Consider the following 72,089-nt stretch of genomic DNA (forward strand, 5'->3'; position numbering starts at 1 on the left):
TGATGATGGCCTCATAGAATGAGTTTGGAAGTTTACCTTCCTCTGCAATTTTCTGGAAGAGTTTGAGTAGGATAGGTGTTAGCTCGTCTCTAAATTTTTGGTAGAATTCAGCTGTGAAGCCGTCTGGACCTGGACTTTTGTTTGCTGGAAGATTTATTTTTTTAATATAAATTTTTTTTAATTGGAGGCTAATTACTTTACAATATTGGTTGCTTACAGTTTCAATTTCCATGCTTGTGATGGGTCTGTTGAGCTTTTCTATTTCTTCCTGGTTCAGTTTTGCAAAGTCGTACTTTTCTAAGAATTTGTCCATTTCTCCCAAGTTGTCCATTTTATTGACATATAATTGCTGATAGTAGTCTCTTATGATCCTTTGTATTTCTGTGTTGTCTGTTGTGATCTCTTTGTTTTCATTTCTAATTTTATTGATTTGATTTTTCTCCCTTTGTTTCTTGATGAGTCTGGCCAATGGTTTGTCAATTTTATTTATCCTCTCAAAGAACCAGCTTTTGGCTTTGTTGATTTTTGCTATGGTCTCTTTTGTTTCTTTTGCATTTATTTCTGCCCTAATTTTTAAGATTTCTTTCCTTCTACTAACACTGGGGTTCTTCATTTCTTCCTTTTCTAGTTGCTTTAGGTGTAGAGTTAGGTTATTTATTTGACTTTTTCTTGTTTCTTGAGGTATGCCTGTATTGCTGTGAACCTTCCCCTTAGCACTGCTTTTACAGTGTCCCACAGGTTTGGGGTTGTTATGTTTTCATTTTCATTCGTTTCTATGCATATTTTGATTTCTTTTTCGATTTCTTCTGTGATTTGTTTGTTATTCAGCAATGTGTTGTTCATCCTCCATATGTTGAAATTTTTAATAGTTTTTCTCCAGTGAAGTGAAGTGAATTGAAGTCGCTCAGTCGTGTCCGACTCTTTGTGACCCTACGGACTGTAACCTACAAGGCTCCTCTGTCCATGGGATTTTCCAGGCAATAGTACTGGAGTGGATTGCCATTTCCTTCTCCAGGGCATCTTCCCAACCCAGGGATCAAACCTGCGTCTCCTGCATTGTAAACAGAGGCTTTACCGTCTGAGCCACCAGGGGAGTCCATCTAATCTTACTGTTTTGTCGTCAGAAAAGATGCTTGGAATGATTTCAATTTTTTGAATTAACCAAGGCTAGATTTATGGCCCAGGATGTGATCTATCCTGGAGAAGGTTCCATGTGCGCTTGAGAAAATGGTGAAATTCATCGTTTTGGGGTGAAATGTCCTATAGATATCAATTAGGTCTAACTGGTCTATTGTATCATTTAAAGTTCGTGTTTCCTTGTTAGTTTTCTGTTTAGTTGATCTGTCCATAGGTGTGAGTGGTGTATTAAAGTCTCCCACTATTATCGTGTTATTGTTAATTTCCCCTTTCATACTTGTTAGCATTTGTCTTACATATTGTGGTGCTCCTATGTTGGGTGCATATATATTTATAATTGTTATATCTTCTTCTTGGATTGATCCTTTGATCATTATGAAGTGTCTTTGTCTCTTTTCACAGCATTTGTTTTAAAGTCTATTTTATCTGATATGAGTATTGCTACTCCTGCTTTCTTTTGGTCTGTGTTTGAATGGAATATCTTTTGCCAGCCCTTCACTTTCAGTCTGCATGTGTCTCTCGTTTTGAGGTGGGTCTCTTGTAGACAACATATATAGGAGTCTTGTTTTTGTATCCATTCAGCCAAACTTTGTCTTTTGGTTGGGGCATTCAACCCATTTACATTTAAGGTAATTATTGATAAGTATGATCCTGTTGCCATTTACTTTATTGTTTTGGGTTTGAGTTTATACACCCTTTCTGTGTTTCCTGTCTAGAGAAGATCCTTTAGCATTTGTGGAGAGCTGATTTGGTGGTGCTGAATTCTCTCAGCTTTTGCTTGTCTGTAAAGCTTTTGATTTCTCCTTCATATTTGAATGAGATCTTTACTGGGTACAGTAATCTGGGCTGTAGGTTATTTTCTTTCATCACTTTAAGTATGTCCTGCCATTCCCTCCTGGCCTGAAGAGTCCCTATTGAAAGATCAGCTGTTATCCTTATGAGAATCCCCTTGTGCGTTATTTGTTGTTTTTCCCTTGCTGCTTTTCATACTTGTTCTTTGTGTTTGTTAATTTGATTAATATGTGTCTTGGGGTGTTTCACCTTGGGTTTATTCTGTTTGGGACTCTCTGGGTTTCTTGGACTTGTGTGATTATTTCCTTCCCCATTTTAGGGAAGTTTTCGACTATTATCTCCTCAAGTATTTTCTCATGGTCTTTCTTTTTGTCTTCTTCTTCTGGGACTCCTATGATTCAAATGTTGGAGCATTTCACATTGTCCCAGAGGTCTCTGAGATTGTCCTCATTTCTTTTAATTCTTTTTTCTTTTTTCCTCTCTGTTTCATTTATTTCTACCATTCTATCTTCTACCTCACTTATCCTATCTTCTGCCTCAGTTATTCTACTGTTGTTTCCCTCCAGAGTGTTTTTGATCTCATTTATTGCATTATTCATTATATATTGACTCTCTTTTATTTCTTCTAGGTCCTTGTTAAACCTTTCTTGCATCTTCTCAGTCCTTGTCTCCAGGCTATTTATCTGTGACTCCATTTTAATTTCAAGATTTTGGATCATTTTCACTATCATTATTTGGTATTCTTTCTCAGGTAGATTCCCTATCTCTTCCTCTTTTGTTTGGTTTGGTGGGCATTTATCCTGTTCCTTTACCTGGTGTGTATTCCTTTGCCTCTTCATCTTGTTTATATTGCTGTGTTTGGGGTGGCCTCTCCGTATTCTTGCAGTTTGTGGAGTTCTCTTTATTGTGGAGTTTCCTCACTGTGGGTGGGGTTGGATGGGTGGCTTGTCAAGGTTTCCTGGTTAGGGAAGCTTGTGTCGGTGTTCTGGTGGGTGGAGCTGGATTCTTCTCTCTGGAGTGCAATGAAGTGTCCAGTAATGAGTTATGACATGTCAGTGGGTTTGGAGTGACTTTGGGCAGCCTGTATATTGAAGCTAAGGGCTATGTTCCTGTGTTGCTGGAGAATTTGCGTGGTATGTCTTGCTCTGGAACTTGTTGGCCCTTGGGTGGTGCTTGGTTTCAGTGTAGGTATGGAGGCATTTGATGAGCTCTTGTCGATTAATGTTCCCTGGAGTCAGGAGTTCACTGATGTTCTCAGGATTTGGACTTAAGCCTCCTGCCTCTGGTTTTCAGTCTTATTTTTACAGTAACTTCAAGACTTCTCCATCTATACAGCACCATTGATAAAACATATAGGTTAAAGATGAAAAGTTTATCCACAGTGAGGGACATCCGGAGAGGTTCACAGAGTTACATGGAGAAGAGAAGAGGGAGGAGGGAGTTAGAGGTGACCCGACTGAGGTGAGGTGGAATCAAAAGAGGAGAGAGCAAGCTAGCCAGTAATCACTTCCTTATGTGCGCTCCACAGTCTGGACTGTTCAGAGATGTTCACGGAGTTATACAGAGAAGAGAAGAGGGAGGAAGGAGACAGAGGTGGCCAGGAGGATAAAAGGGGGGAATGAAAAGGAAAGAGACAGATCCAGCCAGTAATCAGTTCCCTGAGTGTTCTCCACCGTCTGGAACACACAGAGATTCATAGAGTTGGGTAGAGAAGAGAAGGGGGAAGGAGGAGACAGAGGCGACCTGGTGGAGAAAAAGGAGAGTCCAAAGGGGGAGAGAGCAGTCAAGCCAATAATCTCGTTCCCAAGTAAAAATGGGTACTGAAGATTGGTCTTAAAGGTACAGGATTGATAACAAATACCAAAAAGCAAAGATTAAAAATCTAGAGTAGAGGTTGGATTTTCAAAAATACAATATTTTTTTTAAAGTCTCAAAAATTATAAAATATATATATGAAGTTTGCTTTTAAAAATTGGGTCTTTTTTTTGTAAAGTAATAGTAGGTTATAAAAATGAAAATTGAAGGAGTAATAGAGGACTTAAAACTAAAAAAATATTTTTTTAATTTAAAAAGTGATAATAGTAAAAATATATCTAGGACTTTCTCTGGTGTTGTGGACAGTGTGGGGTCAGTTCATTTTCAGATAGTTCCTTGATCTGGCTTATTCTTCTCAAGATCTATAGGCCGCTTCCTATGTAGTCGGTGCTAAATACAGGGTTTTAATCTATTGCACCTGTCGCTTCCAAGGCGGTTCCCTCTGTTTTAGCTGTTTCTGTTTGCTGGTCTCTTCAGTGTCTAATTTCTGCCCTGACACAAGGGGGGTGGTGGTGGACACTTTTTTAGGCTCACTTGTTCCATCGCACTGTGGGGGAGAGGGACGCTGCAAACAAATAACACTGGCGTGTGCTCGCAGTGTCTCAGCCACACTGGGCTTGCCCCTGTTCACAGCACGTGTGCCTGCCCACACTGCTCAGGCTCTAGGTTGCTCTGGCGGGAACTGTCTGAGGCCAGCCCTGGGTTGTACACACTTCCCAAGTCTAAGCTGCCCAGGTTCAGGTACTCAGGTAGTCCTCAGAGGCGCAGACTCAGTTGGGCCTGCGTTTTGTGCCCTTCCCAGGTCCAAGCAACTCAGGTGACCAGGTGTTTGGTGAGCATGGTCGCTGTGACTTATCGCCTCCCCCTGTCCCTGCTGCTCGGTTTTCTAGGTGTGCAACCGGCGCACCTTCTCAGGAGGATGTTGACAGTCCAGAATCCCAAGAAGGCTTGATTAGCAATGAAGCCTGCTTGCAGTTTGGTAGATAATGCCTCTCTGGGGCTGCAATTGCCCCCTTCTGGCTCTGGCTGCCCTCGCCTGCCTGTCTCTGGAGGGGGATGGGCTGGTCCACAGCCGGCTAGCTCTGCTTAGTCCTTTGTTCTGTGAGCAGGCCTGGCGGTGTCTTAGATTAGGGCTTTTTGTGTAGCTCTAGTCAGTCCTTTAGGACGGGGGCTGGTGGGCTGCCATCTATGGGGTCGCACAGAGTCGGACACGACTGAAGCGACTTAGCAGTAACAGTCAATCCTTTGTTCTGTGAGTGGGCCTGGTGGTGTCTTAGGTTAGAGCTTTTTGCAGGGTAGCTATCCCACAGTCTGGTTTGCTATCTCAAGTTAGTTCCCTCAGATTGCCCTTGGGGCATTCAGGCGAGGTCCTTACTCTAAGCAATGCAACCCGCACCTCCCTGCCCAGCCCCCACTTGCTAGTGGTGGCTGCAGGCGTCTGCGCTGCTTCTCTGCTGGGAGTTACCGTTGGGCACGTAATCTGTGGGTTTTAATTATTTATTTATTTTTCCTCCCCGTTATGTTGCCCTCTGTGTTTCCAAGGCTCACCACAGACTCGCCAGTGAAGAGTGTTTCCTGGAGTTTGGAAACCTCTCTTTTTTAAGACTCCCTTCCCGGGACAGGTCTCTGTCCCTGCCTCTTTTGTCTCTCTCTTCATCTTTTATATTTTTTCCTACCTCCATTCGAAGACAATGGGCTGCTTTTCTGGGTGCCTGATGTCCTCTGCCAGCATTCAGAAGTTGTTTTGTGGAATTTACTCAGCGTTCAAATGTTCTTTTGATGAATTTGTGGGGGAGAAAGTGGTCTCCCCATCCTATTCCTCTTCCTTTTTAGGATTGCCTACAGGCAGATTCTTTACCAACTGAGCTATCACTGAAATTTTTAAAATATGTACATTTTCCTCAGCATCAGTTCAGTTCAGTCACTCAGTTGTGTCTAACTCTTTGAGATCCCATGCACTGCAGCACACCAGGCTTCCCTGCCCATCAACAACTCCCGGAGCTTGCTCAAACTCATGTTCATAGAGTCGGTGATGCCATCCAACCATCTCATCCATTGTTGTTCCCTTCTCCTCCCACCTTCAATCATTCCCAGCATCAGGGTCTTTCCCAATGAGTCAGTCCTTCACATCAGGTGACCAAAGTATTGGAGTTTCAGTTTTAGCATCAGTCCTTCCAATAAATATTCAGGACTGATCTCCTTCAGAATGGACTGGTTGGATCTCCTTGCAGTCCAAGGGACTCTCAAGAGTCTTCGCCAACAACACAGTTCAAAAGCATCAATTCTTCGGCGCTCAGCCTTCTTCACAGTCCAACTCTCACATCCACACATGACCACAGGAAAAACCATAGCCTTGACTAGATGGACCTTTGTTGGCAAAGTACTGTCTCTGCTTTTTAATATGCTGTCTAAGTTAGTCATAACTTTTCTTCCAAGGAGCAAGCGTCTTTTAAATTCATGGCTGCAGTCACCATCTGCAGTGTTTTGGAGCCCAAGAAAATAAAGTCTGTCACTGTTTCCACTGTTTCTCCATCTATTTTCCATGAAGTGATAGGACCAGGTTCCATGATCTTAGTTTTTTTAATGTTGAGTTTCCTCAGCATACAAATACTTAATATTGAATCTACTTAGTGTTTATATTTTGGGAGAAATTTAGTAATACAGCATGAAATAATCCTGAATTAAGTATATCATCAATAATAACACTTGTATGTGGAATCTAAAGAAAAATGGTACAAATGAACTTATTTATGAAACAGAAATAGAGTTACAGATATAGAAAGCAATCTTATAGTTAAGAGGGAAGTATAAAATGGAAGATTGGAATTGACATATACACACTGCTATATATAAAAGAGATCACTAATACGGACCTACTGTATAGCACAAGGAACTCTACTCAATACTCTGTAGTGACCTATATGAGGAAAGAATCTAAAAAAGAGTGGATATCTGTTTATGTGTGTCTTTCCCAGTGGCTCAGCAGTAAAGAATCCATCAGCAATGCAGTAGGTGCAGATTTGATCCCTGGGTCTGGAATATCCCCTGGAGGAGGAAATGGCAACCCCCTCCAGTGTTCTTGCCTGGAAAATCGCATGGACAGAGGAGCCTGGTGGACTACAGTTCATAGGGTTGCGAAGAGTCAAATACCACTGAGTGACTGAACACACACACACACGTGTATGTATAAATGGTTCACTTTACTGTACACTGGAAACTAAAACAACATTATCAATCAACTATACTCCAATAAAATTTTTTAAAAAATAAAAATTTACCCAATTAAAAAAAATAGAATAATATCAATGAAATGAGCACAAACCAAAATTCTTTCATATATTTTTAGCAGTAGAACTTTTCTAACCTATTCAGGCAAACAAGAGCAGCAGGTTATCAAAGGTGACATTCCTAACAAAAACTTATCCACTTGGAGAAAGCAATTTGGGTCAGTATGTAGAAAACAAACAGAAGACCAGGCACCGGAGAGTTGTAACAGGCATTATTAAGACTTCATATTGTTGTTGTTGCTGTTGTTGTTCAGTCGCTCAGTCGTGTCTGACTCTTTGTGACTCTGTGGACTGCAGGACACCAGGCCTCCCTGCGCCTCATTATCTCCCGGAGTTTGCCCAAGTTCTGGTCCATCGAATTCACATCTAGCCCTTTAAATAATCAGGAACTATTTAGGAATCCCTCTATCTAGTTCCCCTCCCAAATTGGTATAGGATTTATCCTTCTGTGTATTCACTCATTTGCTCATTCAGGAAGTATTTCCCAATGTTCCAGTTGAGGAGCAGGCTCTGAGAGGGAGAGGAGTGTCCAGGAGGCTTACAGGGAAGTGATCTTGAAAGGACTGGGCAGAGGGAGAAGATGGACAGCTATGCAGTCTCAACAAAGACTTCCGCTTTCCCCACAGGTAGCTCTGAAGCTAGCATGGCCCATTAGTGCTGTCTCTTGTTGAAGAAAGGTGGCAGGGGAGAAATTTTATCCTCTGTGTCCATCCAGTCATTGGATATGGGCTACCCTTTAGAAGAGGTGACCTTGGGTGAAGCAACTCTCTTTTAGCTGAAGCAGCACTTAAGAGGGCTGACAGCTGAGGCTCACCTGCTGACAATACTCCCAGCAATAAGTCCTTCATTCTCAAGATGATCTGCTTGTCCCATCTCCACACCCTCTGAATTACCATGCTGATACCATGCAATGCGCACAGAACAGATTGGCCTTCTGATCTTAAACAAAACTGTTAGTTGCTCAGTCCCGTCTGACTCTTTGTGACCCCATGGACTGTAGCCCACCAGTCTCCTCTGTTCATGGAATTCTCCAGGCAAAAATACTGGAGTGGGTAGCCATTTCCTTCTCTGGGGAATCTTTCTGATCCAGGAATCAAACCTGAGTCTCCCGCATTGTAGGCAGATTCTTTACTATCTGAGCCACCAGGGAAGCCCTGATCACCCAAATAAATACTCAGGACTATGAAGGAAGAAGGAACTTAAAGAGAATAATGGGCACAGGTGGAGTAAGGAGAGGAAGGTTAATTTTGGCTCTCTGCCAATTTCTGCATCAGAGTAGAAGAGCAGGAAGGATATAGCGAACTATTACACTTGGACTGGGAAGTGTTCCTTTGGGCAGTTTGAGTCACTGTAAGTCTTTTTAGTTTTATTTTTGGCTGTGCTCTGTCTTCTTTGTTGTGCAGATGTTCTCTAGTTGCTGCAAGTGGGGATACTCTCTAGGTGCGGTGTGTGGGCTCCTCATATTGATGGCTTCACTTGTTGCAAAGCACAAGCTCCAGGATGCATGGGCTCAGGATGTGCAGCCCATGGGCTCAGCAGTTGTGGCAAATGGGCTTAGTTGCCCCTCAGCATGTGGACTCTTCCCTGACTGGAGATAAAACCTGTGTCCCCTGCATTGGCAGGTGGATTCTTAACCACTGGGCCACCAGGGAAGTCCACGGAGTCACTGTAAGTTTTTACAAAGAGAACTGCAAGTGCTAATTAGACAAACAAGTACAATAGATTGACTTGGAAGAACTTTGGGCATTTCCAAGTCAACACAAGGCTTGACTATTTTCTTTTAAAGGTCACCCCCAATTTGATCCTAGATTTCTGGTCTCGTTTCTCACCATTTCCTTCTAGATTCTCTAGGTCATGTACACAGTGGGCCTCTTCTATTCTTTGAATATGTTAATCCTATTTCTCTCATGTTATCCTTTGACATCTAATAAGTTTCCATAGTCTTTAAGGCCCAGGACTAATTGCACCTTCACCTGAAAAGCTTTTCCTACTTCAAGATCTTTAAGGACATCTCTCCACCCTTAGTCTTAGAATAAAAATAGAAATTCCTTAATGTAACTAACAAGACCATGTATGAATTAGTTCTCTTTATTTACCACTCCAGACTCATCTTTCATCTCATTCCACTGTATCTATCAATCAGCCTAGGTGGTGAACTGGTGTCTTATTTATCTTTTTATCTTCAGAAACTATAGCAATATTTTTAATAGGCTAAATGCTCCATTGTTGAATTGAAGAAAAGTAAATAGTCCTAATGGATTAAGTTACTTTGCTGATAGTTGCTCTCCCTCAAAGAACCGCAGAATCTAATGAAGAGTATTTCTTTTCCAAGTTCATTTTTGTAAAAAGAAACTTAAAAGACTTCTGCACTGCAATTCTGTGTCCAGTCATCCAAGAGCCATAAATACCTACCATCAGTTCAGTTCAGTCACTCAGTCGTGTCTGACTCTTTGCGACCCCATGAATCGCAGCACGCCAGGCCTCCCTGTCCATCACCAACCCCCGGAGTTCACTCAGATTCACGTCCATCAAGTCAGTGATGCCATCCAGCCATCTCATCCTCTGTCATCCCCTTCTCCTCCTGCCCCTAATCCCTCCCAGCATCAAAGTCTTTTCCAATGAGTCAACTCTTTGCATGAGGTGACCAAAGTACTTTGGCATATATTTCTTCCATGTAAAACATTTCTTCTCAGTAAAACATCAGTATATTTGCAATTTGAAAAAGCAAGAGAGTTCAATAAAAACATCTACTTCTGCTTTATTGACTATGCCAAAGCCTGTGACTGTGTGGATCACAATAAACTGTTGGAAATTCTGACAGAGTTGGGAATACCAGACCACCTGATCTGCCTCTTGAGAAACCTGTATGCAGGTCAGGAAGCAACAGTCAGAACTGGACATGGAACATCAGACTGATTCCAAAGAGGAAAAGGAGTACGTCAAGGCTGTATATTGTCACCCGGTTTATTTAGCTTATATGCAGAGAACATCATGAGAAATGCATGGCTGGATTAAGCACAAGCTGGAATCAAGATTGCCGGGAGAAATATCAATAACCTCAGATATGCAGATGACACCACCCTTATGGCAGAAAGTGAAGAGGAACTAAAGGGCCTCTTGATGAAAGTGAAAGAGGAAAGTGAAAAAGTTGGCTTAAAGCTCAACATTCATAAAACTAAGATCATTGCATCTGGTCCCATAACTTCATGGCAAATAGATGGGGAAACAGTGGAAACAGTGGCTGACTTTATTTTCCTGGGCTCCAAAATCACCGCAGATGGTGACTGCAGCCATGAAATTAAAAGACACTTACTCCTTGGAAGAAAAGTTATGACCAACCTAGACAGCATATCAAAGAGCAGAGACATTAATTTTCCAACAAAGGTCCATCTAGTCAAGACTATGATTTTTCCAGTAGTCATGAATGGATGTGAGAATTGGACAATAAAGAAAGCTGAGTGCAGAAGAATTGATGCTTTTGAACTGTGGTGTTGGAGAAGACTCTTGAGAGTCCCTTGGACTGCAAAGAGATCCAACCAGTCCATTCTGAAGGAGATCAGCCCTTGGATTTCTTTGGAAGGAATGATGCTAAAGCTGAAACTCCAGTACTTTGGCCACCTAATACGAAGAGCTGACTCATCTGAAAAGACCCTGATTCTGGGGAAAGATTGAGGGCAGGAGGAGAAGGGGGCAACAGAGGATGAGATGGTTGGATGGCATCACTGATTCAATGGACATGGGTTTGGGTGGACTCCGGGAGTTGGTGATGGACAGGGAGGCCTGGCACGTTGCAGTTCATAGGATTGCAGAGTCAGACACAACTGAGCTGAACTGAACATTTGCAATTATAGAATGAGAAGGGATTATAGAGGTAGTCTATTATATAAGCCTATCAATTCATAGTCAAACTAACTTGAGAGTGTCAATGATTTAAAAAATGCCACCTAGCTAGTTAGTAACAAAGTTGAATCTAGAATCCAGAAGTCACAATTGCTAAATCATTTCATCACTCACCATCATCATCATTATTACCAACAATGTTTAGGGGCCCTACCTGAACCAGGTACTTCTGTAAAGATGCTACTAATATACTATCTCATTTAATCTTCACAATGTTATGAGGTGATACTATTCTAATGTGGAAGGTAGGGCACATAGAAATTGACTAAATTGGACAAAATGATCATTTGGTTTTTTTCTTAACTTTTTGACCAACCCAATAATTATAATAAAAGCCCTTAAACATATCTCTTTTTCCAGCTTCTTTAATTCCCCAAACCTGAACATATCAGCATAGATAGTGGGCTAAAAATAAAACTTCTTCCATTAGGAAACAGACTCCATCCTCCTGACTTCTTGATCTGGACTGGGTAGTCAGCAACTTGCCTCATTTTCTCCTGTAGAACTGGGACTGAAGTGATATTGGATGACTTCTAAGGGAGCCCTTAAGAGGTGCTGTGGCTTTCAATTTCACCTTGCTGCTCTGGGATTGCCATGTTAAAAAGCCTAGGTTATTTTCTGTGAAGCTGAAAGATTACAGAAAGAGAAAGACCTAGGCAACAGCCATCATGTGAGTAAAACTAGCTTGGATCATTCAGTCATTCTAGCCACCAGGTGGTTGCAACCACGAGAGTGAGCCCAGGAGAGACAGAAGCACAATCATGCTGCGTTAGCTGCTGACCCAAAGAACTGTGAGAAATTAAATGGTGGCTGTTTTAAGCAAATACAGTTTGAAGTAGTTCATAATACAGCAATAGACAACTGGTACAGTATATGATATTATCATTCGATTAGTGTTAGCATGGTGTTTCTTTTCCATCTCATTACTTTCAGTTTTTCTGAGTCATTATATTTTAAGTGGGGGCTTCCCTTGTAGCTCAGTTGGTAAAGAATCTGCCTACCATGCAGAAATCTGCCTACAATGTGGGAGACCTGGATACAATTCCTGGGTTGGGAAGATCCCCTGGAGAAATGGCAACCCACTCCAGTATTCTTGCCTGGGAAATCCCATGGACAGAGGAGCTTGGAGGGCTATAGTCTATGGGGTCACAAGTGTTGGACGTGGCTTAGCCGCTAAAAGCCACATATTTAAACTATGTTTTTGGTAGACAGCATGAAGTTAGGTCTAGTTTTCTTTAATCCAGTCTGAAAGTCTCTGTCTTTTAACTAGCACGTGCGCAGGCATGCTCGATCATGGCTGACTCTTTGCAACCCCATGGACTGTAACCCGCCAGGCCTCTTTGTCCATGGGATTCCCAGGCAAGAATACTGAAGTGGGTTGCCATTTTCTCCTCCAGAACTAGTACGTAGACCACTCATATTTAAAGTGATTATTGCTATAGTTGGATTAAAATATATCATCTTTGTAACTGTTTTCTCTTCATTAGATTTGTTCATTGTTATCCCACCTATCTTTTTCTGATTTTCATGAGTTTGAGAATTTTGATTGATTCTATTTTATTTCCTCTTGATCTTAATATTTAAAAAGCACATTTTCAGTTGTTGCCCTAGGAGTTATAATATATATTTTAAAATAAGCTAAGTCCACCTTCAAATAATAGTATACTGCTCCACTTTATAAGAGTATATTCTCAAGTCAGCCTTCCTATCCCTTGTGATAATGCTATCAGTCATTTAATTTATTCATATGTCATAATCACCCCAGAGAGATTAACCAGACAGAAAATCAATAAGGAAAGAGCAGACCTGAATAACACTGTAGACCAAATGGACCTAACACAATATAGAATATTCCACCCAAGAGCACCAAAATACACATTCCTCTCAAGCACACATGGAACATTCTCTAGCAAAGATCATATGTTGGGTCACAAAGCAAGCCTTAACAAATTTAAGAATATTGAAATCATGTCAATAATTTGTTCTGTCCACAGTGCTATAAAACTAGAAATTAATAGTAGGAGGAAAATGGGAAAATTCACACATATGTGGAAATTAACATGCCCCCGGACATAAAAAATATGTCAAGACGAAAATGGAAACACAACTTACTGAAACTTATGGAACATAGCAAAAGCAGTTCTAAGAGGGAATTTTATAGTGATAAACATATATATTAAGAGAAAGATCTCAAACAACTTAACTTCAAAGAATTAGAAAAAGAACAAAACTAAGCCCCAAGTTAACAGAAAGAATGAAATAATAAAGATTAAAACAGAAATAAATGAAACAGAGACTAGAAAGACAGCAGGAAAAATATCAGTGAAACTAAGAGTTGATTTTTTTAAAAAATAAGCAAAACTGGAAAACTGTTGACTAACCAAGAAAAAAAGAGAGGACTCAAATAAAATTATGAATGAAAGAGGAGGCATTACAACTGACACCACAAAAATATGAGGGACTGTGAGAAGCTGCTATGAGAAGTTATAGTCCAATGAATAGAATAGCCTGGAAGTGGATAAATTCCTAGAAACATATATCTTACCAAGATTGGACTCTAAAGCAGCAGCTGGTAAAGAAAGTAGTTTAGCTGCTTCCAGGGAGAAACTGTGAGAAGGGTGTTTTGCCAGCTTCCTCTGCACTGAGTCCTGAGGGAATAGAGTTGGTAAGTGCTCACCTGCCCATTAACAATTTCTTCCCTGTTTGCTACAGTCTGGGTCTGAGGTATGCAAGCCTGATTGGCTCTCAGAGTTGGGTGTTTTGGGGCCCCATTTCTTGGGCGGGACTCTTAAAACAGGGGCTGCTAAATGTGAAGTCCAAACCTTTCACTCTTCAGGAAGAAGCTGGTATTTGGGAGTTTCCTCTTGGTTGTTTGGTACTGTGATGGAGACGGAGTTTATAGGGAGAGTGTGTCTCAGCCTTTCCTACCAGTTTTGGCATGGGTCTTTTCCCACGTGTCTGATGTTCAGAATCACTCAGCTAGTCTTTGAATTTCTTTTAAAGAAAATTGCTGTGTATCTGCTGTGTCTGTGTGGAATTCAGCAGTATCTTGTGTTACCATATTGGTTGATTCCATACCTTATGTGATGGGCTTCCCTGGTGGCTCAGTGGTAAAGAATCCACCTACGATGCAGGAGACACTGGAGATGCAGGTTTGATTACTGCGTTGGGAAGATCCCCTGGAGGAGGAAGTGACAACCCACTCCACTATTCTTGCTTGGAAAATCCCATAGACAGAAGAACCTGGTGAGGTACAGTCCATGGGGCTGCAAAGAGTTGGACAGGACTAAGCGTGCACACGCATATCTATGTAATCCACTTTATAAATGTTAACTTGACAAATTCATAACTCATGTCAACAACCTGTCTGTCAATGATGAATGAAGAAAATGTTGAATACATATGTGTGTGTGTTTGTGTCACTAAGTTGTATCTGATTCTTTTTCTACCCTATGGGCTGTCCATGGGATTTTCCAGGCAAGAATACTGGAGTGGGTTTTAATTCCTTCTCCAAGGGATCTTCCTGACCCAGGAATCAAACCCATGGCTCCTACTGCGTCTCTTACAATGCAGGCAGGTTCTTTACCACTGAGCCCCTGGGGAAGTCTTACATAGATACATACAGTGGAATATTATTCAGCCATAAGTAGGAAGAAGTCCTGCCATTTGCAACCACATGAATGAAACTTAAGGGCATTATGCTAAGTGAAATACACTCAAGAGAAAAAGACAAATACCACATGATTTCACTTACATGTGGAATCTTAAAATAAAATAAAATAAAACCAACAAAAAAGGATTAATAGAGAGTGTATTGATGGTTGCCAGGGGCTAGGGAGTAAGGCAAATAGATGATGTTGGTCAAAGGGTCCAAACTTTCAGTTATAAGATGCGTAAGTTTCTGGGAACTAGTGTATAACATGGTGACTGTAGTTAGCAATACTGTATTGTGTTGAAATTGTATTGAAACTTGAAAGTTGCTAAAAGAGCAAGTCTTAAATGTTCTTACCACACACACATTCACACACACACACACACATGGGATGGTAACTGTATAAGGTAATGGATGTGTTGATTAACACTGTGGTACTCATGCAATATATAAGTATTTCAAATCATCATGTTGAATACCTTAAACATACACAATGTTATATGTCAAGTACAGCTCAGGTCAAAGCTATGGTTTTTCTGGTAGTCGTGTTCAGATGTGAGAGCTGGAGCATAAAGAAGGCTGAGCACTGAAAAACTGATGCTTTTGAACTGTGGTGTTGGAGAAGACTCTTGAGAGTCCCTTGGACTGCAAGGAGAGCAAACCAGTCTATCCTAAAGGAAATCAGTCCTGAGTATCCATTGGAAGAACTGATGCTGTAACTGAAGCTCCAATAATTTGGTCACCTGATGTGAAGAGCCGACTCATTGGAAAATACCCTGATGCTGGGAAAGATTGAGGCAGGAGGAGAAGGGGATAACAGAGGATGAGATGGTTGGATGGCATCACTGACTCAATGGGCATGAGTTTGAGCAAGCTCTGGGAGATGGTGGACAGGGAAGCCTAGCGTGCTGTAGTCCATGGGGTTGCAAAGAGTGGGACAGAACTGAGTGACTGAACATCAACAAGGAAATCTCAATAAAGCTCGAAAATCATAAAACATAATAAAATAAACATGTAATTCAGGTGTATAGAGAAAAATAAAATTGGCTAATATTAGAGAGTTCACCCATTCTTTCCTGAACTGTTTCAAGCATATTCACCCACTCTCAAAGACATTCTTCATTTCTGTTACTGTGTCTGATTGCTAGCATTTCTTTCTGATTCCCTTATCGTTTCCATTTTTCTACTGACATTACCTAGCTAGTCTTTCATGTTGTGTACTTTGCCCATTGTAGCCTTTCATATTAATCATAGCTATTTAAATTGCATGTGTGATAATACTAACATCTGTGTCATATCTGAGTCTGTATCTGATGATTGCTTTGTCTCTTCAGATTCTGCTTTTTCTCATCTTTTGGTACACCTTGTAAAGCTAGATATGTTATTGAGTAATAGGTGCTGATACATACAGGTTTTTAATGTGGAGATTCACATTAATCTTGCTAGGAGTTGGGCTGTTTCTTGTAGCAAGATGTACGAGAGACCTCAAATTTATCCAATGTCCTTGTTTTTAGTTTCGGGACTTCCTTTTGTATTGCTCCTCAGAGGACGTCTGTGTCTTGTACCTTTTAAAGGTATAATCCACTGTTATGCTAGGAATATGTTGGTGTGTGGCATAGGGTATGAAAGACAGAGAACATTCTAAAATCTTCAAAGTCTTAATCTTTTAGTTGGCTCTTGGGAATACTGGCTCTCTCTCTTGGTCTTCTCAAGTGTTTGTCTCTCCTACAAGGTATATAGCTTTCTTCCTCCTGCTTTTCTTTCTGCCTGCGGCATTCACTCTGTTTCCTTGATGTTATCTCCCCTGTTGACTAAGGGAGAGTTTACCCACCTTAGGTGAGACAGAAAAGTTGGAGTGGAGCAGAGTTCCCTTCTCCCTGCTGGGTTGTCATTTAGTATTGCCCTCTGGGGAAGAAGCCCTTCCTACTGGAATGGCCCTTTCCTAGGGAGAAAGGGTTTCACAATGGCTATTCTCCTATCAGGGCCACATGGGGATTCTTCCTGAATCCTCAGACCCAGTCTGTGATTTCTGCAGGGAAGGTGTGCCCTACACTTCCACCCATCATGACTACAATCTCCATGACTACTATCTCACTTTGGTTCACACAACCTCCAACAGCTTTCAAATTAGTAGTTAACTGTTCATTTATGGCACCCAGCAGCTTTTGCTCTAGGCAAACCACTATCAGGTGTGTATCTCTTCAGATTCTGGATGTTTGTCCTATCTCAGTTCTCTTGCTACTGCTAAGTCATTTCAGTCGTGTCCGACTCTGTGCGACCCCATAGACGGCAGTTCTCTTGAGAGGCCAAAGAAAGGGCATTGATTTTGTTTGGCCTGTTTGTCTTATAAGGAAAGTCAAAGTGTTAGTGGATCAGTCGTGTCTGACTCTTTGAGTCCCCATGGGCTATAGCCCACCAGGCTCCTCTGTCCGTGGAATTCTCCAGGCAAGAATACTGGAGTGGATAGCCATTTCCTTCTCCAGGGGATCTTCCTGACCCAAGGATTGAACCCAGGTCACCCGCACTGCAGGCAGATTCTTTACCGTCTGAGCCACCAGGGAAGCCCATCTTATAAGGAAGGGGTTGGCAACTTCTAAGTTTTCTAACATGTCAGCACTGAACGTATATTTTCTTGACTAAGATTCCCTACTACCGGGCACACAGAAAGCAGGAGTCACAGTGAGGACTGAAGGTCTCCTGGTATTTGGCTTTGGGTAATGGAAATGAAGCAAGGACTCCAGTATAATCTATACTCACATATGGTATTTATGGGAGATATTCTGGCAGGAGTTTTTGTAGGAATGAGTAACTCATTTGGTGATTAGAAGGTAGGGTTTGGGAATAGGCTAATAGAGGCATTATTGGAGAATTACACAGAATAGCTTGATTGGGGTGGAGGGACCCACAAGGATTAGTAGGAACCAAAGCTGGAAGTATTACATGTCCAGAGCACATTTGGACCAGGACATGTGTGATCACAATCTGTGGTATCCATTTTGTAAAGGATAACAGCAAATATATAATCAAACTAGCAATCGTATTAGATAAACTGAAAGGACATTGGGCTCTAGTGTCAAGCTCAAGATCTAGTGTCTGACTAGAAATGGAGAAACTGAGGAAGGCTGTGATGTCCCAATGATAAAATGAGACCTTTGGGAGATGAGGTACAAGTGTCTGGCCTATAAGAATTTGAAATGCAACCAGAACTCACAACGGACATTAGATTTTAGAGTCATTAGATTTTGGAGTCATCTGCATCGAGTCTATAGCTGAAATTTTGAACAGAGATGTCGTCTTTGGGAAGAACAAGAATAGGGGTGAGAACCTTTGGGAATGTGTAAATTTAAGGGGACTGGAGAAAAGAAGTTGCTGTGGGAAAGCAAGAAAGTTGGGAGTAAAGCCAGGACAAACTGTAAAGGAAATTAATGTAGAAGAGGATCCTTTTTTCTTCCACCTTATGTCTGGCCTATAGGGGCAGCCATTGAACTGAAGATTCACTCAGCCCTGACAGAAAAACAACTTCCTATATAGCACAGCATGAGTGGCCTGCTTCTTGCTAGAGTTTTACATGAACTCTTTCTATAGTGGAAAAAGATGAAATGTTCCACAGGAATTGGTTAGTGTTTATTAGGTAAGGGTCCACATTTATGAGCTAATGCCCCATTCTTGGAATCTAAGCAGGTAGGAGAGTTATTTGTGGTGGTTGTAAAATTGTAATAATAGCCAAATATAGTATACAAAATCACCATGACCTCACAGGTAATTGCAAGTGACATACTACAAATCAGTATAGAACCTTCACAATACACAAATTTATTCAGATATCTCTATTTGTATTTATGTGCTATATGTATCCCTATATAAAGTACAACAGGATGCTCTACAGCTGGTATTTGGTGGCTTGTTTCTTATGCCGATTGCACTGTCAGTGTTTAAAGGAAATTGGGCAATGTTTGGTAAATCTCTTCTAAAACAACAAGGCAGTTTTCATCAAGTTTGTGAAATGTAATTTTATTAATAGAAGAGCATGTCTTATCAGACAAACTATCCCCAAATAAATAAAGTTTCAGCATCATTAAAAGCACACAAACGCACAACTTTACAGAGTACAATACAAAGTCAATTTTGATGATGTTCTTACTTGCATTGACTAAAAATCTGAGAAAGACTGTAATCAACCTCTAATTAATGATTCTGCATAAAGAGGAAAAGTAGAGCACGGTTATTTCATCGAAAGTTTCAGAGTGAGAGTTTGAGTGCTTTAAAAGATATCAGATAGATCACAAATTAAATCACACTGTTAACATTACAGCATGGAATTGTAGTTAATCAAAAATAAAAGTTAAAACGGTTGACGAAGGCTGCGTATGTTCTTTTCCAACATTAACACTACTTTCTATTTTTGGCATGAATTGATAACCTTTTCCATGAGTAGGAAAATGTGCTCTGCAAACTCTCGGAGGGCACCACGGCCTCCACTGCTTTTGCAAATATATCCAACAGCCTTCTGGGCAGCGGCACAGGCATCAGCAGGAACGCCGCTGAGGCCCGCTTTCTTCAGGCACTCCTCATCAGACACTTCATTTCCTATCAAGTTGAAGAAACACTAGTTAAACATTTAAAGATGAGGAATATTCTTTCTAAATAATGCAAAGAGCAGTCAATAAACAGTTCTGGCAACTTCAGACACTGCATATAAGAATGCTACAGATTAGATGGAACAAAATGAGTTAAAGTATTTCTATGTATAGTAAATACTTGAGGTCTAGTGTTTTTTCTTAAGCAATTCAAATAAATGCTTATCAATTAGAGGAGAATGGAGTATCCTCTCTGTGTGCCATGCCTATTACAGGTACTAGAAATTCTACATATAAATTATAATTATTTAAACTTTTTTATGAAGGAAAATTTCTAATAAGGAAGAACCCCAAACTTATGTGGAATAATTATTAATGTTTTGCCTTATTTATCAATATTTTTATCCATTCCCTGCCAAGTTTTTTGAAGGAAAGGAAGAAGGAATTCCCAGACAACATACTTAAGCCGTAAACACTTCACCATTTCCCTATAATACATACATTTTTAAGAAAGTGACACAATATCATCCAACTAACAAAATCAACAGTAATTCCTTACTATCATCTAATAACCTGGTACATGCTCAAATATCCTCAGCTGTCTCAAAATTGTCTTTTTATAATTGATTTATTTGAGTCAGAAATCAAAAAAGGTCCACATATTGCATTTTGTTGATATACATCTTAAGTCTCCCTTTAACAGTTCTGATTTGTATGCTGCTTGATAAATAATTATCATCACACTGACCTAACTATACCCCTCTCCCTGCCTTGCTTTTACTCTCTCTCTCTCCCTCCCTCTCTTATCTTTCCTTTGATTGGATAAATTTCAGAAACTCCCAGGACCTAACATTCACCATTCTGAATACAACTATTACTATAATATAGACCAAATACTACTAATAAAATGTTGGTAAAGAGTGTTTATTTTAAATTTGTTCTACATGTATCTACTGAAAATTTTAATTATTAAATCTATGGAAATTTGAATTGTTTTCAGTGAAAGATAATAAATATTAAAGTACCCCTTTGCATAATTCTGGCTTTCCATTATTATGGCTGAAAGGAAGGATACCAACCAAGATATGCCACTTCTTTCCAGCACAGACCCATTTCTTTTCTCCACTCATCTACAACTGCAAGCTTATCCGGCACATTGACTTCCATCTTGCAGTCCAGTTTTAAGGAGGAGAGGGTCTGCTTTGAACAGGCCCTTTCTGAGATTAACCTCACCTAAAAAATAAAAGGGCAAAGTGAGAAAACAGATATCACTCACAATAAAATAATACCTTTTAAATAATACAAATCACAAGCGAGTAGTCCTTTGAAGGACTAATTTAGAAAAACAAACTAACTTATTTTAAAATGACGAAGCTTTAGCAGATTTTATTTCTAATAGTCCAATAAAGGTGAAAGACTGTTTTCCACAGTGAAAAGTAATCTATCTACAGGTAAAAAAATAAAACATACATTGTCTGTTAGCAATCTAAGATTCCCCTATAATTCATTTTATTCAGAGGAGAGTCTATAACTTGTCTTTCGACCTGCTCAGGAATACGTATTTAAGATCTCTAATGAATCATAATAAATCATCTTAAACTTCATTTTTGAAAATATAAATAAGTATTGTTACTTTGAATTAAAATATTCAATCGTAAGAATCAGTTCAGTTCAGTTCAGTCACTCAGTCATGTCTGACTCTTTACGACCCCATGGACTGCAGCACGCCAGGCCTCCCTGTCCATCACCAAATCCCTGAATTTACTCAAGCTCATGTCCACTGAGTCGGTGATGCCATCCAAACATCTCATCCTCTGTCATCCCCTTCTCCTATCAGGGTCTTTTCCAATGAGTCAGCTCTTTGCATCAGGTAGCCAAAGTATTGGAGTTTCAGCTTCAGCATCAGTCCTTCCAATGAACAGTCAGGACTGATTTCCTTTAGGATGGACTGGTTGGATCTCCTTGAAGTCCAAGGGATCGCAAGAATAAGCTACATTCAAAAAAAAAATCCATCTGACATTTGCTTTCTTCCAAATGCTGACACCTATTTTCTAGGAAATCTTTCTGATTGCAAGATCCTATAGGAAACATCAGGTAGCAACTATTTAAAATAATATATTCACATTCATTAAATAAACCAGAAATCTATTTGTTGATAGATTCCTAATTCTACTCACCTAAAAGTAAAAACAGCATAATTTTCTAGGCATGTCAAGGCTAAATTTGAGACACTTTAATTGATAATACTAAAAATGTAAATCTCTTATTTCAGTCACATGTACCTTGACCCTATATCACAATCCTGAAAAACACCACTATGTTCAGGGGGCACATACCTCAATACCACTTTTCTTTAATAAACTTATCCCAATAGCATCTTTTACATCATAAGATATTATTTCTTTTTGGTCTCCTGATACATAAATGTGGCCATTGGTGAGACATCCATCAATATTGCAAACAAAAAGTTTTATCTCCTTCAGTTTCTCTTTGCCAAAATAACCGTATCTAAAAGAAACCAAAACAGACCTTTGAATCCAAGTGTGAAACTAATCACTCCCTCTCATCTGGCTAACGCCAATAAACTTGATAATCCATTCCCATCCAATTATTCAAACATTACCTTTTCAAGTTACTTCACACACACTTCAGCTTATAGTGCAAGAACTTTAAGTGTGGTCCAACCAAACTACGTGGTTCTGAAGTTACTGAATAAGCCATCTATAGGCATATTTTATGTATATGTCTTCCTCACGTAAGCAAAATATTACAAAAGATTCTAAGATGTTTGGAGGGTCAGAAATCTGTGTCTAAAAGTGAATTTAAATGGATCTACTAAAGATAATTTGTTATGATCTAGTGCAAAGGCTCTGAGGTCTTGTTTTCACCTTAATACTCTTTGTTCTGCAATAGGCCAATCAATGTCCACATCGATGTCCACACTGTGCTCGGCTCTCATCTCGTAGTATGCCATCTTCCCACCCTAAACATAAGACGAGTACCATGAGGACTGTTGTCAACACGCATTCACGCTTATCAACAAATTTATTAAAATACAGAACAATGAATTCACTGCTACAGTACTAAGAAAAATAAACAACCCAGCAAATTCAGACATACAACAAGTAATTTCTTTTGGAGGGGAGAGCTTCATACATTTCAATCATGTAAAACAAGTAAATTAACCCTTTCAAATTCTACCTACACAGTGCAAGCTCCCATTTTTTCAGAGTTCTATTTTAACAGTGAACAAGAGTAGAAATAATACATATCTTCCAGGGTTCTGACCACAAGGAATTTTCTGAGAATCCCTAGTTGTATTCCTCCCTTTGTTCTGGTAGTTTCTCCCTTCATCATCCAAAAGCAGTAGTGTAAGTATTTTTGGAACTTCTGTTCCTATTTGCAATAGGGGTCAGACTGGGGAGGAAAAGGAACTGTAATATCTATTGCACAGAACTGATCTCTGAGGTACAGACAGGAGTCAACAATAACTAAATGGATCATATGTGGGCAAAAGTAAGAACAAGGAGCATCATGATCCTGGGGTATGCACAGGGCAAGAGGGTTGAGGCACTTATGATTGTAATCATTGCAAGGTCAAGATCAATTACTGGAAATTTACATTTTTCATAGTTGTCAGTCTCTTTATAAATCTTGTTACAATGAGGAACTTCTATTTTTCTCCACACTTAGGAAAGGGTCAAATTACAGTCCCCCTTAGCAAAGAGCATAGGTACATATAGCTGTACCTATAGACGTCACATCTAATTTTCCTGAATACTCAAACTTAACTGAACAGCTAGCCTACAGTATGCCTACTGACCAGAAGACTGGAAAATTTCTTCCCCTTAGAGAATGAGTCATATGAGAATTCTTACTAAAAACAGTAGAGTTTTAGAGTTTTAAAATGCTATTTTTTGAGTAACATAAGGATCTGAATTAAAATCCTAACAATGCCATTTACAGCTTGTTTTTGCTTTGAGCCAATGACTTCATTTTTCAGAGCTACCATGTCCTCCTCTGAAACAAAACTAGGAACATCCACTTTATTTCATTATATGACATAACCTATGTAGTATTTCATAAATCAACAGTAGGCGTTGAATCAACAATAACTATAACTAAAATGAACAGATAGTATATGATATAACCATGTAAGCTCTAAAGCTGAGAGAGACATCCAACCCACTTACTGTAAAAGGAGAGCACCAAGATGCAGAACAGATAAAATGATATATTCAAGGTTAAACAGTTACAGATAGAGATATTACTAGAATCTGGTTTTCCTGATGCTTAGCTTGGTTGCTCTTTTACCTCTACTATACTGTTGCTTTTTTTTTTTTTTTTGGTCTCTTTTAAAAGCAGTAAAGATTATTCAACTGTACAACCACAACTTGACAATAATACAACCATGGATTAGGGTTTTGAATGAAATAATATGAATACCACAACATATGTAGAATACTCAATAGTTGATTTCTTATCTTAATGTTAGAATTGTAGCAGAGTCCCTCACATATTCACTGAATGTATCCCAAATCAGTTCGGGTTTAAGTGTGCCAGATAAATACACTGGATGATAAATCTTGTCAGTTAATCCTTTTCCTCTAGGGGCTGACACTTTCCTTTATGAACTGTGCCGTACTTTTTTCTTAGAACAAAGTACATAAACAAAAGGGTTTAAAAGACTTTTTGCAAAACAAGGGCACAAACCTGTAAGTAACCCATCTCTATCAAATGTCTTTTAGCAAAATAAAACGAGCCATTTTCATATAATTCTCCATCCCAGTCTTGTCTGCGAGGTCGTTTAGCTGGATTCAAATTCAGAGGCTCAGTCATTTCACGAACTAAAGGCAAAAAGCTACAATAAGTCCCAGGTGCTCTGAACACCAAAATAGTTCATTCAGTAATTTTTTTAAAAAAGCAAACAAAAATAAACTCAGAATATAGAATATTTCTTTTTTTAAATAAGCAATTTACAAGATTTTTTTAAAGGAACAAAACCTCTGATAACAACTCTCAGATGATGTATCTGATAATAATTCTGATAAATAATTTTGATGATTTATCTTTGCTCTTCAATAATAATAATAAGAGGAAAATAAAGTATCTTATGGAGAAATTCTGAATGATTAAGGTTTTAAGGGATTCCTACAAATATAATGCTTTGGGAGGACATAAAAGCAACCTTAGCTGCCAAAGAACTGAACTTGTCATAAAATACTATATTCAATATTTGAGCCCTTTAAATCTACTGCACACTATGTGCTTCTATAGAAATACAATGTGTGTGTTATTTATCTAATGTGGTTGAGAAACTACGTTTATGGAATTACTGAAAAATGACTATTTCCTCATTAAATTATTCAACCTTACATATTGATGGGAAATGTTTATATAATGTATGATACATTCTTACCAGTAATTTTAAAAAATACTAATATAAAATATACTTAGGAATAAATTATGTTTATCATTAGTAATAATGAAGGCCGAACAATACCAACATTAATTACACCATGATATAATAAATGAAGCCTTTCTATTAAAGGTCCTATAGTATTTTTCTCCACTGAATCTTCACATGTGATTCAAAGGCTGTTCCTGAAGTCCCCAGATCACACGCTCCCATAGTATCCTTATACTTTTCTTTTTAGGCCCGAACTGTCCTAGTAAATATGTATCTCATACATGGTTTATAGTTATTATGTGTTTAATAACATTTCATTACTGATATTTAAAATCCTGACATCATTAGACCACACACTCTGGAAGAAATAAGTCCCAGCAGCCAGATTCAAGCATGCATAGAGGAAGACACTTGACAAATACATTAACACTTGCTTAATTCTAAAGTGAAAAACTTGTGATATCTGACTATGTCCGAGAGTATATATTACAGTACTATTCTCAATGGTTGTAAAATATTTGATTTTATGGATAATCTAGTTTTGCAAGGTATTTAAGTGGATTTTTTCTCTCCATTATTGGCATATTTCTCTATAATTTCTTTCCTATAAATGCAAACTGGTGGGGGTGGCGGGGTCAAACCTATGTACATTAATAGCATAGTATAGTACATACCAGAATTCCCTTGCCTTTGCACTAAACTTTTTGCAAATTTGTATTTGTCGATATGTATAGATATTTTCTAACTCTTTCTAACTTTAATCATATAAAACTTTTATCATATAAAGCTCAACATTCAGTTTAACAATGGGTTTCCTTAACTTATTCAAAAGTGTGCTTTTCAAGCTTTAATTCTTCCTATATTTTATTTTTGATATTTAGTGGTGGTGGTTTAGTCGCTAAGTCGTGTCTGACTCTTGTGACCCCATGGACTGCAGCCTGCCAGGCTCCTCTGTCCATGGGATTCTCCAGGCAAGAATACTGGAGTGGGTTGCCATTTCCTTCTCCAGGGGATCTTCCTGACGCAGGAATTGAACCTGGGTGTCCTGCACTGCAGGCAGATTCTTTACTGACTGAGCTACAAGGGAAGCCCCTTGATATTAGTGAATAAGTTCAAAATATTATATATATAAAACAAATTTGCAGAGAAGATACTCAATAATTGTTTACTGAATGAAATCAATAAACTAGTCATTGATACATTTTATGACATTCACATTTAGAGACTAAAAATCATTTTCTGCCTATAACTTTATCTTCTTATCTTAATCGCTCTTTTGTGGACCTTCTCCATTTTTACTGCATCTTCCTTACTATCTCCTCTAAAGCAAACATAGGTTAGAGACAATTGGTCCAGTTTTCCTACACTCAACAAATGTCAGGACTGAACAGAAATCATACTGCCTTTCTTCATGTATGTTTCATTTACCTATTTGTTGGTAATTCTATTCTTTGTGATATATTTTAGTAGTTTGTCTGGAGAGAAATAAGGCTCCAACTAAATGTTATGGTACTCTTTTGGTATAAGAAGTTGCAAACTTTGAGAAGCATTTCTACAGATTCATTCTTGAGTTTCTCCAGAACTTTTTGGTGGAAGACTTCCTTTCCCACCATTCTATATGACTCATCGGTAGAACAACACAAAAAAGTATCTGCTCTGGAAAAATGGCATATTTGCCTCAAAATACAAATAGAGGGTTAAAACAATCCTTTGTAAAAAGAAAGATAAAGAATGAATTTAGTTTCCATTGTTTTATCTCAACAATCACAAGATTTAGAACTGATTATAAATGTTATTATCTACTATAGTGATATAAATCCCACGTTCTATTTTACTGCTCCCTTTTTAACTCTCCCACTCCTAAAGAATATTTACATAAGAAAAATTCTCCATAAGATGAGCTAAAATAAAAATCAATACAACAGATTACCTCCTTTCTGAATTTCACCCCATCGAAACTGATGCCGTCTCACAACAGAGAAAACAGAATCGTATCCTTCTTCTCGAATCATTTCTGCAACTTTTTGAAGATCAGTAGGATGTAAACATGGAGAAGTAGCTTGAATATTTCCTACAATGTCAACCTCTTAAAAAGACAAGACAAATGAAAAGAACATCAAAATGAAGTTCTTTGCAAGCAAGTAATACTAAGATCTAAATTCAAATGTTAAACAAGTCTTGTGAAATGAGTAACAAGTTGGAAATTACATAACATTTTGAACAAACTATTAGTCAAATTCATACCATTGTGGTAATTAAGAAATTCTATGATGGCATCTAGTGAGGTAGAACTGTCTTTTGAAGCTTCAGAACTTCTTCGATGAACTTGTGCACCAAACTGTTTGGCCACATTCTCAATTTCATCATGGTCTGTTGAAACCCATACACTGTACAGATATTAAAAAAAAAATTTTTTTAAATAAAAAGGAGCTCTGCAACCCCCAAAATACAGCTTATATAATGTTAGAATAGTTTTTGTCCTATCAAAATAATGTTACAGATTCAAAGCAATATAAAACTTAAAGAAAAATAAAGAATTTTCTATGGAAACCACATTTTAAAATGCTTGAATTATAAATGTGGTCCCAGATATAATATTTATATTATATATAACATTTATATACATATTGTTTACACAGCCCTAGATATCAGTTTATAAAATTAGAAAAAATTGATATTTTTAAGGTTAATGGTTTATTAAAAATACTAGCAAACCTGGAAGTTCAAATCTAAAGGAAATAAAGAAGATACTATTTCTTTTTTCCCATCAAAATCCAAAGCATTGTATAGTTACTACGCCTACTGAGAAACAAAATGGATGTGGCTTAGCCAAATCACAAGGCTGAGTTTCAAGCTTAGTAAAGACTTATATGCCCAAAACAGTCAGACAAGCCAACTCTTTTTTGGGTGGGATGGGGGCAACTAACAATGGGTACATAAATATCTGAACACAGAATCAACAGGGTGAAGCCACCAATAACAATCAAAGTCGTGGAGAACATGACTTGACTGGCTCAGGAGAGCTTAGTGTAACAGCTCTATTAACCACACCTTACAAAGCTGACCTTTTGCACTTTGTAAGATGATGACTCACAGTAAAATACAAAACATTATTTGGGGGATGCATACTAGTCTCTACTGAAGTTTTCTTAACCTTTATAAATTTCCATTGCTAGAAACAGACTGTTTTACTCTAGCCACAATGCTTTTAGACTGACATTCCACAAAGACATCTGAATGACTTCTTTGGTATACGTGCATACAGTTGATCCTTAACCAACACAGGTTTGAACTGTTAATTTGTTTCAATAAATGTATGGGAAAAACTTAAGATCTGCAACAGTATGAACAAAACTGCAAACTGTGCGGCCTAGTACTATCAGAAAAAATAAAGTTAGGTATGCCATGAATACATAAAACATACGTAGATAGTGGGTTTCCCTGGTGGCTCAGATAGTAAAGAAATGTGCCCACAACGCAGGAGACCTGGGTTTGATCCCTGGGTCAGGAAGATCCCCTGAAGTAGGAAATGGCAACCCACTCTAGTATGCTTGACTGGACAATTCTGTGGACAGAGGAGCCTGGCAGGCTACAGTCCATGGGGTCACAAACAGTAGACATGACTGAGTCTTTCACTTTACTTTACTTTCATGTAGATAATACATGATAATACAACACTTTCACTTTACTTTCATGTAGATAATAATCTACCCTCATGTAGTATAAGATGAATGATAGTTAATATAAAGTTAATAATGTTGCACTTTTGGCTTTTAAAAAATAGAACAATGTTTCTGACACTGTATTATGAATATGACTGTAATACTATATACCATAAAATTTTTATGATTCATTCATTAGTGTGTGTGGGCCAGGCTACCATGAAGCAATCATACTGATTAAAATAGACCACCATTTTTGTTGTTTAGTTGCTTAGTCCTGTCCAACTCTTTGTGACCCCATGGACTGTCGCCTGCCAGACAATTCTGTCCATGGGATTTCCCAGGCAAGAATATTGGAGTGGGTTGCCATTTCCTTCTCCAAGGGATCTTTCAGACCCAGGGACCAAACCCTAGTCTCCAGCATTAGCAGCTGGGTTCTTTGCCACTGAGCCACCAGGGAAGCCCTAGACTACCACAAAACAATCATATAACTGCTTCTTTGTTATCAATGCCTGAATCATTATACTTGTAGATAAATATGAATTTTTTTACAATATCTTTTCATTTTTGATGTTCAGTGTTAGTAATATATATAATATCTAGTGTTTTGTAAAAGACAATATTGATGTAGGTACTGATAGATGATCCATCTTGTAAACAAAGTACAATTATGATATCATTATAGCTAAGTACTGTAAATGTATTTTGTCTTTCTTATGATTTCCTTGCTAACATTTTCTTTTCTCTAGCTTACTTTACTGTAAATACTATATAATAAATATATAAAATGTGTTAATAAATAATGAAAATAAATAAAACTAAATAAAGCATAATGTGTCTCAGATACAGAGAACTAGTGGTCACCAGTAGGGAGAGGGAAAGGGGGAGGAAGGCCAATACAGGGGCAGGGAGAAAAAATGAGATTACATGAAATCATGTGTGTAAAACTTTTGAAAACTGTAAAGCACTACAGAATTTAAAGAATTTTTCCTTTAATTAAAAATTAATTAATTAATTTAAAAAGTCAGATGCTCAGTTGTGTCTGACTCTTTACAACCCCATGAACTATAGCCCGCCAGGCTCCTCTATCCGTGGAATTCTCCAGCAAGAATACTGGAGTGGGTAGCCATTCCCTTCTCCAGGGGATATTCCTTTCTCCAGGGGATCTTCCCAACCCTGGGAAGACCCAGGGATCGTCCCAGGTCTCCTGCATTGCAGGCAGATTCTTTATCATCTGAGCCACCAGGAAAGCCATAAATAAAAAAAAAAAAAAAGTGTTTATGATATTAGGAAGGCTTTGGTCAACAGTAGGCAACTAGAAGTTAAGTTATGGGAGATCAAAAGCTGATCTGGGACTTCTGACTGCCCTGGCTGAGGGGAGTTGGTATCTCAATCCTCATATTGCTCAAGAGTCAACAGTATTTCTTAACCCCTTTCATTCAACATCTACTGAAAGAAAGAGAAACTGCATGTTTCATACATCTATGCTCAACTGTCAAGAGTGAAAAGAAAGAAACTAAAGAAAAATTTCTAACACCTCTAGATTTAAGAAATTCCCTTTACTACTGGCAGAAGGAAGATTTAAATCTAGAGATAAAGTCAATAAACCCCTACCTTGCCCATTAATTTTTTTCAGAGGAAGCAAGATGAGCCCCTTAATGTTTTTCAGAGGAAGCAAGATGAGCCCCTTAATTTTTTTCAGAGGAAGCAAGATGAGCCCCTTAATTTTTTTCAGAGGAAGCAAGAGAAGCCACTGGCTAGAGGTCAAGTGTGTCATATCTACTCGTGTCATTTTGCAAAAGGCAGAACACAGAAGCCCTCATTTCCCTCCACTGCAAAATATGAAATAGTTTTGGTATAAGTTTTTACTGGAAAATGTCACAAAGGTATACAACAAACTGAAGTACCAATGAAAACTCAGTAAATTTTTTAAAGAGAGGATAAAAGAAGGGTGGTGATGGTATAAAGTAAAAAGTAAACAGTAAAAGAGACCAGTCTTTTGACATCTAGTTAACTCACTAACTGAAATAAATTACTGAAGCCATTTACTTTAATATCCTGATCTTTACTATGATAAACATTCAACACCTCAAGATTCAGTGATCTTTTGGAAATGCTTAAATGGTAAATAAAAACAGAAGTTTGCCTATGTTTCTTCTTTCATTCCTTTTTTCATGAAATGGAAATGACTCTTGACTCTGTAGTCTGTTTCAGGCCCTTCTCTGGACACCAGGGATACAAAATTCATTGACATGAGAAATTCTTAACCTATTAGTAGAAATATAGAATGGCCAGGAAGCAATAACTGACCTTTCTATAATGCTTTACTTTTTACAAAGTATTTTTATAGTGCCTGCAACATAACAGGTGCTCAATATACACTTGCTGAATGAATGAAACAGTAAATGGTTAAGAGCATGGACTCTGAAGGAAGGGCCTCAAGTCTTGGTTCTACCGCAAGCTAGTTATATGACCCAAGGCCAAATCTCCCTAAGCCTAAATTTTCACTAAAACAGAGGTGACAATGACAGCCATTATCAAATATGGTTGTTACGACAAATCAATATAAACCACAATATAGAATAAATGTTTAGTAAGTAATAGCTATTGAAAATAATAGCAATGGTGATAAAGGAACAGCTGACAGTCTCATTTAATCCTCACACTAGCTCTGTTTGAAGGAAAACTGAAGTTTTGCTTTCACACCTTCAAAGGTCCAAACGTTTAATTTATTTGTACTATGTAAGGCAATGGCACTATGAATATGAAAACAGCATCCTACATGTACACTTAAAATACAGTGATTATCATTTATTACATCATCATAAGGAAGTCAATCATTTCCACTTAGCTAAGGGGCACCATTACATTAGCAAATGCAAGAGAAAAGGATGAGCAAATGAACAAACAGGCTTTTTTAATAAAATTTAAAATCAAGCATAAAGTAAACATCAAAGTGGAATGATGATGGCTTTAGCCTCAAGTGAAGTCATACTCCATCTAAGAGGAGGAACAGGAGCATCAACCATGGTCCTGTAACAGAAACTTCAAATCATAAACTGCCATTTCAAGGACAACACAGCCCAAGCCTTTCATTAATCATAAATCCACACCCTAAAAGTGAAACCAACACTTATGTTTATTTTTCACAAATATATTAGGCAACATGTAAAAAAATCGATGCACTCTAAGATTTACTTACACAGCATTCAACCACTGTTGAAAACCAAGCTCTTACAAACTTAGCTCTCACAATGACTTTTTACTAAATGAAAATATCAGCTTTTTTTCTTGACTGTTAACTATGTAAGTTAATGAGCAAAGTTAACAACCTTGAAAGTATTGTTAGCTTTGATTCTAAGCAGGCTAGAAACTCAATTAAGTCAAAATGATTTTGGACAAAGTAATCTCCAGGCCTGAAAAACAAGCAGGGTGAGCTACAGTTTTCTCCAATTCCTTCACAGGGTAGATTTTTTTTTTTGAAGAAAGTAGAAGGTGAGAAGCAGGAAGGCTGCTCCAAACTGACTGCAGCTTCAGAATAAGTCAATTAAATTCAAACTTACCCCTTTGGGGTGGTAGATTAGACCTCAAAGGGAAGAGAATGAATGGATAATTACAAGTTTCCTAAATTAACTGCTGAAGGAGGGTGTATAGCCACTATCTGCCAGAAAGAAGGTAAATCCTCCTGGCAGCATTGAGAACTCCTTTTATGGGGCTGGAATCATCCTAAGAACAAAGGCTTTAAGCCGTTAGAAACCATGATGGAGTTTGGTTGACCACAGAGGCTTGGATAGAGTTGTTATGTGTATAAAGTTTTGCAGTTTTCAGCAAAACCACCCCCATACCATAAAAGGGAGAGCCTTAGAGGAACCAAGAAACAGGATTATGGTGATCACATGCACCATCCCCTTACTTTCTTTTTTTTAAAAAAATATGAATTACTACCTGATACAGTACACTATATATTAACTATCTTCTCCCTGTTATAATGCCAGCTCCATCTATGGATGGACCCTACTGCTAAACTCCTGGTTAAGGACACATAACAGTGCCTGTCACATAGTAGGTAGTCAATAAATATTTGCAGAATGAATGAATCATTTTTGCTCTTGAATTTGTATCGCAAAGACGTCCTACCTTCTTTTAGGTTAAGCCAGTTTGAAAAGGGTTTCCTGACATATGCAGTAGGAGTTGTAAAGGAGTTCTGTTCTCAATCTATTAAGAACGTGATTTTGATCTCTGGTTTATGTCACAGAAATAGGGTTTTACTACATCACTACTAACTTGGATACATCTTCTCTCGGTCCTTTTTTGTTTTCCAGTATGTACCTTTTGTGAGGAGGTAAAAATGTCCCAAAGTCTGTGAGTCATGTCACATTCATCTTGTAATCCCCTTGGATGTGTATGGCAGAAACTCAGACTCAGTGTTTACCGTACTGAACCAAATCCCCAAGTCTTTCCCTATCTTTCCTCTGCACACTTCCTGTTACATTACTGTTATTAATATCTTCTGTGTGCAGGCTTCTATTCGCCCAGCACCACCCAAGACTTCCTTTGGATAAAAACATCAAGAAAATTAGTAAATTTATACTATTTTGGTATCTCCTTTGTAAACACGTTCGGTTAAATGAAAATCATTTATTCACATATTAATGTATGTAATTAATATGCTCCAGAGACAGCCATCTCTTTAAAAACAAAACTCGACAATCAAAAGGTGAAGATTTACTTTTCACGGGGAACAAATTCAAGCACTATTAGGCTGAAATTACCATGTGTAAATTCATTCTTGGCACAGAATGCCTCCTCCCTTTTATGAATGACATAACTCCTGACTAACATGGCAAATGGCCATGTCTCTTAAATGATGCACAATTAAAACCGTCCTTAGGGCAAACGAGGTTCCAAAGGTATGATCAAATCATTTAGAAGCATTTCATCAAACAGCCCCACGGTACGCTGTTCCACTGTCTCGCACCCAGGTACAAATGTGGGCAGCTTTCTAGATTGTGCTGACTCACAACGGGCAGATAGCTTAGAGTGTTTTCCAAAGGTCAGGAAAGGATCTCCAAGCTGAGCTGGAAATGAGAAAAGCCTTGACACCCCACTCCATTCATGAACCTGACGCCTCCTTAATCGATCAGCACCAGGTGGGTAGCAGACGCTGAGCAACAGGGGAAAGCTAGTGGCCTTCGTCTAAAGGAGGTATTATCGCAGATGTTTCACAAGGGTGGCCTCCTTGCCTTTACCCTGTGAGGTCAACCTGGGCAGCGCAGACTTTTGAAAAGAGGAAATCTCCCCTTTTACGGGTGTCATTCTCAAGGGCTGGGGCAGGAACAGTCCCAAGTTCATGGCTATTAGCAGTTACGGAACAAGGAAGAAACTGGAGCCCTGCCTCCCCCGCGGGCGGCCGGGGCCCAGGCACCCCGGATCTTGTGCACCCCTTCCGGGGGCCGCTACCCCGGGGCCCTGGCCCCTCCGGCGGCCCGGCTCCCCCTCTCGACCCCCGCCCAGGCCGCGCCGCCCACTCTCGCACATGCGCACCTCTGGAAGACCCCCGAGTCCAGGGCCGCACGCAGGACCCAGCCAATGAGCGGGACCCCCGCCAGGTGCTTAATGTTCTTCAGGGGGATGCCCTTGCTGCCGCCCCGGGCCAGGATGAGGGCCGCCATGTGCGGGGGCTTCTCCACCCCTCGGCCCTGGCCGCCGCGGGAGTTGCGCTGTAGCTTCGGCGGCCGGCCCCGCGAGGGTCGCCCCCGCGGGTTGGAGACGGAGGTGGCGGCCCCCTTCTCCACCGAGTCCATCTTCCTCCCACGCCTTCTCCCCAGCTTCTCCACATCCGGGAGCTCTTGTCTCGCCACCTCAGCTCGGCGCCGCCCGATCTCCCCGCCCGACTGCCCACGGGGGTGGCTGTTCCCGGCCCCGCCCACCTCCGATCCCGCACCCTCGCGGGGCACGCCGGGAGTTGTAGTCCGCGGGTTGCTCGCAGGGCCAGTAGGCTCCGACTGCGCGACCCCCAAGCCAAAGTCGGGCACCCGTCCTGACTGGAAGGAAGTGCAGATTCTGCGGAGCTTGATACTGAATGGAGATTAATAAATAAGAAACACGGGCAACAAGTAGTGTTTTGCTGAAGAATTTCCCCATTAGAAACTGTAGCGGGTTTCCCACATCACACCCTGATGCATCCTAACTCGAAACAATTTTCATTTAAAAATTTAAGTGTCCGTTTTTCTGCTACGCTATCTACTTCTTGTTTCTAAGAGATGACCTCATTCGAATGTCCTCCAGGCCCTTTAAATTCAACATTTTAAAAACAGCTCTCCCTATGGGCTCAAATTACTTCTATCTTTGCATTTTCTTTTTCTTTTCTTTTTTTTAAATTGAGATATAATTGACATGTAACGTGTTCGTTTCAGGTGTCCAATGTAGTGATTCTGTGTTTGTGTATAGTGAGATATGATCACTACAATGTGAATATGTCTGTCTGCATATTCTACCAACATCGCCATCCACCTAGGTGGAAAAACTTGGAAGTCAACCTTGCTTAGTCCCTTCTCAGTGCAACAGACATCTGTTTGGTTTTGTTTGTTTGTTTTTGGACTACTGAAATCTTTTCCTTTTGGGAATTGTTAGCTCTCTTACATGGTGGGCATTTCACACAAATCTTCAGCAGTGTTGCAGTGAATGTATGACCCAGGCTGATCAAAGTACCTCATCTTCCTGAGAACATTTGTGGCCAGGAGACAGGAATATGATCAAGCGGATCCCCCTCGAGTCCTTTCCAGAGACTCTGGGAAAGAAAGGATCTTTTCCTTGCTGAATATTTGGGTGCTAAGGACCCTCTAAAACCTGAATCCTCAGGGCAGGATGAGGGAAAGGGGATGAGGAGAGTTTCTGTTCTGAAATTGACTGGGAGGCTTGTGTTCACATGGAAGAAAGGAGGGTTAAGCCGCACAGGGAGAAGGGAAAAGCTCTTGATCCAGCCAAAAGATTCAAAGGTGCATACACACACACACACACACACACACACACACACACACACACACACTCATGTACACACACACATATATCTTTTTTGTGTGATTTTTTAGAAAGAAATCTCCTACCTAACATACACTTTGCATTTTACCACTTTTGCAAGCCTGTATCTGGAAGTTGAGAGTCTGCTTGTCTGTCCTAGGTGGAGGCTAGTCCACCCAAAATGAATGAAAGGTGGTAGTATTGCCTTTCCTTCTCCAGGAGTGACAGAAGGTCTCTGTGGTTCCCAGGTCTTGGCCCTTTCTGAAGGAGACAGAGTAAGCCTGTAGTGTTTTGAGTCCCAGTCACTGGAAACTTCACATCTCATGGTTTTCCCTGTGAAAGCCCTTCTAGGGTCTGGTTCTGGGAGAAGGTGCTGGATATGGGGAAGGATGACTACAAACAGATACCAATGCAGGGCCTGGAGAAGGGGCCAGGCCCCAGGAACCATCCTAGCACTACAGGCCACATGGTCATTTTCCCCTGAATGCACTGGCTCTTTGAATGGGACCTTCCCAGTTATTATGCTGAGAAACAGCAACACTGATTATTTTTCGTAACCATGTGAAATTACCATGTGAGGTTACTACTGCTTCTGACACACAAAACCTCTTTTTCCTTCTCCACTCCAATAATTACCTTAGTTCCCACTGATAAGAAAGTTGCCATGCTCCATGATCATTCCCTAGAGGCCTGCAAACCCTAGTGGACCACCAACATCTGAGTAGTTTAACTCCTCTGGCACACTGGTGTCCTCCACACAGTGGCACCATTGTTTCTTATCAAAGGAGATTGCAGCAATTTGCGTTAAAGCTATGAGACTGTGGACTCCTCCAGGAAAGGGGCCGTTCCTTCTTTGTAATTGCATCCGGAACAGCATGTGGGTTGCAGTATCTGCTTGGTAATAGGCAGAACTCTGTCTCATGTTACTTTTCCAGTCTTTGCCCACACATACTTTTGTATCCCATTGCAGTCTTATGATAATAAATCACCTTGTATTCTTTGCATTTTTATAGGGCAGTTTTGGTTAGACCTGACAGCTGGTTGAGTCCCAATCTTGAGAAAGAAAGAGAGAAATGCGGGAGGGGATAGTCAAAGTGGAAAGTGATTATCTAGTTCAATATATGACAGTTTGATAATATTTTTTCAAGAAAATTAAGACCATACTCATTTAATATATTTTTCCTATGTATGGTCAATGGGCATAAAGTTTCAGGATCCCCTGGAGAAGGAAATGGCAACTCTCTCCAGTATTCTTGCCTGGAAAATTCCATGGTTGGAGGAGCCTGGTGGGCTACAGTTTGTGGTATCACAGAGTCAGTTAAGACTGAGAACGCACACAAACAAGATTGGTAAATTCTAGCAATCTGCTGTACAATGTTGAATAACCTGTAGTCAAAAATTATGTATTGCACACTTAAAATTTAAGATGGCAGATGTATTCATAACACAATAAATGGAATTTTGAGAAAAGAGAAAGATAATGATTGTGCCAAGAAGAGGAAATGTTAGGTTGTCTTTGGGTTACTCTGAAGGAGTTAAAAATAAACTGCTCTCAAAGCAAATATTCAGACTCATCCTTCCTTTAAAGATGAGTGTGAAGTATATTGCTGCCAAAGAATAATTCATTTGTGTTTATAGTGAAAGAACATATCTTTGTAGTGCCTCTTGTTTTGTGATTCTGTGTGTGAGCAAACTCAACACACAGAGAAGTCCTTTAATTCATTGATTTGCTGGCATTTATTGCATTCCACAAGCCAGGCCTCGTGCGACACTTCAGGAATGCCAAAGCAAGATGGCCAAGACACAGAACTTAGCGTACTGATGGGGAGATAGGCAGACCTCAGTAGAGTGCAGTTTGTGCTTTGATAGAAATGCATGTGCTGGGGTAAGCAAAGAACAAGGGAGAAGTATTTAGACTAGAGGGAGTTTTTGTTGGCTAAGATGACTTGTGCAATACTGTTAAAGTGTAAGAATCTCTTCTAGGCTGAGGGAATAGTACTGGAGAGGTCACAGAAGAATGAAACAGCTTCCCAATGAGAAACTGGGAAACTAGAAGTAGTTCACTATAATTCGAGCATATGACATGGGTGGGTTTGTAATAAAACATGATAAGAGAGGGGATCATATGGGCCAGATAACAGCACATAAAGCTGTTAGGGGCCAGACCTTGTGGACATTATGAAGAGCATAAGACTCACTCCATTCTTTCAACAAATCATTACTGCATAACTACTGGGTCCCAGGTACTTCACCAGGCCCTGGAAACAGATGGAAGGTGCTGGAAAGTGCTCAACGTCCAAGTATAGTGAATAGGATATGCTGACAGGTCAAATGAGGGGTGTGAGAGAAGAAGGAAGACAAAAGTGGTAGCAGGGTCTTTGGCCTCTGGCCATTAGCATTTGTTAATGTTGGTGAATCTCACCGTCACATGGGTAGGAATGAACTCACACCAGCGTCTGAATCTAGAGGTCAGTCAGTCTCCGGTAATGGAAGAGTCCCAACTCTGCAGAAAGTGCCCTGCCCTTAGTATTTCTGGGAGTCCTCATGAGTGTCTTACATGTGCCCATGGAAGTGAAAGTCGTGGCTGTGACTTACAGTGAATGCCGTTGCTGGAGACCCACAGACTTACTTCTCTCTCTGGAGCTACAGCTAAGATTTTCTTACTGTTTTTTTAACACATGGATTTTTTTTTTTTTTTGAGTTGTAAGTGCTATATGTCTTTGTGTATGTGTATGTTGTTTAGTTGCTCAGTCCAACTCTTGGTGACCCTAGGTACCGAAGCCTGCTGGGCTCCTCTGTCCACGGGATTATGCAGACAAGAGTACTGGAGTGGGCTGCCATTTCCTGCTCTAGGGCATCTTCCCAACCCAGGGATTGAACCTGCCTTTTCTGCACTGGCAGGCAGATTCCTTACTGCTGGGCTACCAGGGAAGCTGGGACATAAATATAACAATATAAAATTGTATTGTATATAAAATTTTATATTCTTTTGTTTCTATCTTTATAGTATAAAGTCCTTAAACTTTCTGTTAGAAGTTATTTAAAATTACTTTCAAGGGACAGACCATACCTTATTTAGCAATTCCTTATTGCTGGACACTTTTATGTAAGGTAATAATCCCCAATAACATTGTGTATAAATTTGTAATGATGTAGGCAATAGTTTCTGGAATAGATTTCTATAAATGAAATTACCCAATTAAAATGCATCTTCGTTTGGATCCAAATTAAGATTCAGTGCTTTATCTGGGTAGGTTGGCCACATTACCATTCATGTATAAGTTATCTCTTGCCACACAATAAATTACCTTAAAACTTAGCAGCTTAAATGAACAGACATTTCAATTTCACAGTTTCTGAGGCTCAGAGAGGGATTTAAATGTGTAGTTCTAGCTACAGGTTTTTCATGAGGTTTCAATCAAGTTCTCAACTGGGACCACGATTATCTCAGGGCCTGACCGAGCTAGAGAATCCACTTGTAATGTGGCTCATCCACCTGGCTGTTGGCAGGCCTCTGTTCCTTGCTGGCTGGTTGTGTGTCCAAAGGCCTCACTCAGCTCCTAGCCACACGGGCCCCTCTACAGGGCAGCTCACAGTATAGCAGCTGCATTCCCAGAGCAAGTGTTTCAAGACAGAGTGAAAAACGGTACAATCAAGGGCATCCCAGGTGACACCAGGGGTAAAGAACCCACCTGCCAATGCGGGAGACTTAAGGGAGACATAAGAGAGGCTGGTTCAATTCCTGGGTTGGGACCCTATGGACTGTGTCCCAGCAAGCTCCTCTGTCCATGGGATTCTCCAGGCAAGAATATTGGAGTCAGTTGCCATGCCCTCCTCTGGGGATCTTCCCACCCAGGGACCACACCCGCATCCCTTATGTCTCCTGCATTGGCAGGCAGGTTCTTTACCATTAGCGCCACCTAGGAAGCCCGAATGCTCTGTCCATGGGATTCTCCAGGCAAGAATACTGGGGTGGGTTGCCATTTCCTTCTCCAGAGGATCTTCCCGACTCAGGGATCGAACCCAGGTCTCTTGCATTGCAGGCAGCTTCTTTACCAATTGAGATCCCAGGGAAGCCCAAACACTAGATTGATAACCCCAAATAGACAATAGATCTGGTAGAATTTTTTTTACAGCCCATGAGAGAGTCCTACATGGTCACCAAATGATAGGTTTTCCAGGGAGATGTGACGACAGTACCTGTGGGGGAGAAATTTCAACTTGGCCAGACTCTTTGCTGGGATGTAACCCAAGATGCTGAAGGACTGATGTTGAAGCTGAAGCTCCAATACTTTGGCCACCTGATGCAAAGAGCTGACTCATTGGAAAAGCCCCTGATGCTGGGAAAGATTGAGGGCAGGAGGAGAAGAGAGCGACAGAGGATGAAATTGTTGGATGGCAAAACTGACTCAATGGACATGAGTTTGAGCAAGCTCCAGGAGATGGTAAAGGACAGGGAAGCCTGGCAGGCTGCACTCCATGGGGTCACAAAGGGTCGGACACGACTGAGCGACTGAACAACAACCCAAGATACACATCTGTCAAGCAGAAGTAGTAAGTAATAAACAGAGTTTAAAATCCTGACCAACAAGACTTCCACTGCCACAAAATTGCTCATGGTTTGGTGTTTGAGACCTTATATTTCTTTAGATTTGAACTGGCATGTAACACGTGGAATGAACAGATGAATTTTTCAATCTATATCAAGACAAATGTTTTTTAAAAACATGCATATATTAATGCTAAGGAAACGATCTCAAAAAGCAGGTTGGAAAGAAGCTGTAGAAAATAAACTTGAAAACGTTCATGAAACAAGTAAAAGAAGCGTTCATCTGTAAAGAAATGTTACTGTGGAAGCTCAGATTATTTAATGGACTTGAAGGACTTCCTGGATCCTTATCTGTTAAGAATTTTAGGAGAAGGAAAAACAGGTGCCTTAGAACACCTGATCTCAGAACCAGTCAGGCCTCCAGCTATTAGAGACTTTGAACTCTATGGGAGGAAGAAGTCGATAAGAGTGAGGCCAGAGGGTGGGGGAGTTGCCTGTGGTATTGAAAACATCTGATCAGAACTGTCTGCTAGACAATGTATCAGCTTTTTACAGGCAAACAAAACCATGGTTCTGTGACTTGTTTGGAGGGAAACAGGTAAATTGTAACTGCCAAGGGAGCCATCTACTGTTACTGAGGATGCCAAGGCAGGGGCACGAGAAGGGTCGGAAAGACACCAAGATTTTACATTCCATTAAGCTATGGACCCAACCCCTCAAAGACTAGATTTAAGGCAAGAACGACAACAGCAACCAGAGAAAATCCTGAACAGATAATGTTTCTGGAACAATACTGTGCAATGTGGTGAATGAAAAATTCCCACCACTTTTTTGATGTTAATAGAGAATGACCGCTTTTTAGAAGGACAGTGGTAAAGAACCAGCTTGCCAGTGCAGGAAACATAAGAGATGTGGGTTTAATCCCTGGGTTGGGAAGATCCCCTGAAGGAGGGCGTGACAACTCACTCCAGTATTCCTGCATGGAGAATTCCGTGGACAGAGGAGCCTGGTGGGTAGAGTCCATGGAGTCACAAAGAATCAGACACAGCTGAGGTGACTTAGCACAGCACAGAAGGATGTATTTATAAGTGTAGTTATTAATAAGTATAGTTATTTTCAGAGAACTTGGTGCCAGGCAGACTGCTGAGTCTACATGTGTTATCTCATTTCAGGTTCTTGACAGCCCTTCAGTTCAGTTCAGTCGCTCAGTCATGTCCGACTCTTTGAGACCCCATGCACTGCAGCACGCCAGGCTTCCCTGTCCATCACCAACTCCCAAAACCTGCTCAAACTCATGTCCATTGAGTCAGTGATGCCATCCAACCATCTCATCCTCTGTTATCCCCTTCTCCTCCTGCCTTCAATCTTTCCCAGCATCAGGGTCTTTTATAGTGAGTCAGTTCTTCCCATCAGGTGGCCAAAGTATTGGAGTTTCAGCTTCAGCATCAGTCCTTCCAACGAATATTCAGGACTGATCTCCTTTAGGATGGACTGGTTGGATCTCTTTGCAGTCCAAGGGACTCTCAAGAGTCTTCTCCAACACCACAGTTCAAAAGCATCAATTCTTAGGTGCTCAGCTTTCTTTATAGTCCAACTCTCACATCCATACATAAGTACTGGAAAAACCATAGCTTTGACTAGAGGGAATTTTGTCAGCAAAGTAATGTCTCTGCTTTTTAATATGCTGTCTAAGTTGGTCATAGGTTTCCTTCCAAGGAGCAAGTGTCTTTTAATTTCACGGCGGTGGTCACCATCTGCAGTGATTTTGGAGCCCAAGAAAATAGTCTGTCACTGTTTCCATTGTTTCCCCATCTATTAGCCATGAAGTGGTGGGACCAAATGCTATGATCTTAGTTTTGTGAATGTTGAGTTTTAAGCCAGCTTTTTCACTCTCTTCTTTCACTTTCATCCAGAGGCTCTTCAGTTTCTATTCACTTTCTGCCAGAAGGGTGGTGTCATCTGTATCTCTGAGGTTATTGATATTTCTCCTGGCAATCTTGATTCCAGCTTGTACTTCATCCAACCCGACATTTCACATGATGTACTCTGCATATAAGTTAAATAAGTGGGGTGACTATATACAGCCTTGATGTACTACTTTCTCAATTTGGAATCAGTCTGTTGTTCCATGTCCGGTTCTAACGTTGCTTCTTGACCTGCATACAGATTTCTCAGGAGGCAGATCAGGTGGTCTGGTATGGTCATGACAACCCTAAAGTGTGAAGGTGAAGTCGCTCAGTCGTGTCCGACTCTTTGCGACCCCGTGGACTGTAGCCTATCAGGCTTCTCCATCCATGGGATTCTCCAGGCAGGAATACTGGAGTGGGTTGCCATTTCCTTCTCCAGGGGAATCTTCCTGACCCAGGGATCGAACCCAGGTCTCCCGCATTGGAGGCAGACGCTTTAACCTCTGAGCCACTAGGGAAGATCTTTGACAACCCTAACCCTTTTATTTATTATTATTATTATTATATTATTATTATTATTTTTAACCTGGACCCTCAACTCTTAACATCGTCTCCAATGGTAGATAAGAAAGCTGAGCCCTGTTTGGCTTTTTAAGGAACTTTAAGGGCTCTTCACAACCCCAGTACCAGCAAGTGCTCAGGATGAGATTTGAATGCAGAATCTTTTTTTTTTCTTCTTTCCTTTTTACTTTTTAAATTATGAAAGTATGATAACACATTTACAAAAGACTTGGAAAATAAGGAACAAAGTTACATATAGTTTCACTGTATATTAAAATTATAAAAGTAGATAAATTAAGATTTTTAGTTGGAGTTTCAATGTCAAACTCTCAATAATTAATGGACGGAATAGATGGGAGAATAGAAGGATATAGTAGACCTGAAAAGCACTATGAATCATTCCAACATAATTAAAATTTATATAATTTTCACACACCAGCAGGATACAAATTCTATTCAAGTTCCTATAGACTATAAACCAGGAGACACTGGAGTGTATCCAAGGATATAAAGCAAGGATCAAAAATTTCATGGTCTAAAGGTTGAATGTATAATCTTGAACTCTAGAATCTGGGTTCTGAACCCTTATGTGATGAGAACCCATTTTGAATGACTTAGTCGTTATAGTTTGACTTGATGGGGAGAGGGAAGCACAGAGAGGGCATCCAGGTCCAGAATAAATAGCATCTGGTGGGAGATGTTTTTGCAGTGTGCCTAGTCTTTCACACAAATGGAATTCTTGGCTAAGATTGTGCAAAACCTATGGAAACCATGAGATCTTAGGAGTGAGCAGTGCTGGTATCATCAGGTGCCCTCATAAACTACTTCCTGAAAGGGAGCTGGTAGAAATTTCCACTGTTCCCTTGGTACAGGGGCCCTACAGCTGGAAAAGGGTGGGAAGAAGACATCTTACAAGGAGCCACATAGTGAGTAGAAACACAGAGTGGTCCCTTGATCAGAGGATAAAAAAGGGGAATCATCTGATCACCTGGATGATCAGATGATCTGATCATTTTTGTCCCTGGATGTTGCCTTGAGCAGAAGACAGCTCCTAGTCCCAGGTTACAGGGACTAGGAGAAACAGGTCCCAACTTGGAGGTCCAGCCCCATTCCTGAAGGATTCTGTGGTGGGAAAAAAAGAGGCTGTAGAATGAGATGAGTCACCTACAGAGAATGTCACAGAGTTGACCAGTGTCCTGATCACATGCACTGCTCCTGCCCAGTGTGGGCATGGGTCTGGCCAGCACAGCTCTTTTTAAGCATTTGGGAGTCCGTGACCCTGGAGGAGGCTAGAAGTATCAGAGTAGCCTAGTTAACATTCTGCCCATTTCTCCAAATGCCGCAAAGTGATACAAAGATTTTTGCACTGGGTTGAAAGAAGACACAGTGTCTCCTATGCATGCCTTGTGCTCAATAGTCTCTGTGTTCAGATTTTCCCTTTATCACTCCTTAGTTGATTGACTTTGACTAATAGCTTAGCCTCTGTGAGTCTGAATTTTCTCATCTATCTCATAATGGCCACATCACCAGATCGTTTTGAAAATTAAAGAACAATGCATAAAAAGCATTTAGTGCAATGAATAACACATCATATAAGGGACCAATGAGTGGAATTAATGAAATAGTTATGTATTAGAGAAAAAAAATGTTAGTTTATGAGTTGGTACAATATTTCGTATTTCATCAGAGGACAACTGAACTTTTTATTTTGTAATGCCTTGAGAAGCTCTTTGGGTTTAAAAGGTGAGATTTGGGGTGGAAAAGTGAAGCACATGGCATGGATGTGCTGGGATTAGAGCAATTTTAAGACGTTTGCTATGCTGTGGGCTTCCCTGGTGGCTTACATGGTAAAGAATCTGCAATGTGGGCAACCCAGCTTCTATCCCTGGGTTGAAAAAATCCTCTGGAGAAGGGAATGGCAACCCACTCCAGTATTCTTGCCTGGAAAATTCCATGGACCGAAGAGCCTGTAGTCCATGGGGTCACAAAGTCGGACGTGGCTGAGTGACTGAATACACACACAACTGAGTCACCATGCTATACACCTAAAACTAATACAACACTGCAAACCAACTGTACTTCAGGGAAAACAATGAAGTAGAGATGAGTAGAAGTGGAAGAATCCCAGAAGTCTGCCGAGAAATACACAGGGATAATGGATATCCAGCTATACACAGTATGGGAGTATGAGAAAATTTTATTCAAATCTTGAAGTACAAGGACTTTGAGGATCTATGAACAAGTGTTTCTTCATTTGATCTTACCAAAAGGCCAGGAAGCAACAAGTGATACTTATATTACAATTATTACTAGTTTGATTCCAAACTTAGTCATCTTGGTGAATGGCTGGCAAAAATAATGATGAGTCATGAAGGGCTCAGTTATCTTTGTTCTCATTAAAGCACATGTGTTTCAGTAAAGGAAGATAAAGGAGGCTGAATAGCAGCTTCCCAAAGATGTCCAAATCCTATCCCCCAGGACCTGTGAATGAGATACATGGTAAAAGGGGACTTGCATGTGAAATTCAGTTAAGGATTTGAGATGAGAAGGCTATCCTCAACGACTTAGGAGAGTTCTTACAAGAAGAAGACAGGCGTGTCAAAGTCAGAGTGAGAAGATGTGAGAACAGAAGCAGAAGCCAGAGAGGAGAGAAGATCCTGCGCTGGTGTCTTGGAAGACAGAGGAAGGGACCAGGAGCCGAGCAAAGCAAGCAGCCTCTAAAACCTGGAAGAGGCAAGAGTTCTTCCATAGAAGCTTCAGAAGGACTGAAGACTTGTAGATGTCCTGACCTTAGCCCAGGGAAACGGATTTTGGACTTTTGACCTCTAGAACAGTAAGCCAATAAATTTTAGTGGTTTGAAGGCACTAAATTTAAAGTAATTTGTTACAGTGTGTGTGTGTGTGTTGGTCCCTCAGTTGTGACTGACTGTGACCCCACGAACTGTAGCCCACCAGGCTCCTCTGTCCATGGGATTGTTCAGGCAAGAATACTGGAGTGGGTTGACATTCCCGTCTCCAGGGGATCTTCCCAACCCAGGGATCAAATCTGGGTCGCCTGTATTACAGGCAGATGTTTTTACCATCTGAGCCACCAGGGAAGCCAAATTTGTTTCAGTACCCATAGGAGACTAATACAGAGTATTAGGCAACAGTGGAAAAGCAGAGGACAGTGTGGTGTCTGTCCTGTGCCAAGTCCTCTGGGTCAGCCTCTGGGAAAGAGTTGTGGGTAGAAGATGAAGGAGCTGTCCTCATGAAGAGAATTTGACGGATGAGGGCAAAAGCAGTCATGCTTAGGGCTCTGGCTGAGACAGTATGACACAGAGCAGGGCAAGTGAGGGCTAGCACTGCTCTTAGGCTAAGAGGGTGCTACTGGCAGACAGAGAGAAGCCTCGGAGTCCATGACTGGGGGGGCGGGGAGTAAGGGCTGGAGGAGACCGTGCCAGGAGAACCAGCAGTGTCACTGACAGGGTACAACTTGTTTGAAGAAATTATAGACATCCCTGAACACTCCTTGAAAGACTTGATGGACACTGATGGAAGGATGAGCTCTTAAAGGTGCGGGGAAAGCCAGACAGTTTGAATTATTACCATTTCTGTTACTTCATCTATATGGCCTGGAGAAACTCGGACAACATCAGTTTTAGGACTGCTGATGCTGCTGCTACTGCTGCTAAGTCGCTTCAGTCGTGTCCGACTCTGTGCGACCCCATAGACGGAAGCCTACCAGGCTCCTTCGTCCATGGGATTTTCCAGGCAAGAGTACTGGAGTGGGTTGCCATTGCCTTCTCCGAGGACTACTGATACATATAGTCCAACTAATTTCCAAGACTTATCTGTAGGGTTTCCAGGGATGAATGCAGGATTCTTGTAGCAGGCATTTTAAAGGTGGAATGCATTCAAAAACCACGAAAATTAAAGTTCTTGACCACTAGGTGGCCCCATCCCCATGGGCTGGAGAATTTGTTTCGTGACCTCTAAAAACACAAGGGCTTGAAACACATCACAACGATTTGCCTTTTCAGTAACCTGAGCCAGGAAGATCCTCTGGAGAAGGAAATGGAAACTCACTCCAATATTGTTGCCTGGAGAATCCCTTGGACAGAGGAGCCTGGCGGGCTACAGTCCACTGGGTCGCAAAGAGTCGGACACGACTTAAGACAGAGCACAAGCATGAACCTGGTTACTATAGACTCTGGCTACTTTTTCTTTCTTGTTTACAGAGTTATATAAATACAGGAGCTCCTTTTTTCACTCTCCTTTTTACTTACAAACGTCACCTGTACCATGAACTCGACTTTCTTGTCTATGAGATCAAATAGCTCTGTGTTACCCAATAAGGTTGAGATGTGGACAAGAAAAGGGGAATGATATTGAAATTCATTTTTTGAAGATTTAACTGTCTCCTTTAGATGGGAGAACAGAATATACAAGGACTTAACTCAGTTTCTCACTATATGTGTTGTTTGTGGCACCATATTCATGAACCATTCATCTCTGCACCCAACAAATATTTGCTGAGGGTGTGTTCTGAGCAGAAACAATTTCCTAATCATTGCAGTGGGTTATATAACTTTAAAAAGCCCACAGAGCTCCAACAGAAGAAAACCTTAACATTCTATGGAGGAGAATGGAGAGGTAAATGATTAAATATGACCTATGGGGAATAAAGTGTAGAATAGGAAATTCGTCTAGCTTCATGTATTTAGTCATCATGTCCATGCATTTATTTTCACATGCAGTGCCCTGCTGCTTCCTTTCCTTGCATTTATAATATTATTATACTAAGAAAATGTGTTTGAGGTCTAACAACGGAAAAAATGAAATATTGAAGCAGTCATTTTAAATTCAACCTTCGCATCTTCAAACATAAAGATGAATGACAAGTATCTATATAAGATTGATCTGAAATACATTTGAAAGTCCAGGAAATGGGCGAAATGGGGAAATTTACACTGTCCTCCTAAAGCCCAGATAAAAATATGTGTAAATAAATATTTGTAGCAGGATACTATTTTTAATAGTATCCCTGGTGGCTCAGAGGTTAAAGCATCTGCCTGCAATGCGGGAGACCTGGGTTCGATCCCTGGGTTGGGAAGATCCCCTGGAGAAGGAAATGGCAACCCACTCCAGTATTCTTGCCTGGAAAATCCCATGGACAGAGGAGCCTGGTGGACTATACTCCACGGGGTAGCAAAGAGTCGGACAAGACTGAGTGACTTCACTTCACTATTTTTAATATATTGTTCGTACTTGAAAAATACTGATGTGTGATGTTGGGAAAGATTGAAGGCAGGAGGAGAAGGGGACAACAGAGGATGAGATGGTTAGATGGCATCACTGGCTCAATGGGTAAACTCATGTCCGGGAGTTGGTGATGGACAGGGAGGCCTGGTGTGCTGCGGTTCATGGGGTCGCAAAGAGTCGGACACGACTGAGCGACTGAACTGAACTGAACTGAACTGAACTGTTCTCTGTATAAGTTGATTGTCCTTACAGTCTTTGGGCAGAAGGTGTTTTGTTTCCTAAATTTATGTGCTGATATTTGAGATTACAATCTTCATTATTTTCTATTACTGTCCATGTATGAGAGGCCTGTCTTCTACTTTGTCTCCTTTTATTCCTGATCTCCGTCTACTCTTTCCTTTACCGTTACACTTATTCTAATGTTTCATCTGTGTCCTCAGCTACGTATGCATGTGTGAATGTAGCTTTGCTTTGTGTATCTATTTTAAATGTCCTATGTGAAAGAATTTTTTATTTCTTCACCTAGACAATTTTGTTCAGAATGGCTCTACTGGTAGAGAGAGGGAAGAAAAATCACCAGATAAACTTGAAGACTCTAAAAAGCAGAAAGATTGGATGGGGAATCGGGGAGATGTTATGTATTTGTACAAATTCGCAAGTAGAAAATGAATAGGTTCTAGAGATCTAATGCACTGCCCACAGATTATATTCAAAAATACTAGATCTTAAATATCCTCATCATAAAAAAGAAATGATGGAGGCTTCCTGATGGTCCAGTGGTTAAGAATCTGCCTTCCAGTGTAGGGGACTCTAGTTCAATCTCTGGTCAGGGAACTGAGATCCCATATGCTGCCAGGCAACTAAGCCCATGTGTTACAACTAGAAAGTCAACACACTGCAGTGACGATCCCACGTGTCACAACTATGATGTGATGCAACCAAATTCATTAATTAAAAATTAATATATTAAAAGAGGAAGTGTTACTATTTTACTTAAAAAAGGAAATGATAATCATGTGACATGATAGAGGCGCTGACTAAGCTATGATGATATACAAAAATGTATCAAGTCAACAAGCGTATGCCTTAAGCCTACACAGTGTTTTCTGTCCATTATATCTCAATTAAAAATAAATAAATAAAATAAAACAGAAAGGATCAGTGCCCTCTTCCTTTATCAGAGACTGGTAAAAATGTAAGACCCTCAGCTAGGCCCTGCTGTTGCATGGTGTAGGAGGGGCAGACAGCCTCTACAGAAGGCACATGTAGACACAGCACCCTGAGACACCAGCATATTTCACTCCTAGCATAACACGGGGTACAGCCATTGGTTTTCAGTGTACTGGTCAGTTACCTGGAGAGGAAGGGCTTTGATCTCACCAAGTCTTTTGTGTCTCCAGAGAAGAACAGAAATAGCAAAGAGAGATTATATGTATCAGATCTAGCCAGGCTTCTAACCCATCGCTCATATAGTCATGAAAAAGAGAGTACAGTGGTGACCTGCATAGACCCACCACCTGATTAAAATGCAGACCTTGGCAGCAGCTGCTAAAATAGACGGACAGTAATGACCAAGACCAGATGTTTCACCCTTATTTTTTGACATTACATAAACACCCTAGAATGTTGGCATTTACGTCACAAGTGGAGGAGGCCACGCAATGGACTGAGGTTTTCTGCTTTAGATTTTGTAACTGTAGGAGATGGTCTGTGAGCAGCTGTGAAATCATGTGTGATAGAACAAGTAGAAGAAAATTTCCTTGAATTGCATCTGAGCTCACTCTTTTAAAGAATAGCACAGGGTTATAGCACCTGAAAGAAGAAATTATATGTAAACTTCAGAGTAAAGAAAGTGAAAGAAAGAAGTCGCTCAGTCCTGCCCTACTCTTTGCTGAGTAAAGTCAAAATCTTAATCCTCAAGCAACTTTATTGAACTTATTAGCCATAATAGTTTTTAATGGATTCTTTTGGATTTTCTAAAATACACGATTTTGTCATCTGCTAATAGTTTTACTATTTCTTTTTTCCAGTACGGTGACTTTTCTTTCCTTTACCTGATTAACTGCCCTGGCTAGAACCTTCAGATTGAATAGAAGTGGTAAGAGTGAACATTCTTGTGTCATCTTAGTGGGAAAGATATTACTCTTTCACCATCAACTATGGTATTACCTGTGTCTTTTTCATAGATGTCCATTTGATTCCTTCCTTCCCTCAGGTTAGGGAAGTCTACTCCTATTCCTAATATCTTGTGTGTTTTTATCATGAAAAGGTGCTGGATTTTCCTCAAATACCATTTCTGCATCAATTAATACAGTGTATTACGTCAATTGATTTTAGGAGGGAATGTTGAATCACCTTGCATTTTAAGATAGCTCTCACTAGTGTTGGTATATAATCCTTTTTTATATTGCTAGACTTGAGGTCTTACTTGTGGTAGGCTATATATAATGGCTTTCCAAAAGATACACGGCGTGCTGCAGTCCATGGGGTCACAAAGAGTCCCACGACTGAGTGACTGAACTGAATTGAACTGAATTGAAAAGATACACATATCATAATTCCTGGGTGGAATCTGTGACTGTTACCTTACATGGCAAAGATTTTGAAAATGTGATTAAATTAAGAGGAGATTATCCTGGACTATCTATACAGGCCCTATATGCAACCACAGGTGTCCTTTAAGGTGGTTGTTGTCGTTTAGTTGATAAGCCATGTCCAACTCTTTACAACTCCGTGGACTGTAGCCCACCAGGCTCCTCTCTCCATGGGATTTCCCAGGCAAGAATACTGGAGTGGGGTGCCATTTCCTCCTCCAGGAGATCTTCCTGACTGAGGGATCAAACCTGCATCTCCTGCTTGGTAGGCAGCTTCTTTACCCCTGAGCCACCTTGGGAAGCCCCTTTAAGAGGGTGGCAGAAGGAAATTAAAGATAGAATAAGAGAAGGCAATGTGACCGTGGATAAAGAGATTGGAGTGACGATGGCCACATTCCTTGGCTTTCAGCACTCCAAAAGAATAAATTTCTTTTGTTTTAAAGCCCCAAATGTGGGTAATTTGTTACAGTAGCAAGAGAAAACCAACATACCAGTATTCTGTTGAAGACTGTTGCCTGACTATTCATGAGGAATACTGATCTCTAGTTTCCTTGTGATATCTTTGGCTTTGGTATCAGAGTGAAACTGGCTGCATAGAATAAGCTGGGAAATGGTCCCTCCTTTGCTACTTTTTTGAAACATTTTTGCAGGAATAGTTTTAATTCTGTTTTTACATATATCTGCATTCCTAAAGCTTATTTGAAATCCAGAAACTTTATCTGTCTGTTTCATGATGTTGACTGCTCTGGATCAAATTTTCCTGAAAAGATGCGTGTCTATTATTTTAGGACAGCTTTCTTGAATAACATAGCTTCAAATACATATTGTGTTCTTGAAGTTTTATTTTAGATGGGAATTTCAATGATATGTGTGTTGCCTGACTATTGTCCTTTTTCTTTATTTTTCTCTCATCATTTTAACTCTTCATTTTATTTCATTTTGTGGGCTCACCTTATTTTTTATCTTCTGGGCTTCCTAGGTAGAAGAATCTGCCTGCCACTGCAGGAGGCAGCAGTTCATTGTATCATTGGGAAGATCCCCTGGAGAAGGAAATGGCAACTCACTCCGTTATTCTTGCCTGGAGAATCCCAAGGACTGAGAAGACTGGTGGGCTACCGTCCATGGGGTAGCAAAGAGTCAGACAACTGAGCAGCTGAGCACACACACACGCTCCTTACTTTCAGCAGTACCTATTCTCCTTTGTGCTTCTTCCAACTCACTTTTTTTTTTTTCGTCCACACTGTGAGGCATATGGGATCTTAGTTCCCTGACCAGAGATCGAACCTACACCCCCCTGCAGTGGCAGAGTGGAGTCTTAACCACTGCACCTCCAGGGAAGGTCCGCTTCCAACTCGCTTTTGTTCTGTGAATGATTTAATATTTTCTCTTCTTATTTCTCCCTGCTTATATTTTATTTCTAGCTCCTCACAAAATCTTTGTTGAACTGCTTGATCTGTGCTCCTTATTCTTAATCCATAGAGGCAACCACTAACTTAGACTTTTCTTATTTATATTATCTGGTGATAATTTAGATTTCTTCCTCGGTGACATAATTTTAGTGAACGTCCCTAACTTGTCAGTTGATTTTTTTCCCCTGTTTTTTTCTTCTTCTCTTTCCCCTCCTTCTCCTTCTAATATCTTTATGTGGATCCTGAACAGATTTCCTTTTTAAAGTGTATCAAGCATGTCATTTATGAAACAGGTCATTTCCTCTAGCTATTTGCAGGAATTTGGGAGAGCGCAGAAGAACCTACACTTTGTGGAAGAACCTAGGCTTTGCAGAAGGACCTAAGCTTTGTGGCAGAATAGCTGGATAGACCACCACAAAGTTCAACTGTTTAGCAAGGCAAAGTCTCTTCCACGATCATGGAGACAAACTGCTTCATCAAGAACCAAACTAAGTTCCTACAGTTGATGCATTGCTCCCCCAGGTGGCACTAGTGGTAAAGAGCCTACCTGCCAGTGCAGGAGATGTAAGAGACACCGGTTTGATCCCTGGATTGGGAGGATACCTTGGAGGGGGAAATGGCAACCCACTCCAGTATTCTTGCCTGGGAAATCCTGTAGACAAAAAAGCCTGACGATCTACAATCCATGGGGTCACAAAGAGTTGGACACGGCCGAGCACACACACACACAACCTTCCTCCTACTGTTGTAGACCGGGATGTAAGATTTTGTCCTTAGCGTGCACACTTCTGCTTTGGCATATGTACTTTTACTCTGGATCTTTCAAGTTATACAGTTGCAGCAGCCCCCCCAACCCGCACTTTTTTGTGGGCATTTTTCTGCTTGACCGGTATTGCTTTTGAAAGCCCTTTCACCTATTTTCTGGTTTGGAGTTTCAACTCTCTTCTCATTTTGCCAAAAGCAACTTCAGTGTTTATATTTCTCTTTTTCCTTACTGCTCTTGGATGATTTCCATAAAGAGAAGGCAGAAATGCCAGCTTTGGAAACAAGAGAGGTCTAGCTTATATTTGAAAACTTTTGTATCCCCTTTTTTTTACTCTTGTCTTCTCTTTACACTGTTCTTTTTTTAACTTCTTATTTTATGCTGGAGTGTAGCCAATTAACAATGTTGTGATAGTTTCAGGTGGACAGTAAAGGGACTCAGCCATCCATATACACATATCCATTCCCCCCAAATTCTCCTCTCATCCAGGCTATCGCATAACATTAAATAGAGTTCCCTGTGCTATACAGTAGTCCTTGTTGGATACCCATTTAAAATAAAGCAGTATGTACGTCGATCTCAAACTCCCTAAATATCCTTTCCTCCTGTCTTTCCCCCGTGCTAACTGTAGATTTGTTCTCTAAGTCTGTGGGTCTGTTTTGTAAACAAGCTCATTTATTTCATTTCTTTATAGGTTTCACATATAAGGGATTTCATATGATATTTCTCTTTCTCTGTCTGGCCTACTTCACCCTGTGTGACAATCTCTAGGTCCATTCACATTGCTACAAATGGCCTTATTTCATTCTTTTTAATGGCTGAGTAATGTTCTCTTGTATATATGTTACATTCTTCTTTTGTAGTTTATCTGTGCGCAGTTTCATCTGAATGAATTACAATTAAATTTTTCATCTCTACCCTGGTTTCTGTCCTTCTGATTATCTTCTCCTTTGCCTGTGGTTAACTTCACATGTGTATTCCTCAGGAACTCCTATTATCATTGTCCTTCGCTATACTTGGATGGGGCTTCCCTGGTGGCTCAGCTGGTAAAGAATCTTCCTGCAATGCGGGGGACCTGAGTTCAGTCCCTGGGTTGGGAAGATCCCCTGGAGAAGGGAAAGGCTACCCACTCCAGTACTCTGGCCTGGAGAATTCCATGGACTCCATGGGGTCCCAAAGAGTCAGACACGACTGAGCAACTTTCACTTTCACTTTCTTCCACTTTCATACTTTGATGTTCTTGATCTTGGTCAATGGCATCAGAGTTCTTTCTCTCAAGTAATTTAGCTGAAAATTTTAGAATCACATTTGTACTTTATTTTGTCCATCCTGTGGTCAAAGTATCTCCAATCTAACCTTCTTTTTACTTCTGCTGATATCACTTTGCTTTGGACCCTGCACCTGGATTCTGCAGACTGTTATTCTTGGCTGTCTTGGGTGCACGTTTAGTCGCTTCTGTCATGTCCAACTCTGCGACCCATGAACTGTAGATTGCCAGGCACCTCTGTCCATGGAATTGTCCAGAAGAATACTGGAGTGTGTTTCCATGCTCTCCTCTAAGGAAAATCTTTCTGACCCAGGGATCAAACCCATGTCTCTTACATCTACCTGCATTGGTAGGTGGGTTCTTTGCCACTAGCACCACCTGGGAAGCCCCTTGGTTGTCTTATCCATTGTCAGTTCAGCTACTTACTGTGTCAGAGTGAACATCCTTAAGTACATCCTGTTATGTTATTCCTTTCCTCAAAACTCTCCATGGTTCACCAATATAAATGGAATAATCTCTTTAACCTTCTGTAAATTGACATCTGAACTCTCTACCAACATAAAATTAGTTGTTGTTTTTTAAGACCATTCTTCATTATTATCATAACTCTGTTTATCTTTGTTCCTTTACCTGGTAAGTATACTTTTTTATCTTAGTTTGCTAATGTTTTGGCTGTTTTCCAAGACATTATGCTTAATAAATCCCTTTCAAAATATCCATTTGCAAATAATCTCTCCTTTCCCACACTCTTATAAAATTTTTTAACCTATTTGTTACACACGTCATTTTTTTTCTTAATCTTTTAAGCTTATATTTTCCATAACATGACCCCCTAGTGGACATTGTTCCTTGACATCTTTCTGGGTCATCCCCACGTGGTACCAGTGGTAAAGAGCCCACCCGCCAATGGACTGTTCAATCCTTGGGAAGAATTCCCATTCTCTCCGTCTCGTCTGAGTCCAAAAGTCCATTATAGCTGAGTTACACACAGGGAAGTCATTGCCACATCCTAAATTCCATATATGTGTTAGTATACTGTATTGGTGTTTTTCTCTCATTACTTCACTCTGTATAATTGGCTCCAGTTTCATCCATCTCATCAGAACTGATTCAAATGAATTCTTTTAACGGCTGAGTAATACTCCATTGTGTATATGTACCAGCTTATCCATTCATCTGCTAAAGGACATCGAGGTTGTTTCCATGTCCTGGCTATTATAAACAGTGCTACATGAACATTGGGGTACATGTGTCTCTTTCCATTCTGGTTTCCTCGGTGTGCATGCCCAGCAGTGGGATTGCTGGGTCAGAAGGTAGTTCTATTTGCAATTTTTAAAAGTTTGATGTGGCTGTACTAGTTTGCATCACACCAACATTTTGCAGTATTTTCTCTAAATCAAAGTCCAGGTTTTTGTTGCTTATTTTGTTTTGTGACGAATTCTACCTTCTTTGGAGGTTCATCAGCTCAAATTGTAGCAATTAATTATTAAATGACATGTTTTAATAATTTTTGATTTTTAGCATCTTTCATGTGTTTTGTTAGCCATCCGTATGTCTTATTTGGAGAAATTCTATTTAGTTCTTATTTTGTCAATTGGGTCATTTCTTTTCTCAGTGTTGATGCTGCATAAGTTCTTAATCTTTTGAATTAGTTGTTTTGTCAGTTGATTCAAAACTATTATGTTTCATTTTAAGACTCTTTAAAGCTTGTGGAGATCCTGATGCTGGGAAATATTGAGGGTAGGAAGAAAAGGGGGCAATGGAGGATGAGATGGTTAGATGGCATCGTGGTCTCAGTGGACATGGGTTTGAGCAAACTCCAGGAGATAGTGAAGAGAGTGTTTGCCTGCATTCTAGGAGTTTTATAGTGACTGACTTACTTTACAACAAAAAACCCGGTGGGTCATAAAAAAGCACTGAATTACTTGGAAAAAGTTTATTCTCTCTGGTCTATTTAATCTTGACTTACTTAGATCCATGATAATAAAATATCTTCTTTAATTGAATATGCAAGTAACTAGTGAATAATGCTAATAACTTTAATAATTGCTCATCACTATACCAGAAAGTTGCATCAAAACCAATCTTTACTGTCAAATTTTTGAAGTTAAAATATTTTAGTATCAAAGTAGTATTTTCAGAAAGTATTTTGTGTTGTTGTATATGCATGTGTTGGCTTTATAAAATACTATGATAAATGTCAAGACGCCAAAGATTTGGGTTTAATGACCATATCTATATACTTTTTTTTTTTACATATAATCTCAAAGTCTTGAATATCATAAATTTCTCATGTCATTGACAATAACAATTTTATGGGGTACAAAATTAAAAGCAAGTTGACCAAATTCCCTATATTATTCATGGAATAACATAAACTTGGAGAAATATAGAATTTAATCCCATAGCCAGATCATACTTTACTTAAAACCCCTAGGAAAAATATGTGTGAATTATCTGATTATCAGCTATAAGAAAGGGTAACAAATTTAGAGTCTCGTTTGCTTAAATTTTAAATAGAAATCAATTTAACTCAGTGGGTACCTGCTGAGAATATATACAGGCTATCTAAGCAGTATAAAGATGAGAAAGTACTCAGAGCCTGATTAACATGCTGATACAAAATATTTTAATTCATATGTTACCTAAATCAAATTACAAAGCTACTTATATCTATAAAGTATATGTAAATATACTTGTGTATAAAAGCTATGTTTTATTATATCATATCCTACCTCCATCATGGAAGGTAATTTACTATCGACTTATTTTTACTTGCTACTAGAGAGCTGGATTAACACTGAAAAATTCAAATGATACAAAGATAACTAAGGATTTGACATTTAAAAGCTGTTCAGTAGATTGCCTTGAATTCCTAAGAAACAATAATAGCATGCATTCTTTCATAAAGAAATCAAAATTGAGTGAAATGAGAGAAAAAACTCAGTTAGTTTACCTAAGAATAATGTCCTGAAAATCTTAACCCAGGACTTTTCCTTCCACCAGACTCAAAATACTAAAAATCTCATCTCGGACACTCGGATGTCTTTATGATTCCTTTTCTCTGAATGAAATAAACTTCTGTTTTGCCTTAACTTATTCCCTAAATCCTAACCTACTGTTATAAGTTCTTTGTGGCAATCTATTATTAATGAAAATGAAAAATCCTAACCAGAAGTTGTGCTTGACTAGATATTTACTGCCTTGCTAAAGATATGTGTCAAAGGAGTATCATTATAGGGAACATTTATTTGGGACCTGTTTCACATGGCCAGGATCTGAGTCACCGTAGCTGCAATCTAAACCCATTTTGAACCCTTTGGGTTCTAGTACTAAATACTTTTATGGTGTTTCTCATAGTTTGCACTGTTTCTTTGACAGTCTACATTGCAACCTGCCACTTTCTTTCGAGTTTTGCTAACCTTAATTCACAGACCTTGTTGGCAGAAAAGTTACCAAGAAGCCTTCCTCAGAGATGATTACAAAATGTGACTATGGTGTATATTTAGCTTCTGGGTGGTTCAACAGATTTTCTAATATTGTTCAGTTTTCACTTCAGTGAAAACTGATATTTTCTAATATTGTTCAGTTTTCACTCAGTGAACTAAGTTGCGCAAATCTTATATCTTTTTGTCTGCTTTTGATTTGATATTTCAAATACAGGTACTATTTTGTATGCCTCATACTCTTTGGGGAGATGGAGGGTAGTTATCTCCTACTAGATTTCAAATAGCCAAATAATTTTTAATCACAACTTTTATTTTTCTCATAAAAGGTTATGAATTGAAGATGAAAGCCAGCTTAGTAACCTGGAAAAGGATTTTATTTCATTCAATGGGATCTGTTTGAGAGCACTCATGAAGTGACTTTTTATATTTGAAATGATGCCTTGGGTACTGTGATAGAGTGGTTTATAGACTAGAACATTTCATCATATGAAATATATATACTTGTATAAAATATAAATGATCACATTTTGTGTATGTATATACACGCACACAGAATTTTGAATTGAGTGCACTTCTTTTAAAGGACAATAGATGCTAAACAAGTCAGTTTGATTTGTGTAACATTTGGTTGTAGGCAGATTAATTATGATTTTAAAGATTCAATCTTAAAAAAAGAATGTATATATATGTATTAATATAACTGAATTACTTTGCTGTTCAGCAGAAATTAACACATTGTAAATCAACTATACTTCAATCAAAAAGAAAATAAATAAAAAAACTTTTAAGACTAGAGTTAAAAAAAAGATTCAAGCAATCAACATTTATTGATTTTATTATGTAGAAGATACTAGAATGAGTAAGAGACAGTTTTTATCTTCAAGGAGTTATTGAAGGGCATTGTGTAAGTAGAGTTAACAGAAGGTGGGTGGAGAAACGTGAGTACCAAAGAATAAATAATAGAGCTTAGTATTTAAAGGGGAAAGGAAGGGGAAATTGTTCAGTCTTTTCCAAGTCTTTGCAACCCCATGGGCTATAGCCTATCAGGTTCCTCCATCCCTGGAATTTTCCAGGCAAGAGTACTGGAGTGGGTTGCCATTTCCTTCTCCAGGGGATCTTCCTGTCCCAGGGATTGAACCCAGGTCTCCCACATGGGAGACCTCCCATCTGAACCACCAGGGAAGCCCAAAGGGAAAACTCCCTCCAGTTAGAGCATCGGGAGACTTCCAGGAGGACATGGCCTTTTGGAACGAGCCCTACAGAGGACGGGAGGGGACAGATGCGATATAGCACATGTTCTCATTTCACTGTCACGACTACACTTCTTTTCCCCTGGTCTTCCTCCCAGGCTTCTTTCTCTTTACCTACTAAGAGGACACAGGTGAGTTTGAGACCTCTTGTTTCTTGAACACAATAGAGTATTAATGTGGGCTGAAGATGAGCTGGTTGGAGTAGAAATAAAAATGACCAGGATCTTCAACTTGTAATTCTGTCTCTGTCTTCTCTTCGCTGTTCCTGTTCCTGTGATTCATTCTTAGTTCCATTCGCCATAGTTTGCTCACCACTGTAAACCCAGAGCCTGCATGTAGCAGGAATACAGTAAATATTTGCCGAGTGACTGAACAAATAGAAAGATGGAGGAAAGGAAGGGAGGAAGCACTGTAATTTCTTCATTTGACTTTGCTAAAGTTTGACTTACCTTTAAAGTTTACTATTTACCGTTCTGCAAATGATTTGTAAAATAATTAAAGTGTTGGCAAGTGAAGATGGGAACATGATTTCCTTGTAGATGAGGGGTGCATAAAGCACAGAGAAATCAGTAAACAATGATCTTCTACTATCATAAAAACACAATGACCTATATTCTAGGGGAGTCTACAAATTGATCTTATCAAATGAATAAAATATTTTTCTGTTGATTCCAAAGGGAGAAAAAATAAGGAAAGAATATGGAGAGAAGATGTTGAGTATAAAATATACTCAAAACAGATTAAAAACTTAAATGTAAGGCCAGAAACTACAAAACTCTTAGAGAAAAACAGAGGCAGTACACTCTGACATAAATCACAGCAAGATCCTCTTTGATCCACCTCCTAGAGTAACAGAAATAAAAACAAAAATAAACAAGTGGGACCTAATGAAATTTAAAAGTTTTTGCACAGCAAAGGAAACAATAAACACAATTAAAAGACTATCTTCAGAATGAGAGAAAATAATTGCAAACAGAACAACTGACAAAGGATTAGCCTCCAAAACTTATAAGCAGCTCATACAGCCCAATATCAGAAAAACAGCCTCCCCCCAAAGTGGGAAGAAGATGGATATTTCTGCAATGAAGACACACAGATGGCCAACAAACACATGAAAAGATGCTCAGCATTACTAATTCTTAGAGAAACGCAAATCAAAACTACAGTGAGGTGTCACCTCAAACCAGTCAGAATGGCCATCATCAAAAAGTCTACAAACAATAAATGCTAGAGAGGATGTGAAGAAAAGGGAACCTTTCTACACTGTTGGTGGGAATGTAAACTGATGCACCCACAATGGAAAACAGTATGGAGATTCTTTAAAATACTAGAAATAAGTCTACCATATGACCCAGCAATCCCACTACTGCACATATACCCTGAGAAAACAATTCTAAAAGACACACGTACCCCAATGTTTATGGTAACACTACAATAGCCAGGACATGGATGCAACATAGGTGTCCATCTACAGATAAACAGACAAAGAAGATGGGGCACATGTATGCAATGGACTATTACTCAACACAAAAAAGAACATATTTGAGTCAGTTCTAGTGAGGTGGAAGAACCTAGAGCCTGCTATATAGAGTGAAGTAAGTCAGAAAGAGAAAAGCAAATATTGTATATTAATGCATACATGCTGCTGCTGCTGCTAAGTCGCTTCAGTCATGTCTGACTCTGTGTAGCCCCATAGACAGCAGCCCACCAGGCTCCCCCATCCCTGGGATTCTCCAGGCAAGAACACTGGAGTGGCTTGCCACTTCCTTCTCCAATGCAGGAAAGTGAAAAGTGAAAGTGAAGTCGCTCAGTCGTGTCCGACTCTTAGCGACCCCATGCACTGCAGTCCACCAGGCTCCTCCATCCATGGGATTTTCCAGGCAAGAGTACTGGAGTGGGGTGCCATTGCCTTCTCCGAATGCATACATATGGAATTTGAAAAAACAGTATTGATGAACTATTTTCAGGGAAGGAATGGAGACGCAGATGTAGAGAACAGACTTGCGGACTCAGTGGGGAAAAGAGAGTGGGACGAATGCAGAGAGGAGCATCAACATCTGCACACGATCCCCCGGAAGATACGGCTGCTGGGAAGTTGCTACATGCAGCAGGCAACCCAACCCGATGCCTGTGACGACCTAGAGGGGTTGGATGAGCGAAGGGGAGAGAGGCTCAAGAGGGAGGGTATATGTGTATTGCTATACTCAAGGGCTTCTCTGGTGGTGCTGAGATTAAAAGCGTCTGCCTGCAATGTGGGAGACCTGGGTTCTATCCCTGGGTCGGGAAGATCCCCTGGAGGAAGAAATGGCAACCCACTCCAGTATTCTTGCCTGGAGAATCCCATGGATGGAGGAGCTTGGTGGGCTATAGTCCACGGGTCGCAAAGAGTCAGACACGACGGAGCGACTTCACTTTTTTTTTTTTTAATGACTGATTTGTGTTGAATAGCAGAAACCAACACAAAATTTTAAAGCCATTTTCCTCCAATTAAAACACAAATTTAAAAATTAGAGTTTGCTAAGTTCCATAGATATTTGAAATTAAACGATAATACTAGAACTCAGGTCATTGTCTATTAAAGATGAGAAGAGTGTGTGCCACACACATTAACAACAGAAATGTGTTCCTTAGTCTTCTCAGTGTGTCAACATTTACAGATAGACCCCCTCAAAATCCTCCCCTTTTAAACATTTTCCAGTTAAAAATGACTTTGGCTTTTTATACTTCAGCTCCATAGAAAGTATTTATCTCTCCTTAGAATGTGTTCATAAGAATATTTTTAATTTATACTACTAAAACTCAACATAATTTTCACTCCATTCACCTTATTTATTGGAATTCCTTTTCATAGATAATAGTGTGTATAGTTACGTTGGTGAATCTGCTAAACAAAGTATATTTAATGAAGCTTTGCTTCTATTCCTGTTTCCTCTGCTCTAATCTCTTCTTCCTTCTACAGGATACTGCATTTAAATCTTTAAAAATAGTCTATGTGCTTGTTTTTAAAATAGTACATACATATGTGTTTATAATACACATTATAAATGTATAGGATATGTTTACAATACATATTATAAACATAACAATACATAATGTCTTATCCCCATTCTTAGATAAGTTATAGCTTCCACACAATTTTCTCTACTTTTTCATTTAATGTTGCACTCTAGTGTAATTCTATAGTAAATATAGCACATTAAACAAATGATTAGAGGAAAGGCCAATCAAAGAAAATTGGAATTACTTGTAGACTTTTGAAAAGTATGGCAACTAATGTTACTGGATAAAAAGCAGTTGTTTATTAAATAACCAAATCACTTGTTTGGTAATCAGAAAGTAATGTTTTAAGCATTAATATCCTAACATAGTTTGTTTCATACATGGGTATGCATTCATACATACACACATTTGCTTTGGTGAGCTTTTGTTACATTTTAAAAATTGGTAAGAATTTTGCCTTGATGTGTAATGCATTAGTTGTAATTTTTCCTCAGACATATTTTTCAGATTACTATTATCACACAGAATGTCTGATTTTCAGAAAGGGATTACTCATACTTGTATTTTATTTCTTTATCTTAATTCACTAGTATGTTATGATCTTACTACCAAACAGTAGATGGCACTCTAAGAATGCACTTGTGCGTGTGTGCTAAGTCACTTTCAGTTCAGTTCAGTCTCTCAGTCGAGTCCGACTCTTTGCAGCCCCATGAATCGCAGCACTCTAGGCCTCCCTGTCCAACACCAACTCCCGGAGTTCACTCACACTCACGTCCATCGAGTCAGTGATCCCATCCAGCCATCTCATCCTCTGTCGTTCCCTTCTCCTCCTGCCCCCAATCCCTCCCAGCATCAGAGTCTTTTCCAATGAGTCAACTCTTTGCATGAGGTGGCCAAAGTATTGGAGTTTCAGCTTTAGCATCACTCCTTCCAAAGAACACCCAGGGCTGATCTCCTTTAGAATGGACTGGTTGGATCTCCTTGCAGTCCAAGGGACTCTCAAGAGTCTTCTCCAACACCACAGTTCAAAAGCATCAATTCTTCGGTGCTCAGCTTTCTTCACAGTCCAACTCTCTCATCCATACATGACCACAGGAAAAACCATAGCCTTGACTATAGGGACCTTTGTTGGCAAAGTAATGTCTCTGCTTTTTAATATGCTATCTAGGTTGGTCATAACTTTTCTTCCAAGGAGTAAGTGTCTCTTAATTTCATGGCTGCAGTCACCATCTGCAGTGATTTTGGAGCCCCCCAAAATAAAGTCTGACACTGTTTCCTTAATCAAGTCCAACTCTGCCACCCTATGGACCATACATAGCCTGCCAGGCTCCTCTGTCCATGGGATTCTCCAGACAAGAATATTGGAGTGGGTTGCCATTCCCTTCTCCAGGGGCTCTTCCCCACCTAGGGATCAAACCTGGTCTGCTGCATTGCCAGGTGGGTTCTTTAGCACTGGCACCAACCCGGGAACCCCATAAGTATGTACTCATTATAAACCAAATCAATTTCTGCTAATTTACAATTTATATTGTAATATTTGAGGTTGTTTACCTAATGTTCAAAAAGGAATGGACTGTTGCCTGAGGTCTAGAAATATATTTCTCATATATTCAGAATTTTTACTAAAAACTTATCTGAAACACTATCAGATGTAACTACTAAGGGCTTTTGTGTAGATAAAGTTGATGTAGATAAGACTACACTCACATCCTTATTTTGTGTAGATAAAGCTGACATAGGGACCTTTGTTGGCACAATAATATGTCTGCTTTTCAATACACTGTCTAGCTTTCTCACTGCTTTCCTGCCAATAAGCAACTGTCTTCTGCTTTCACAACTGCAGTCACCATCCACCATTCACCAAGAAGAGGAAATTTGTCACTATCTCTACCTTTTCCCCTTCTATTTACCATCCAGTAATGGGACTGGATGCCATGATCTTAGTTTTGTTTTGTTTTTAATATTTAGTCTTAAGCTGGCTCTTTAACTCTCTTCCTTCACACTCATCAAGAGGCTCTTTAGTTCCTCTTTGTTTTCAGCCATTAGAGTGATGTCATCTATATGGTGAAGGCTATGGTCTTCCCAGTGGTCACCACATATGATTGTGAGAGCTGGACCATACAGAAGGCAGAGTGCCAAAGAATTGATGCTGAAAGTCCTGAAAGTCTCTTAGACAGCAAGGAGATCAAACCAGTCCACCTTAAAAGAGACCAACCCTGAATATTCACTGGAAAGACTGATGCTGAAGCTGAAGCTCCAGTATTTTGGTCATCTGATGAGAACAGCCAACTCAATGGAAAAGTCCCTGATGCTGGGAAAGATCGAGGGCAGAAGAAGAGGGTGTCAGAGAATGAGATGGCTGGACGGCATCACTGATGCAATGGACATAAACTTGGGTAAACTCTGGGAGGTGGTGAAGGACAGGGAGCCCTGTGCACTGCAGTCCACGAGGTCACAAAGAGTCGGACAGAACTAGGCAACTGAACAACAGCAAAGTTGATATAGATAAGATTATACCCACTTCCTTATCTACACTCACTTCCTCGCTGATGTCATGTAGGTTTACAGTTTTAAATACAAGAAAAATGTCCACATTTTAAATGGAGTTCAAAAGATTCCATTGTGTAAAAAATATTGCGTCATCAGTTTAAGGCTAACTGAATCAACCAAGTGGGTGGCGCTAGTGGTAATTAATCCTCCTGCAATGCAGGAGATGCAAGAGATGCGAGTTTGGTCCCTACATTGGGAAGATCCCCTAGAGGAGGACATGGCAACCCACTCCAGTATTCTTGCCTGAAAAATTCCATGAACAAAGGAGCCTGGCAGGTTGCAGTTGGTGGGGTTGCAAAGAGTCGAACGTGCCTGAACCTGCCCGGGGGCAAGTAGGTAACAGAGAAGTGGCTGTTAATCAAGTTATAATTAAATTCCAAAAAATCATGGAATGTGTTGTTGTGGGTCATCCAAATTTGGTGACCATCTCTTTGGTGACAATGTTCAAATTAACATTTCCAGCCTGGACCTCCTCTCTGAATTCTATATTCAACTGTCCATCTGGAAATTCTACTTTGATGTCAAATAAAAATCTCAAATGTGCCCAATTTTTTTCCCATCTCCAAATCTCCTCCACCATACTCTGATTTATCTGTTGATGGCAGCTCCATACCCTTTCAGTTGATCAGACTAAAACATTGAAAATAATTCTTGTCAATTCCAACCTGTCAGGAAGTCCTGTTGACTCCTCTAACTTCAACATATGCCCAGAAACTGACCTTCTCTCACCCATTTCTGCTGTTACTGAATTGGTTTGATCCATTCTCATCTCTCACAATAGCCTTCCAACCCATCTCTTAGCCTCCACTCTCATTGCATTATTTTTTAAAAACTGTTGCATGTTCTGGGCAAAAGCATTTGAAGGCACAATTGCCAAATTGCTTTATATTTATTTATTTGGCTGTGCTGGGTCTTAGTTGCCTCATGTGGGATCTTTAGCTGTGGCATGTGGGATCTATTTTCCTGACCAGGGATCGAACTCAGGCCTCCTACACTGGGAGCATGGAGTCTTAGCCACTGGACCACCAGGGAAGTCCCTTTGACTACTTCACAACCTATTTTCAGCACAGCAGCTAGTGTGGTCCTGCTTATATTCTGCTTAAAACCCTGCAAAGTTTCCACATTTCACTCACAGCAAAATGCAAATCCCTACATTGAACTACAAGGTCAAGTGCAATCTGGCCCTCATTCACATCTTTGTGTTCGTCTCTTACTACTCCTTCTCTCCCTTGCTCCACTCCAGCCAAGCTGACCCCCTGTTTTTCCTCAAGCACAGCAGATCCACCCCTACCTCAGAGCCTTTGCACTAGTTACTCCCTTTGCCTGAAAGTCTATCCCCTCTGTGTTTACATGGCTTGTTTTCTTTGCTTTTCACATTGATAAGCATATGGAGGGTCCTCTTTACAATGCTGAACCTTATCCCTTGCCCCAGCATCCCATCTCTCTTAGCTTAGTCTCTATTTTTCTCCAAAGAACATAGCACTTTTGATACAGTATTTATTATATTATTTCCTAGGCTATTATATAAACTTTATATGGGCAGAGGTTATTTTCTTTGGGGATCGCTTTTCTGTCAGTGCCCAGAACAGTGCTTGACATATTGTAGGTAATCAATAAGTATGTGTTAAATGGCAAATGACCAAACAAATGCATGATAAGGAGAATAAGGCACCATAATCTTTGCAATATTTAGGGTCTTGTCTTCCCAGGTGGCTCAGTGGCAAAGAATCTGCCTGCCAAAGCAGGAGACACTGGTTATACGAGTTCTATCATGGATGGGGACGATCCTATGGAGGAGGATATGGCAACCCACGCCAGCATTCTTGCCTGGGAAATCGCATAGACAGAGGAGCCTGCCAGGCTACAGTCCAGGGGGTTGACAAAAGAGTTGGACACGACTGAGCAACTAAACAACAAACAACAAATATCACTTGCTTTTCACTTAGAAAGTATCACTTATTTCAAAGGCAAGCTTCTGCGAGAATAGGCTTTTTTCTGGGCTTCTCTGGTGGCTCAGCTGGTAAAGAACCCGCCTGCAATGTGTGAGACATGGGTTTGATTTCCTGGAGAAGGGAAAGGCTATCCACTCCAGTATTCTGGCCTGGAGAATTCCATGGATTGTGTAGTCCATGGGGTCGCAAAGAGTCGGACAAGACTGAGCAACTTTCTCCTCATTTTTGAATCTGAGTGAAGCAATAGTGGACTCACTAAAATGAAATTCCAAAATATTAGACAGCTGGCCTAGGGAAAAATGTAATTCACACAATTTAAGGTATAGTAAGTAGGTATTACTTAATATTTATATTAAGTAAATATTCTCAGGAATATTTACTATCGTAAAAATCTAGATGTCCTAGTAAGGAAAGAAATTGACATTAATTGGACTGCTGATATATATACATATAATATATAACAATATATATGACATAATAGGCTTTTCACATATACATTGTCATTTATTCTTTGCAAATCAGTGAGGGAGGTATGGGCATAATTCTGCTGACTTGGAGGTTTTGACTGAGGTCTAGAGTGGGTGGGAAAGAATAAAATTACTTGACAAACATCACATATGGTAGCTAGTAGCAGAGCTGGGATTCAAACCCAGTTTTGATTCCTAAGCTCACAATCTTTTCATGACATTGACTACCATACCTCCCTTAATTTTTTAAGGGGAAATATATTCACATTGTATTATACCAGGGCTCCCAGGTGGCACTAGTGGTAAAGAATCTGCCTGCCAATGCAGGAGGTCTAAGAGATGCAGCTTCAGTCCCTGGGTCGGGAAGACTCCCTGTAGAAGGAAATGGCAACCAATTCCAGTAATCTTGCCTGAAGAATCCTGTGGACAGAGGGGCCTGGTGGGCTATAGTCCATGGGGTTGCAGAGCTGGACACGAATGTAGCTACTGAGCACGCACGAGTGTATTATAACAAGACATGGTATAAATCAAATAATATAAAATCAGGCATGTTAAAAATCAAATAGTATAATGATTCTTGACAATTTATACCTCAGAGATGCCTCAGCTTCTGGACTCACCTCTAATTCCAACCTGGTCCAGAGGAGCTTGATTTTCTGTTATTGTTGTTCACTCGGTCATGTCCGACTGTTTGTGACTCCATGGACAAGCATGCCAGGCTTCCATCCTTCACAGTCTCCCAGAGTTTGCTCACACTCATGTCTACTGAGTCACTGATGCCATCCAAGCATCTCATCCTCTGTTGTCCCGTTCTACTCCTGCCTTCAATCTTTCCCAGCATCAGGGTCTTTTCTAGTGAGTCAGTTCTTCCCATCAGGTGGCCAAAGTATTGGAGTTTCAGCTTCAGCATCAGTCCTTCCAATGAATATTTGGGATTGATTTCCTTTAGGATTGACTGGTTGGATTTCCTTGCAGTCCAAGGGACTCTCAAGAGTCTTCTCCAACACCACAGTTCAAAAGCATCAATTCTTTGGTGCTCAGCCTTCTTTATGGTCCAACACTCACATCCATACATAACTACTGGAAAGACCATCACTTTGACTAGACAGACATTTGTCAGCAAAGTAATGTCTCTGCTTTTCCATATGTTGTCTAGGTTTGGCACAGCTTTTCTTCCAAGGAGCAAGTGTCTTTTAATTTTATGGCTGCAGTCACCATCCGCAGTGATTTTGGAGCCTAAGAAAATAAAATCTGTCACTGTTTCCATTGTTTCCCCTTCTATTTGCTGTGAAGTGATGGTACTGGATGCTGAGATCCTAGTTTTTGAATGTTGAGTCTGAGGTCAGCTTTTTCACTCTGCTCTTTCACCTTCATCAGGAGGCTCTTTAGTTCCTCTTCAATTTCTATCTTAAGGGTGGTGTCACCTGCATATCTGAGGTTATTGATATTTCTCCCAGCAGTCTTGACTCCAGCTGTGCTTCATCCAGCCTGGCATTTTGCTTCATGTAATCTGCATATAAATTAAATAAGCAGGCTGAGGATATATAACCTTGATATACTCCTTTCCCAATTTTGAACCAGTCCATTGGTTCATGTCCTGTTCTAATTGTTGCTTCTTGATCTGCATACAGGTTTCACAGGAGGCAGGCCAGGTGGTCTGGTATTCCCATCTTTTTAAGAACTTTCCAGTTTTTGTTTTTTTTTTTTGTGATCCACACAGTCAAAGGCTTTGGCATAGTCAATAAAGCATAAGTAGATGTTTTTCTGGAACTCTTTTGCTTTTTCTATGATCCAATGGATGTTGACAATTTGATCTCTGGTTCCTCTGCCTTTTCTAAATCCAGTTTGTACATCTGAAAGTTCTTATTTCACATACTGTTGAAGCCTGGCTTGAAGGGTTTTGAGCATTACCTTGCTAGCATTTGAAATAAGTGCAATGGTCCAGTAGTCTGAACATCCTTTGGCATTGCCTTTCTTTGGGATTGGAATGAAAATTGACCTTTTCCAGGCCTGTGGCCACTGCTGAGTTTTCCAAATTTGCTGCCATATTGAGTGCAGCACTTTCACAGCATCATCTTTTAGGATTTGAAATAGCTCAACTGGAATTCCAGCACCCCCACTAACTTTGTTCATAGTGACGCTTCCTAAGGTCACTTGACTTTACACTCCAGGATATCTGGCTCTAGCTGACTGATCCCATCATTGTGGTTATCCGGGTCATTAAGATCTTTTTTGTATCTGACTTTCTGTGACCTCATGGACTGTAGCCTGCTTGGTTCCTCTGTCCATGGGATTCTCCAGGCAAGAAAACTGGAGTGGATTGCCATTGTTTTCTCTAGGAGTTCTTCCTGACACAGGGATTGAACCCAGGTGTCTTGCATTGCAGGTAGACTCTTTACTGTCTGAGTCACTGGGGAAGCCCAACTTGATTTTATTTTAATTTAGATATAGATTTTAAAAGTACATAGATGTGTATACAAACACACATATATATACATAAATATGTATTCCAGATTTGGACAAATGGAGGTAGAATATTTCAAATCATGTTGCTCATTGAATACTTCGGTGTTTTCCTAAAAAATGAAGCAGTCCACACAGTAAAATGATCCTGACAAGGATACAGTTCCCCTGGTTACTCTGACCATTCTAACAAGCAATCTAGATTTGTTTTGATTCCCATAAAACATTAACCTAGGTCTTGACCTAAATTTGGGTGGGAAAATAATAATAGAACCAAATAGTTTTGTCTGAAGTAGATTCTCTTTCCGGTCCCAGACTCTGGATGATAATGAGTCAAAGGGCAAAGCACAGACAAAGTGCGTGCAAAGATCACAAGCTGTTTAGAAGTGCAGCAAGGTCGTCCAACACTCCCAGCTGCTCCCCACACCTGGGTCTCGGGAGACTACTGATGGTCAGGCAGAGCCCACGTTCTCTCCATTTCGCATCAATAGCACCAGGGAAAGTGTTCTTCCCCTGACACGTAAGCTAAAGTTGGGAGTCACAGAGAGCTCTCCTCTCTCATGCCCCGGTGTTAGTAGTGACTCTTAGGCCTGAGGATGTTTCACGTCACTTTTATTTTGGGATCCCATGTCTGGAGACAGCTGGTGAGTGTTAATGACCGGGCCACAGTGCTCAGGTCTGCACGTCCACGCTCCTCATTTCAGAACAAGGGAAACATCCTGAGATGTGGTTCTCACAACACAAAGGAGACACAAGAGCCTCAGATGGTCCTCAGTGGGAGAGAAGCTATTTTTCAACTTGGCTTGGGACCAAGCACTGAAAAACGTGAGACCATTGTTACATATTATTCCTTTTGGCCAAAAAAATAGAAATTATACAAACATGGAAGAAAATCGTATTTTATTTTTCCCACATTTTTTCTTTTCCCCAGATATATTGTTTAAATGTGAACAGTCGTACAAACATCCCAGGGGAGTGATACTTTCCACAAGGACAGCTTCCTTGCTTGTAAGAGATTCAGTTCAATTCTCTGGTGGATGAGGGGCCAATTTAGGGTTTTATTTTAACCGTAGACATCCTTGTGTGCCATTAGGTGGGGGAAGGGAAGGGAAGAATGATAAATGCCAAATCTCTGTAAGCTGATTAAAAATCATCCTCCATGATATTGAATTTAGTTGTCTTCATGTTATGCTTGACTGCACCAACACATAAGCCTGGTGACATAAGATAAAAGATAAAGAGGACTCAGACATGCTGTAATTCAGTTCAGATAAAAAACCCCACACATCTAGATCCATATTCTAGGAATTAATCTATTTGCTGAAGAGTCAAAGATGAATTACATTCAGTCCTTGCCATGAGCTTTACCTTCCAAATGCAAAGAATGAAAGGAAGCTCAGTCATGTCCGACTCTGCGACCCCATGGACTATAGCCCGCCAGGCTCCTCTGTCCATGGAATTTCTCAGGCAAGAATACTGGAGTGGGTTGACATTTCCTCCTCCAGCACATACATGGAAAGAATGGGCTAGAATTTAAACATGGTATCTCACAAACCACAAGAAAGGATCATACCTAGAGCAGGTAGATATGATTCACTACCTTACAATTCCTTTTGACCCAATGATAGTACCCTTGTGGCTGCTGTCCATCAGAAGGATGAAAACAATTAACAGTTTCAGCTAATGAGCTAACTAGATGAATGAACCATCCAAGGTACATTGAAAATGAGAAATTGGACTTCCCTGGTGGCTCAGTGGTAAAGAATCCACCTGCGCTGTAGGAGACACAGGGTTGATCCCTAATCCAGGAAGGTCCCACATGCCTCGGAGGAAATAAACACGTGGGCCACACTACTGAGCCAGTGCTCGCCCAGGAGCTGTAACTATGAAGCTCATATACTGCAACTACTGAAGCTGCATTTTTATTTTGGGATCCTGTGCTCCGCAACAAGAGAAGCCACCGCAATGAGAAGCTCTCACACTGCAATTAGAGAGTAGCCCTCACTTGTAGCAACTAGAGAAAGACCCAGCACAGTCATAAATAAATAAAATCATATATATGTATTATGAGAAGCAAGCTATGTAGTTTCAGGAGATAATTTATATCGTTGTGTAACTCTATTATATTCTTATAAAATTCAAATTAAGCTCCCTTCTAAACAGAAAAAGATTTGGAGTAGGGATAAAATTGAAAAGGTTTACGGAGATATTCCAGGTTTTTTTTCTTAATAACCTTTGTTGTTATTGTTTTAATCATTATACTATTAGAGCTATGTAGGGCTATAATCCTCTTATCTCTAAGAATGAAAGGGATCTGATTTCTTTTATGCTATGAAGACTTACTTTACATAAAATCTTGATAGCTCTCATTTGAGCTACAGACTTCAACCTATAGCAAAGCCTAAAAACACAGCAATTTCTTGAACTTTACTTTACATCAGACTCTAAGTTGTTTGTCCATACATCATCTTATTTCCTCTTTGTAAAAACTCTCCAAAGAAGCTAATATTGCTTGTCTTATTCAAAGAAATTGTTAGAGATTAACTAATTTGCCCAAAATTACTAATCAACTAAGGGGTGGCATCAGGATTCAGAGCCAAGGTGTCATAAATAGTGAAACTTAATTGTGAATATGACATAATAAAGAAATTATGCTCAGATTTTTTAAAAATTCATTACAAATACAATTTGTCATTAAATAGCCCTTTTGCTATATATGTAATTGCTCTTTGAGAATATCTGCGCATTTTCCAGAGTAGCTTTGAACTTCACAGAGCTTTAATTCAGCTGGAAAGAGCAGTTTTATCCTTGTAACAAATTAAGGTCAAATTCTTTTCTCAAACAAATGATTTGGGGAAGAAAACTGCAAATTTAAGAAAAAGCTATGTGTATGTTTTCTAATCTTTACTAGGAAATCAACCACTGCTTTCCTGTTGACATAATTTCTGCCTTGATTGTTAAAAATACCATATATCTAGAATACATATGCTTTATAGAACAGATAAGGAAAGGGAGTAATTTAATCACGACTAAGCGACTAAGCACGTTTGAATGGGAAACAGGAAACTAGGCTTAAAAATAGAGTAGAGTATGTGATTCAATTGGCCTCAAAGCCTAAAATATGCTTTCTCTTTTGTGGTCTTAATAGCTTTCCTCATTCCTTTTCCAGTGCATAAATTGCTTTTTGCCCTGTGAAGAAAGTATTTGTTTGGTAAAAGTATAGGTGAGGATTTAATTTTAATACAGCAGTGAAATCCCACAGAGCACAAAATTCATTAAAAATGCACAATTCTTAGAAAGACAGAGAATATAAAAACAAATCAGCTTCATGTCTGTCCTACATCATTATTTTTTCTGCTTTCAGTACCCACTCAGGCTGGAATGAGGGTGGCTGGAAACCAGCTCAGTCTCT

The 72,089-nt window shown here is 39.9% G+C and overlaps 1 protein-coding gene and 1 long non-coding RNA gene across 2 annotated transcripts; one reads left to right on the top strand and one right to left on the bottom strand.

Moving 5' to 3' along the window:
• Positions 1 to 18,578: 18,578 nt before the first annotated feature.
• Positions 18,579 to 34,067, bottom strand: CMAS (cytidine monophosphate N-acetylneuraminic acid synthetase). The gene is made up of 8 exons (XM_015094900.4): positions 33,777 to 34,067; positions 26,815 to 26,957; positions 26,501 to 26,656; positions 23,874 to 24,007; positions 22,049 to 22,143; positions 21,497 to 21,668; positions 20,240 to 20,393; positions 18,579 to 19,170 (listed from the first exon to the last, which is right to left on the bottom strand). Exons 1-8 carry the CDS (start codon positions 34,034 to 34,036, stop codon positions 18,980 to 18,982), a joined length of 1,305 nt encoding a protein of 434 aa, XP_014950386.2. The 5' UTR covers positions 34,037 to 34,067; the 3' UTR covers positions 18,579 to 18,979.
• On the top strand, positions 33,261 to 54,784 carry LOC132659475 (uncharacterized). The gene is made up of 3 exons (XR_009599987.1): positions 33,261 to 33,382; positions 49,544 to 49,611; positions 51,087 to 54,784. It is a non-coding gene; the product is annotated as an uncharacterized LOC132659475 (long non-coding RNA).
• Positions 54,785 to 72,089: the final 17,305 nt, after the last annotated feature.

The sequence above is a fragment of the Ovis aries genome, chromosome 3 (genome assembly GCF_016772045.2).
Source record: "Ovis aries strain OAR_USU_Benz2616 breed Rambouillet chromosome 3, ARS-UI_Ramb_v3.0, whole genome shotgun sequence".
Taxonomy (NCBI): domain Eukaryota; kingdom Metazoa; phylum Chordata; class Mammalia; order Artiodactyla; family Bovidae; genus Ovis; species Ovis aries.

Bases quoted from the DNA above. Each gene is read 5' to 3' on its own strand.
- CMAS (XM_015094900.4), bottom strand. From the start codon at position 34,036: ATGGACTCGGTGGAGAAGGGGGCCGCCACCTCCGTCTCCAACCCGCGG. The intron at 22,144-23,873 runs GTTTGTGCCCTT...TCTTATGTTTAG, and splicing joins TAGAGATGGGTTACTTACAG to GGTGGGAAGATGGCATACTA. The intron at 19,171-20,239 runs GTTGGTATCCTT...TCAACTTGATAG, and splicing joins GAAAGAAGTGGCATATCTTG to GAAATGAAGTGTCTGATGAG.